The sequence below is a fragment of the Oncorhynchus mykiss genome, chromosome 23 (assembly GCF_057628025.1).
Source record: "Oncorhynchus mykiss isolate SJ-2025 chromosome 23, ASM5762802v1, whole genome shotgun sequence".
In the NCBI taxonomy this organism is placed as follows: domain Eukaryota; kingdom Metazoa; phylum Chordata; class Actinopteri; order Salmoniformes; family Salmonidae; genus Oncorhynchus; species Oncorhynchus mykiss.
The window spans coordinates 27,319,960-27,392,048 of NC_143044.1; the positions used below are offsets into that span (position 1 = coordinate 27,319,960).

The 72,089-nt window shown below is 42.9% G+C and overlaps 3 protein-coding genes across 4 annotated transcripts in view; 1 reads left to right on the plus strand and 2 right to left on the minus strand.

Moving 5' to 3' along the window:
* The first annotated feature begins 10,018 nt into the window (after positions 1-10,018).
* LOC110502670 (mitoferrin-2) lies at positions 10,019-29,431 on the plus strand. 2 transcript variants are annotated; one of them, XM_021580895.3, is made up of 4 exons: positions 10,019-11,970; positions 20,395-20,623; positions 26,193-26,249; positions 27,139-29,431. In XM_021580895.3, exons 1-4 carry the CDS (start codon positions 11,620-11,622, stop codon positions 27,696-27,698), a joined length of 1,197 nt encoding a protein of 398 aa, XP_021436570.3. In that variant the 5' UTR covers positions 10,019-11,619; the 3' UTR covers positions 27,699-29,431. The 2 variants fall into 2 exon arrangements, with proteins under 2 accessions (XP_021436570.3, XP_090073338.1); XM_090217212.1 differs by having other exon boundaries at positions 27,279-29,431.
* Positions 29,432-61,019: 31,588 nt separating this feature from the next.
* Positions 61,020-62,950, minus strand: LOC110502671 (uncharacterized). The gene is made up of 2 exons (XM_021580896.3): positions 62,342-62,950; positions 61,020-61,875 (listed from the first exon to the last, which is right to left on the minus strand). The coding sequence occupies exons 1-2, from the start codon at positions 62,688-62,690 to the stop codon at positions 61,361-61,363; spliced, it is 864 nt and encodes a 287-aa protein (XP_021436571.3). The 5' UTR covers positions 62,691-62,950; the 3' UTR covers positions 61,020-61,360.
* An 8,934-nt stretch (positions 62,951-71,884) lies between these two features.
* The window catches only part of LOC110502672 (homeobox protein Nkx-2.5-like), a 4,554-nt gene continuing 4,349 nt past the window's right edge, over positions 71,885-72,089 (minus strand). Inside the window, exon 2 of the mRNA XM_021580897.3 lies at positions 71,885-72,089. This exon is cut by the window's right edge and continues 1,035 nt beyond it. The gene's annotated coding sequence lies outside the window, so the exon portion shown is untranslated.

Here is a 72,089-nt window from a genome sequence, read left to right on the forward strand (position 1 = left end):
CAGTGTCTCCCGACCCCTCCATTCTCAGTCGCCAGTATTTATGCTGCAATAGTTTGAGTCGGGAGGCTGGGGTCAGTCTGTTATATCTGGAGTATTTATATTGACTTATCCAGTGTCCTGTTTGAATTTAAGTATGCTCTCTCTAATTCTCTCTCTCTCTCTTTCTTTCCCTCTCTCGGAGGACTTGAGCCCTAGGACCATGCCTCAGGACTACCTGGCCCGATGACTCCTTGCTGTCCCCAGTCCACCTGGTCGTGCTGCTGCTCCAGTTTCAACTGTTCTGCCTGCGGCTATGGAACCCTGACCCATTCACCGGACATGCTACCAGACCTGTTGTTTAAAACTCTAGAGACAGCAGGAGCGGTAGAGATACTCTGAATGATCGGCTATGAAAAGCCAACTGACATTTACTCCTGAGATGCTGACCTGTTGCACCCTCTACAACCAATGTGATTATTATTATTTGACCCTGCTGGTCAACCATGATCATTTGAAAATCTTGGCCATCTTCTGTTATAATCTCTTCCTTGCACAGCCAGAAGAGGACTGGCCACCCTTCATAGCCTGGCTCCTCTCTAGGTTTCTTCCTAGCTTCTGGCCTTTCTAGGGAGTTTTTCCTAGCCACCGTGCTTCTACACCTGCATTGCTTGCTGTTTGGGGTTTTAGGCTGGGTTTCTGTACAGCACTTTGTGACATCAGCTGATGTAAGAAGGGCTTCATAAATACATTTGATTGATTAAATGAACTCATCAACATGTGTTGATCACATCTTTACTAATGCTGCAGAAAACCTGGGCCTAATATAGTGTTTAAGAAGTCATAAAATACTTTTTTTGGTGATTCCTATGTTGATGATGTAAATAATATTTTATGGTATGTGGTGTGTAATGAGGAGGACTCAGGGCACACACTTAATGTGTTGTGAAATCTGTTGTGAATGTTTTGTAATGTTTTAATGTTGTACAACTGCCTTTATTTTGCTGGACCCCAGGAAGAGTAGCTGCTACCATGGCAGAATCTAATGGGTATCCATAATAAATACAAATAGGGAAGGACCTTCAACAAGCATGGCACTTACACAAATGACTGATGATTGGCTGAAAGTGTTTGTTGGAGCTGTTTTGTTAGACTTCAGTGTGGCTTTTGACATTATCGATCATAGTCTACTGCTGGAAAAAGGTATGTGTAATTGCTTTACACCCCCTGCTATATTGTGGATAAAGAGTTACCTGTCTAACAGAACACAGACAGTGTTCTTTACTGGAAGCCTCTCAAACATAATCCAGGTAGAATCATGAATTCACCCGGGCAGCTGTCTAGGCCCCTTACTTGTTTCAATCTTTGTTAATGACACACCACTGGCTATGTACTGTATGCGGATGACTCAACACTATACATGTCAGCTACTACAGAGAGTGAAATCACTGCAACACTTAAACAAAGAGCTGCAGTTAGTTTCAGAATGGGTGGCAAGGAATAAATTAGCCCTAAATATTTCAAACACTAAAATAATTGTATTTGATACAAATCATTCACTAAACCCTAAACCTCAACTAAATATTGTATTGAATAATGTGTAAATTGAGCAAGTTGAGGTGACTAAACTGCTTGGAGTAACCCTGGATTGTAAATTGTCACGGTCAAAACGTGTTGATACAACAGTAGCTAAGATGGGGGAGAAGTCTGTCCATAATAAAGCGCTGCTCTTCCTTCTTAACAGTACTATCAACAAAGCAGGCCCTAGTTTTCTCACGCCTGGACTACTGTTCAGTCATGTGGTCAGGTGCCACAAAGAGGGACTTAGGAAAATTACAATTGTTTCAGAACAGGGCAGCACGGCTGGCCCTTAAATGTACACAGAGAGCTAACATGAATAATATGCATGTCAATCTCTCATGCCTCAAGGTGGAGAAGAGATTGACTTCCTCACTACTTGTTTTTGTAAGAAGTGTTGACATGCTGAATGCACAGAGCTATGCGTTTAAACTGCGATCGCACGGCTCGGACACCCATGCATAACCCACAAGAAATACAAACAGAGGTCTCTTCACAATCCCCAAGTCCAGAACAGACTATGGGAGGCACATAATACTAAGTAGAGCCCTGACTACATGGAACTCTATTCCACATCAGGTAACTGATGCAAGCAGTAGAATCAGATTTTAAAAAAATAGATAAAAATCACCTTATGAAACAGCGGAGACTGTGAAGAGACACACGCATAGGTACAGACAGGCATACGCACACATGCTAGCACACGCACTCTACACACACATGCTGTACATTGTACTATTGTTGTATGGTGGTATTATACATTTTATATTGTAGATATTTAGCGGTGTAATAATGTTATATGATGTACTGTTTTATCTTTTGTTTTATGTGTGATGTAAGTGCATTAATGTGTTTGGACCCCAGGAAGAGTATCTGCTGCTTTGTCAGCAGCCAATGGGAATCCTCAATAAATACAAATATAAAATCCTCATTGCATTCTGTGATATTTACGGTCAATTTGAGCTGCGGACCAATACTGGTGCGTTGCCAGCCACAAAAAAAAGGTAAGACAAGGTTGTAATTTGAATTGAAATGTAGAAATCTCTGGCCTCATTCCCAATACGAGATATGAAGGAATCTGAGGAGTGGGGTATCGAAAGTGATTTCTACATTTCAATTCACATTTCATCTTTGCCTTACCTTTCGTTGTGCCTGGTAACGCAACATTCTTACTCCGCAGCTCAAACTGACCATAAATATTACAATAGCCACTAGCCAATAAGCACAAACTATTCAACAATGAAACGTTTCTTCTAAAACATATTACACTATTAAATAATGCCACCAAACCATATTACTCTTGAATAATGCAACAATGCAGAAGCATGTAGAGTGCCTTGAGAAAGTATTCACACCCCTTGACTTTTTCCACATTTTGTTGTTTGTCACTGGCCTATAATGTCAAAGTGGAAGGATGTTTTCAGAATTGTTTAAAAATCAGATGAAAATGTAAATCTGAAATGTCTTGAGTCAAGTATTCAACCCCTTTGTTATGGCAAGCCTAAATAAGTTAAGGAGTAAACATTTGCTTAGCAAGTCAGAGATGACTACCTCATCTCTGTACCTCACACATACAATTATCTGTAAGGTCCCTCGGTTGAGCGGTGAATTTAAAATGCAGATTCAATTACAAAGACCAGGGGGGTTTTCCAATTGCCTTGCAAAGAAGGGCACCTATTGGTAAATGGAAAAAACAGACATTGAATATCCCTTTGAGCATGGTGAACTTATTAATTACACTTTGGATGGTGTATCAATACACCCAGTCACTACAAAGATAGAGGCATCTATTATGAAGTCTAGTTGATAGGTAATCGACTAGCTGGGCTGTTCCCCGGACCCCGTATGTAGGGACTTGCTTGAACATAGCTATTGAACTTGACATTTGTGTCTGTCAACATCCAGTCAACATCCTCTCTTCTCAAGCTCTACATGTGCACGCCTGTGACTGATGCAGTGCACTGTACCAAATTACCTGCAAATCGTAGAGCATGTCCAGCATGGACCCCTGTCCAAAGAACAACTACTCAGCAGATATGACAATGTATTCAACGGGTCTGTTGAATCAGTACCTGGGGAGGTACACTTTGAATTGGATGAGAGCGTCGCTGCAGTCCAGTGTGCTCCTCGCACTGTGCCCATTGCAATGAAGGCCCAGCTATGAAGGCCCAGCGGGACAAGTATGAGGCTGATGGACACATGACATCTGTGACTGGACTGAACTGACTTACTGGATCAGAAATATGGTCATAGTGAAAAAGCCAGAGAAGATGAGGGTCTGCATCGACCCAAAGCATCTGAACCAAGCACTGAAATACTCCCACAACATCATACCAACACTGGAGGATGTCCTCTACAATCTTCCCAAGGCCAGGATTTTCACATTGATGGACACCCGAGATGCATTCCTGCAATGCAAGCTGGACGAAGAAAGCAGCTTCATGACTACCTTCTCTCAGCCAAAGGCCTGAAGCTGGACCCAGATCAGAGCGATCCTCGACATGCCAAATCCGTCTGATGCAAAAGGAGTGCAGTGTCTCATCGGCTTTGCAAACTATCTTTCAAAGTTCATGCCACACCTATCAGCAGTCTATGAGCCTCTGCGCTGGCTGCTGGACAAAAACATACCATGGCACTGGCTACCCAAACACGAAGCAGCGATGCAGGAGATGAAATCTCTAGCTTCATCCATGCCAGTGTTGCACTACTACAACATTATGAATCCTGTCATAATCCAGAGCGACTCCAGCCAAAGTGGACTTGGATGCTGCCTTATGCAGGAAGGCCAGCCCGTTGCATTTGCCTCGAGAGCACTCACTCCTACCAGCACTTCCATCACTATGTAGATGGTCGAGAGCTGGTCACCACTGAAACTGACCACAAACCACTCATTGCCATATTCAGTAAACCTCTCCTCAACGTGCCCAATAGGCTTCAAAGCATGCTCCTGACTCTACAAAACTACAGCCTGAAGGTCGTCTACAAGCGAGGACCAGAGATGTACATCAGCAACACACTAAGCAGGGCAACAGAACAATGTACAGGCAGAAGCACTGCCTATCAGCGGCATGCCATCTGTTCTCTACGGCAGGAAACACAAGATGTTCAACAGATCAGTCAGGTGGACTACTTAAAAGTCACAGATCACCGCCTAGCTTAGATCAGGCAACACACTGACAAGGACGAAAACCTACAGTCACTGAAGTCCATGGTTCTCACAGGTTGGCCTTACCTGAAAGAGGAGACACCTTTCACATTGAGAGAATACTGAACCTTTCAAGATGAGATCAGTGAACAAAATGGCATCTTGTTCAGAGGTCAGAAGGTCATGATCCCCAAATCACTACATACAGAGATGCTTACTCGCATACACTGCAGTCACGTTGGATGTGACACATGCCACTGCCAGGCACACAAAACATTATACTGACCAAACATGCAAGCAGAAATTAAAGACTTTGTCAGCAGCTGTACCACATGCAATGAGTACGCTCATGATCAGCAAAAGGAAACCATGATGTCGCACAAATTTCCCACAAGGGCCTGGCAAATCGTCAGCATGGATTGATGCAGCCACAAACAAAAGGACCAACTTCTCATCGTTGAACACTACTCTGAGTTTTGGGAAATTGAACTGCTCCCTGACTTGTCTGCAGAGATGGTCATAAAGCGCTGACAAGGTCATCACGGACAATGGCCCACAATTCACTGCACAGTTCAAGTGTTTTGCCTCAGAATGGGAGTTTGACCACATGACCTCCTCTTCAAGGCACCCAAAGGCAAAAGGCAAGGCAGAGTCAGTTATCAAGATTGCAAAAAAACTGTTACGCAAGGCTTTGCGTAACAGCAACAACCCCTGGAAAGCCATCTTACAGAGGAGGAACACACCCACCGAAAACAGCAGCCCAGCGCAACGCCTTCTGGCCAGACGTCTGAAGACCACCATCCCTGTAGCTAACAAGCTACTTGAGCCCTGCGAACATGGTTGGCGTCAAAGAAAAATATTGTAGGTGTACATAGCTCTTAGAGACTTACCCAGAAAGGCTCACAACTGATTGATAAACAAAAGGTAATAAGTATTTTATAGCTCCAGCTTTTATAGCTGGAGCCTTCATTTAACAAACTAACCTGGGGAGTGTTCAGAGCTTATCCAGATCAGTGACTTTAGAAGTACCCTGTTAAGCCTAGAAAGGACATTGTTCCCTAGGCCAGCTCCCCATGAAAAGAGCATCATGCATTTTCTATTATACAGTTAACAAAATATCTGCAACACGCAGCTTGTTTTTAACCGCCTGAAGAATCTGCTGATGTTGCTGGTGCGATGAACCTGATAACATAGACGCACAACCTTCTCTAGGGGGTATCCATGATATACTTAAAGAGCCAAGGGCCAAAGTAGGCCTATTGTCTCCCTGATGGAAGATCAGTTGCTCATGGTCATGGCCTGAGACTGGAAGACTGGCAAATATTGTTTGGTTAATTTAGTGGAGTAAAGGAATGTTGTCCACGCAATGTGGGTGTCACGACTTCCGCCGGAGTCGGTCCCTCTCGTTTTTCAAGCGGCGTTCGGCGGTCGACGTCATCGGCCTTCTAGCCATCGCCGATCCCCTTTTAATTTTCCCTTTGTTTTGTCTTTGTTTTTTACACACCTGGTTTCAATTCCCCCATTACATGTTCATTATTTAACCCTCTGTTTTCCCCCATGTTTGTGTGCGTGTTTGTTTTATTGTTCTGGCTGTTACTGACGGCTGGTATTTTGTTGCTGGGTTTTGTTATTACGCCCGTTTATTTCGTGGTACCGGTATTTTTCCCGCACCATAGTATTGTGTTTGTACTGGTGTTATCTTGTATTAAATACCTTGTCCAAATATCTCAGCTCTCCTGCGCCTGACTCCTTTCACCAGTTACCCACAGCCTTGACAGTTGGGTACTTTGGACTAGAGGAAATCTAAATGTATTAGACCCTATTCCCACTATGAAAGATGGAGAGTGTGATGCTGCCACTACCATGCTTCACCGTAGGGATATTGGCCAGGTGATGAGTGGTGCCTGGTTTCCTCTAGATGTGACACCTGGCATTCAGAACAGAGAGTTCAATCTTGGTGTCATCAGAGAATCTTGTTTCTCATGGTCTGACAGTCCTTTAGGCGCCTTTTGGCAAACTCTGTCGTGTGGCTTTTACTGAGGAGTGGCTTCTGTCTGGCCACTCTACCATAAAGGCCTGATTGGTGCAGTGCTGCAGAGATGGTTGTCCTTCTGGAAGGTTCTCCTGTCTCCACAGAGAAACTCTGGAGCGCTGTCAGAGTGACCATCGGGTTCTTGGTTACCTCACTGACCAAGACCCTTTTCCCCCTTTTGCTCAGATTGGCCAGGTGGCCAGCTCTAGGAATAGTCTTGGTGGTTCCAGACTTCTTCTGTTTAAGAATGATGGAGGCCACTGTTCTTCGGGACCTTCAATGCTGCAGAAATCTTTTGGTACCCTTCCACAGATCTGTGCCTCAACTCAATCCTGTCTCGAAGTTCTACAGACAATTCCTTCATCCTCATGGCTTGGTTTTTGCTCTGACATGCACTGTCAACTGTGGGATCTTATATGGACAGGTGTGTGCTTTCCAAATCATGTCCAATCAATTGAATTTACCACAGGTGGACTCCAATGAAGTTGTGGAAACATTTTTATTTATGTTTATTTAACGTTTATTTAACTCAAGGATGATCAATGGAAACAGGATGCACCTGAGCTCAATTTCGAGTCTTATAGCAAAGGGTCTGAATACTTGTGTAAGTAAGGTATTTCTGCCAGATAAATTTGCCCACCAAAACATTTAAACCTGTTTTGCTTTGTCATTATGGGGTAATCGTGTGCATATTGATGAGAAAAAAAATATTTAATCACTTTTAGAATAAGGCTCTAACATAACAAAATGTGGAAAGAGTGAAGGGGTCTGAATGGTCTCTGAATGCACTGTACAGTGCCTTGCGAAAGTATTCCGCCCCCTTGAACTTTGCGACCTTTTGGCACATTTCAGGCTTCAAACATAAAGATATAAAACTGTATTTTTTTGTGAAGAATCAACAACAAGTGGGACACAATCATGAAGTGGAACGACATTTACTGGATATTTCAAACTTTTTTAACAAATCCAAAACTTAAAAATTGGGCGTGCAAAATTATTCAGCCCCTTTACTTTCAGTGCAGCAAACTCTCTCCAGAAGTTCAGTGAGGATCTCTGAATGATCCAATGTTGACCTAAATGACTAATGATGATAAATACAATCCACCTATGTGTAATCAAGTCTCCGTATAAATACACCTGCACTGTGATAGTCTCAGAGGTCCGTTAAAAGCGCAGAGAGCATCATGAAGAACAAGGAACACACCAGGCAGGTCCGAGATACTGTTGTGAAGAAGTTTAAAGCCGGATTTGGATACAAAAAGATTTCCCAAGCTTTAAACATCCCAAGGAGCACTGTGCAAGCGATAATATTGAAATGGAAGGAGTATCAGACCACTGCAAATCTACCAAGACCTGGCCGTCCCTCTAAACTTTCAGCTCATACAAGGAGAAGACTGATCAGAGATGCAGCCAAGAGGCCCATGATCACTCTGGATGAACTGCAGAGATCTACAGCTGAGGTGGGAGACTCTGTCCATAGGACAACAATCAGTCGTATATTGCACAAATCTGGCCTTTATGGAAGAGTGGCAAGAAGAAAGACATTTCTTAAAGATATCCATAAAAAGTGTCGGTTAAAGTATGCCACAAGCCACCTGGGAGACACACCAAACGTGGAAGAAGGTGCTCTGGTCAGATGAAACCAAAATTGAACTTTTTGGCAACAATGCAAAACGTTATGTTTGGCGTAAAAGCAACACACCATCCCCACTGTCAAACATGGTGGTGGCAGCATCATGGTTTGGGCCTGCTTTTCTTCAGCAGGGACAGGGAAGATGGTTAAAATTGATGGGAAGATGAATGGAGCCAAATACAGGACCATTCTGGAAGAAAACCTGATGGAGTCTGCAAAAGACCTGAGACTGGGACGGAGATTTGTCTTCCAACAAGACAATGATCCAAAACATAAAGCAAAATCTACAATGGAATGGTTCAAAAATAAACATATCCAGGTGTTAGAATGGCCAAGTCAAAGTCCAGACCTGAATCCAATCGAGAATCTGTGGAAAGAACTGAAAACTGCTGTTCACAAATGCTCTCCATCCAACCTCACTGAGCTCAAGCTGTTTTGCAAGGAGGAATGGGAAAAAAAATTCAGTCTCTCGATGTGCAAAACTGATAGAGACATACCCCAAGCGACTTACAGCTGTAATCGCAGCAAAAGGTGGCGCTACAAAGTATTAACTTAAGGGGGCTGAATAATTTTGCACGCCCAATTTTTCAGTTTTTGATTTGTTAAAAAAGTTTGAAATATCCAATAAATGTCGTTCCACTTCATGATTGTGTCCCACTTGTTGTTGATTCTTCACAAAAAAATACAGTTTTATATCTTTATGTTTGAAGCCTGAAATGTGGCAAAAGGTCGCAACGTTCAAGGGGGCCGAATACTTTCGCAAGGCACTGTATATGTGCTGTACGCAATAGCCTGGGGACAAGGTTACCCAAACATAGACGTTAATGATTTGTCAATCTGAACCAATCATAGACGTCTATGTTTAACAAGTTTGGACAGCACAGTACATTACAGTACAGTACATTGCAGTACAGAAAAGTAGAGTGTAGTTCAGTACAGTATAGTAAAGAAAATAATATAATAGTTCAGTACAATCCTGTACAGTAGAGTAGAATATAGTAGAGTTACAGTGGGGCGAAAAAGTATTTGGTCAGCCACCAATTGTGCAAGTTCTCCCACTTAAAAAGATGAGAGAGGCCTGTATAATTTTCATCATAGGTACACTTCAACTATGACAGACAAAATACTTATTTTCCACCATAATTTGCAAATAAATTCATTAAAAATCCTAAAATGTGATTTTCTGGATTTTTTTTCTCATTTTGTCAGTCATAGTTGAAGTGTACATATGATGAAAATTACAGGCCTCTCATATTTTTAAGTGGGAGAACTTGCACAATTGGTGGCTGACTAAATACTTTTTTGCCCCCACTGTATGTACAGTACACAATAGAGCACATTAGAAATGAGTACACTACAATGTAGTGTACCTATTTAGGATACATCACCGTGAAGAGAATGAAATTCATATCATGAATGATGCATTTCTGTGTAGTATAGATCAGGGATCCATGATGGTATTCCATTACGGCAATTCTGTTAACCGGGTGTAAATACACTTCACATATTGTAGTTCAATACCCAAAATAAATTTGGTAATGTCATAGCTGACAACCCATTATTTTTGCAAACATCCGTCAATCTTAATTCGGAGCAGATATTTAATTACTGTGGAATTTCCCTCATGTGAAATGTGCTAGTAAGCCTTGGTTGGTATTTAGGGATCAAGCTATAATGAAAAATGTGTATGTTTGTATAATGAACAAAAATATAACCGCAACATGTAAAGTGTTGGTCCCATGTTTCTTGAGCTGAAATAAAAGATCCCCGCATTTTTCCATATGCACAAAATGCGTATTTCTGACAAATTATGAATACAAATTTGTTTACATCCCTGTTAGTGAACATTTCTCCATTGCCAAGATAATACATCCACCTGACAGGTGTGGCATATCAAGAAGCTGATTAAATAGCATTTTCATTACACAGGTGCACCTTTGTGCTGGAGACAATAAAAGGCCACTCTAAAATGTGCAGTTTTGTCACACAACACAATGCCTCAGATGTCTCAAGTTTTGAGGGTGTGTGAAATTGGCATGCTAACTGCAGGAATGTCCACCAGAGCTGTTGCCAGATAATTTCATGTTAATTTCTCTACCATAAGCCGCCTTCAACTTCATTTTAGAGAATTTGGCAGTACGTCCAATCGGTCTCAAACCGCAGACGACGTGCCAACATCTGACTTCTTCACCTGCGGGATCATCTGAGACCAGCTACCCAGACAGCTGATGAAATTGAGTAGCATTTCTATATGTAATAAAGCCCTTTGGTGAGGTAAAACTCATTCTGATTGGCTGGGTCTGGCTCCCTCCCAGGCCCACCCATGGCTATGCCCCTGCCCAGTCATGTGAAATCCATAGATTAGGGTCTAATGAATTCATTTCTATGAACTGATTTCTTATTATGAACTGTAACTAGGTAAAATCGTTGAAATTGTTGCGTTTATATAACAGTATATAAATAAACTAAACTACATCCTTGAAAAGAAAGGTAAGTGGAAATACATACAATTACGCTAGCACTATTGAATGAATAATAAGAAACTTTGCCATCTGTTGCATCTCAATAAACCCAAGACATAGCCTTATATCACAACAAAGGAGACATGGGAAAATAATAGAGTAAATAAGGTTGCCTTTGGTTAAGGTTGCCTTTGGTTGAGTTGACTACCGGTATTATACATTCCATCTGGCCGTATTTGTTTTTGAGCAGAAGTTGCGACCTAGTCATGACCTATTGTCCTTGACAAGCTTTTCCAGCCTAATACCAAGGGTAGGCTACTACGCCTCAGAGGGGAGAAAAAAACAACGGCGTCAACCGAGTTATCCAATCATAACATCGTTTTTTTATTCTGTTCCCGCCTTCTTCAGATGTTGTTATCCAAGAACACAACTTTTGAAACCTGTCAACTTGTAATATACATTGATTAACAAAATAGCATGTATTAGGAACATATTTGTTATGAGCCATATCAAATCACACACACATCATTTATATTTGAGAAAAATCTATAATACATCAGAAGGTCTAAATTCTGCCAATGGGCGGTTCCCATTTCCTCCAGCGTCAAACGGTCAGAGTGTGTCCCAAACACTGCGTGGTGTTGTCCGCCCTGGGGACTGAGGCCAGGAGTGGAAACTGTACGACCGGTAAACATCTGGGACGGGAATGTAAAAAAACGAACTACAAACGGGAACACGAAATAGCTTTAAACGGAGTGCCATTTGGGCATAAAGACTGTACATCAGGTTTCCAATGGAAGCGGATGGTTTCTTGAGAAGACGTCGGATGACAGCAGAGAGAGCAGGCGGGGACGCCGGGGTTGCTGGAGCCTCAGCCGGCGCAGAGGTCCGATGGCTCGGGGGAAGGATCTGGGGAGTGTCGGAGAGCCTCGTTGGGAGTTTGTCTCCCAGGATCGGAGGCGAGACCGAGATTAAGACTGTAATTCAGTTCAGTGGCGGGGCCCCTGAAGTAACGTTAGCAGATACTTCGGAACCCGACTATGAAGGTTTGCCGCAGGGCGCTTCGACCAGCACCCACATGGTTGCAGGAGCAGTGGCTGGGATCATGGAGCATTGCCTGATGTTCCCCATCGACTGTGTCAAGGTAACGTGGTAGGCTATGCTGGGCTAACGTTTAAACGCAAACTAGTTGGAACTGACTGATATTGGAAACTGGGCACATGAGGGTTGGACATTCCTTTGGCTCGTCATGACATGTGGCTTCAACTTGTCAATAAGTTTGGCAGGTCACAACACGGACGAGGCAAGGTCGATCCGGACAGGCTTGCATTTCAGCTAGGAAACTAATTTAACATGCTAATAAACTCTCATCCACTGCGAATTATTTAGTCGGCATCATTTCTGTAGTAGGTTAATAACTTTGGCGTACAGGATTTAATTGGAGTTGATATGAAAACTTTTATTGAACAGTGTGTGTTGCAGTTGTTAGCATCATCTGCTTAGTTAAAAAGCCATATCAGCTAACGTTAGCTAACTAACTTACCAACAAGCTCGGCCTGTGCATCAGCTCGAGCCTGGGGGTCAATGTTGATTAGCTAGTAGGAAGCGAGCTAGCGCCTGCTAGAAAATAGGTTAGGCTTATCAGTTTGGCAATGAATGTTAGCTAACTACTTTATTCCGTATTTTCATGAGCAGATTTTGGAAGCTATTTCGATACTTCTAAAATGAAACGAGAAGTTGTGTTATTTCCTTTGGGGAAGGAGACAGAGTTAGCACGAAGCAGCACGTGTTCCCCTCCTGTACATACAAGTCAAGGCATACCAATGCACAGCGCATTGATAGCCGGGATAGCGCTATTTACATACTAGTACATAGTACATAGTACATTAACTACTTCCCTGTATTTCCCGAACGTTCACCCTATTCAAGAAGAGAACCCATTGGTGGGAGAAACCACCTTCTGTCAAAATAGTCTACACTTTGCAGCACCAAAAACATAGCCTAGCTACAAGTAGCTTTTAACTAGGCAGAGAATGCATTAACGCTGGTGTGGTCTTCTAAGGCAATGTTATCTGCTGCCTGGCTAGCAGGATTTAGGTGGGGTGGAACTGTTTATTGTTTACGGAAAATACAGGGCTAGATGTTCTGGGATTAAGAGTACAATGCTACTATTTTGTGCTAATTCTGGCTGACAAGTTGGCTCTACCACTGCACACATTTAAGAAACGTTATGTTATCATAAGACTATAAATTAGTTTTGGATTATGTACTTAGCTGGGATGACTATAGTGTTATGTAAACAAGAGATGATAAATTACATTGGCCTGTGCAGTTGTGACAGGCCCACTCAATGATTAAGATCTACTCTGGCATGGCTCATGTGCTTACAGCCCTTTACAATGTCTGATTTCTTCCCATCTTGTGGTCCCTGTAGAGCAGGGGTCTCCAATCATGTTCCTGAAGAGCTACCCTCGTGTATTGTTTCGCTCCAACCCCAGTTGTAACTAACCTGTTTCGCCTTATCAACCAGCTAATTATTAGAATCGGGTGTGCTAGATTAGGGTTGGAGTGAATTTACAGGACGGTAGTTCTCCAGGACCAGGGTTGGAGAGCCCTGCTGTAGATAGAGTCATGAGTTGGTCCTTGATTTAAATGATTGTTTACTGCTATGCAGAGACAGATCAACAGCGTGAGAGTGGTATGGTAGGTGGGGAGAGGAGTCAACTGTTTGTGTCAGGTGGGAGAGCAGGGCTCTCAGAACAAAGCAGAGATTCATCTTCTTTCCCAGCTGTAGTTCTCACCTCTGCTCCAGGTGCTGCTCAAACAACTTGGGCTGTGTCTCAATAGTCAGAAGTGGCTTCCTCTCCCTGTCTCATCTTTTTCCAATGACAAGAAAGGACAGTTGAAACAAAGCATGTTCCCAGTGTGCATCCAGCCACCATGTTGCTTTCACATATACTGTGTTTTCAGATCCGGACAGACTGAGAGGAGGCGTCGATGTATCTTTAGAGTTTTGAGGTGCAGCCCAGACAGTGAAATTGTCTGCCTGCTGAGGAAGGGCAGCCTGAGCTAGATGCTACACAGACTCACTGATCTATAAATCATGTCACCTGTCAAACATGGCATTAACTGGCCCTACTTTTAAACACATTAACAGATCTGTACAGATGGAGGAGACCTAGCTCAAGCTGACATCTGACCCCAGTGGACTAGCACGGACACAAACACAGTTAAAAATCTTTGTAAAATACCTTGCAGGGGTTGTGACAGATTGCACAGTAGAGATAATGTCGTAACTTGTTGTTTACACTCAATCCGAAGGTTGAGATTAGACATGCTCTTTCCAGGCAAGCTCCCTGCAATACAAAACCATACCATTGGCTACATTTTTATTTATTTAACCGTTATATAACTAGGCAAGTCAGTTAAGAATAAATTATTATTTACAATGACAGCCTACCAAAAGGCCTCCTGCTGGGATTAAAAATATAGGACAAAATGCACATCACGACAATAGAGACTCTACACAAAGAGAGACCTAAGACAACATAGCATGGCAGCAACACATGACAACATAGCATGGTAGCAACACAACATGGCAGCAGCACAACATTGTAGCAGACAACAGCACAAAGGGCAAGAAGGTAGAGACAACAATATATCACGCGAAGCAGCCACAACTGTCAGTAAGAGTGTCCATATACAGTACCAGTCAAAAGTTTGGACACTCATTCAAGGGTTTTTCTTTATATTTACTATTTTCTACATTGTAGAATAATAGTGAAGACAACACTATGAAATAACATATGGAATCATGCAGTAACCAAAAAGGTGTTAAACAAGTCAAATATCTTTGAGATTCTTCAAAGTATCCACACTTTGCCTTGATGACAGCTTAAAATCAAATGTTATTGGTCACATACACATGGTTAGCAAATGTTATTGTGAGTAGCAAAATGCTTGTGCTTCTAGTTCCAACAGTGCGGCAATATCTAACGAGTAATCTAACAATTCCACAGGTACCTTAATACACACAAATCTAAGTAAAGGGATGGATTAAGAATATGTACGTATAAATATATGGATGAGCAATGACCGACCGGCATAGGCAAAATACAATAGATGGTATAAAATACAGTATATACATGAGATGAGTAATGCAAGATATGTAAACATTATTATTAAAGTTTAAAAAGTGACAAGTGATCCATTTGTTAGTAGCCAATGATTTCAAGTCTGTAGTAGGCAGCAGCCTCTCTGTGTTAGTGATGGCTGTTAATCAATCAAATGCATTTATGAAGCCCTTCTTACATCCGCTGATGTCACAAAGTGCTGTACTGAAACCCAGCCTAAAACCCCAAACAGCAAGCAATACAGGTGTAGAAGCACGGTGGCTAGGAAAAACTCCCTAGAAAGGCCAGAACCTAGGAAGAAACCTAGAGAGGAACCAGGCTATGAGTGGTTGCCAGTCCTCTTCCGGTTGTGCCGATCATTCAGAGTATCTCTACTGCTCCTGCTGTCTCTAGAGTTTTAAACAGAAGTTCTGGTAGCATGTCCGGTGAACGGGTCAGGGTTCCATAGCCGCAGGCAGAACAGTTGAAACTGGAGCAGCAGCACGACCAGGTGGACTGGGGACAGCAAGGAGTTATCAGGCCAGGTAGTCCTGAGGCATGGTCCTAGGGAAAGAAAGTCCTCCGAGAGAGGGAAAGAAAGAGGGAGAATTAGAGAGAGCATACTTAAATTCAAACAGGACACTGGATAAGGCAAGGTAAATACTCCAGATATAACAGACTGACCCCAGCCCCCCGACACATAAACTATTGCAGCATAAACACTGGCGGCTGAGAACGGAGGGGTCGGGAGACACTGGCCCCGTCCGACGATACCCCGGACGGGGCCAAACAGGCAGGATATAACCCCACCCACTTTTCCAAAGCACAGCCCCCACACCACGAGAGGGATATCTCCAACCACCAACTTACCATCCTGAGACAAGGCAGGGTATAGCCCACGAAGATCTCCCCCACGGCACAAACCCAAGGGGGGGCGGCAGTGACAGGAAGATCACGTCAGTGACTCAACCCACTCAAGTGACGCACCCCTCCTAGGGACAGCATGGAAAAGCACCAGTAAGCCAGTGACTCAGCCCCTGTAATAGGGTTAGAGGCAGAGAATCCCAGTGGAGAGATGGGAAATGGCCAGGCAGAGACAGCAAGGGTGGTTCGTTGCTCCAGAGCCTTTCCGTTCACCTTCACACTCCTGGGCCAGACTACACACAATCATAGGACCAACTGAAAAGATGAGTCTTCAATGAAGACTTAAAGCTTGAGACCGAGTCTGCGTCTCTCACATGGATAGGCAGACCATTCCATAAAAATTTAGCTCTATAGGAGAAAGCCATGCCTCCAGCTGTTTGCTTAGAAGTTCTAGGGACAGTAAGGAGGCATGCGTCTTGTGACCGCAGCGTACGTGTATGTATGCTGGCTTACAGGCTGGCTAACAGCCTGCTGGCTAACTGGCTGGCTGACAGCCTGCTGGCTAACTGGCTGGCTGACAGCCTGCTGGCTAACTGGCTGGCTGACAGGGTGCAGGCCAGGCAGCAGGCTATCTCATTGTGGAGCTAGAGGAGTTAGAGCCCTGTCTATGTTCGTAGATAAGATGAGCACCCCTCCAGCTAGGATGTAGTCTGTCACTCCTCAGCAGGCCAGGTGTGGTCCTGTTTGTGGGTGAGTCCCAGAAAGACAGCCAATTATCTACTAATTCTATCTTTTGGGAGGGACAGAAAACCATTTTCAACAAGCGATTGAGTTGTGAGACTCTGCTGTAGAGCTCATCACTCCCCCTAACTGGGTGGGGGCCAGAGACAATTACTTGATGCCCACACATCTTTCTAGCTAATTTCCACGCTGAAGCTATTTTGTGCTGATGGCCTTGAGATAGAAGTTATTTTTCAGTCTCTCAGTCCAGCTTTGATGCACCTGTATTGACATCGCCTTTGGATGGTAGCAGGGTGAACAGGCAGTCGCTCGGTTGGTTGTTGTCCTTGATGATCTTTTTAGCCTTCCTGTGACATCGGGTGCTATAGGTGTCCTAGATGGCAGGTAGTTTGCCCCCGGTGATGAGTTTTGCACACTTGGCATTCTCTCAACCAGCTTCATGAGGTAGTCACCTGGAATACATTTCAATTAACAGGTGTGCCTTGTTAAAAGTGAATTTGTGTAATTTCTTTCCTTAATGCATTTGAGACAATCAGTTGTGTTGTGACAAGGTAGGGGTGGTATACAGAAGATAGCCCTATTTGGTAAAAGACCAAGTCCATATTATGGCAAGAACAGTTCAAATAAGCAAAGAGAAACAACACTCCATCATTACTTTAAGACACGAAGGTCAGTCAATCTGGAAAATTTCAAGAACGTTCTTCAAGTGCAGTCCCAAAAACCATCAAGCGCTATGATGAAACTGGCTCTCATGAGGACCGCCACAGGAAAGGAAGACCCAGAGTTACCTCTGCTGCAGAGAATACATTCATTAGAGTTTCCAGCCTCAGAAATTGCAGCCCAAATAAATTCAGCAAAACAATAAATGTCCTCTCATTGTCAACTGCGTTTATTTTCAGCAAACATAACATGTGTAAATATTTGTATGGACATAACACCATTCAACAACTGAGACATAAACTATACAAGTTCCATAGACGTGACTAACAAAAATTGAATAATGTGTCCCTGAACGAAGGGGGGGGGGTCAAAATCAAAAGTAACAGTCAGTATCTTGTGTGGGCACGAGCTGCATTATGTACTGCAGTGCATCTCCTCCTCATGGACTGCACCAGATATGCCAGTTCTTCCTGTGAGATGTTACCCCACTCTTCCACCAAGGCACCTGCAAGTTCCCGGACATTTCTGGGGGGAATGGCCCGAGCCCTCACCGTCCGATCCAACAGGTCCCAGACGTGCTCAGTGAGATTGAGATCCGGGCTCTTCGCTGGCCATGGGAGAACACTGACATTCCTGTCTTGCGGGAAATCACACACAGAATGAGCTGTATGACTGGTGGCATTGTCATGCTGGAGGGTGATGTCAGAATGAGCCTGCAGGAAGGGTACCACATGAGGGAGGAGGATGTCTTCCCTGTAACTCACAGCGTTGAGATTGCCTGCAATGACAACATGCTCAGCCCAGACCATGATGGACCCTCCACCTCCAAATCGATTCCGCTCCAGAGTACAGGCCTCGGTGTAACGCTCATTCCTTTGACGATAAATGAAAATCCGACCATCACCCCCAGTGAGACCCAACAGCGACTCGTCAGTGAAGAGCACTTTGTGCCAGTCCTGTCTGGTCCAGCGACGGTGGTGTTTGTGCCCATAGGCGACGTTGTTGCCGGTGATGTCTGGTGAGGACCTGCCTTACAACAGGCCTACAAGCTCTCAGTCCAGTTTCTCTCGGCCTATTGCGGACAGTCTGACCACTGATGGAGGGATTGTGTGTTCCTGATGTAACTCAGGCAGTTGTTGTTGCCATCCTGTACCTGTCCCGCAGGTGTGATGTTTGGATGTACCGATCCTGTGCAGGTGTTGTTACACGTGGTCTGCCACTGCAAGGACGATCAGCTGTCTGTCCTGTCTCCCTGTAGCGCTGTCTAAGGTGTCTCACAGTACGGACAATACAATTTATTGCCCTGGCCACAACGTTCACATAGATGAGCAGTGACCCTGGGCGTCTTTCTTTTGGTGTTTTTCAGAGTCGGTAGAAAGGCCTCTTTAGTGTCCTATGTTTTCATAACTGTGACCTTAATTGCCTACCGTCTCTAAGCTGCTAGTGTCTTAGCGACCGTTCAACCGGTGCATGTTCATTAATCGTTTATGGTTCATTGAACAAGCATGGGAAACAGTGTTTAAACCCTTTACAATGAAGATCTGCAAAGTTAATTTGTAAAAATCAAATTGTCTTTGAAGGACAGGGTCCTGAAAAATAAACATTTCTTTTTTTTGCTGAGTTTAAATGCATCACAGAGTTCACGTAACAGACACATCTCAACACCAACTGTTCAGAGGAGACTGTGTGAATCAGGCCTTCATGGTCGAATTGCTGCTAAGAAACCACTACTAAAGGACACCAATAAGAAAATACTTGCTTTGCCCAAGAAACACGAGCAATGGACATTAGACTGGTGGAAATCTGTCCTTTGGTCTGATGAGTCCAAATTTGAGATTTTTGGTTCCAACCGCAGTGTCTTTGTGAGACGCAGAGTAGGGGAATGGATGAGTCCGCATGTGTAGTTCCCACCATGAAGCATGGTGGAGGTGCTTTGCTGGTGACACTGTCAGTGATTTATTTAGAATTCAAGGCACTCTGCAGCGATACACCATCCCATCTGGTTTGCACTTAGTCACACTATCATTTGTTTTTCAACAAGACAATGACCCAACACATCTTTAGGCTGTGTAAGTGCTATTTAACCAAGATGGAGTGCCGCGTCAGATGACCTGGCCTCCACATTCACCCGACCTCAACCCAATTGAGATGGTTTGGGATGAGTTGGACCGCGGAGTGAAGGAAAAGTAGCCAACAAGTGCTCAGCATATGTGGGTACTACTTCAGTACTGTTGGGAAAGCATTCCAGGTGAAGCTGGTTGAGTGAATGCCAAGAGTGTGCAAAGCTCTCAAGGCAAAGTGTGGCTGCTTTGAAGAATCTAAACTGTAAAATGATTTGTTTAACACTTGTTTGTTGTTGTCAGGGCTGTGTTATTGCATAGTGTTGATGTCTTCACTGCTATTCTACAATGTAGAAAACAGTAAAAAATAATGAAAAACCCTTGAATGAGTAAGTGTGTCCAAACTTTTGACTGGTACTGTATATACCTGTGTCAGGGCCAAGGGAACGGTTTTCATTTAATTGAACTTTTATTCACAGACTAGTCACATTGTGACATTGACATCAAATATATCGCAGGAAAGACCTTTTCAAGATGGCAGCAATCTGCGAAGATGCATGTAAATCTCTTACAGGGCTAGAATTCCACACAGCCTGTAACGGTGGCCCGAGGCCCTGTTTACATTTCCTGGAAAGCGTGCACACACCAGTGCAGAAAACAATCCACATGTGGGAGCCCAGGGCCTCATTTGCTTGTGGTGATGTGGTCATTTTTAGAAGACCCTCTGCCTCTCACAGCACTAGACTTACTGTGATGGGATGAATCCTGACACTGGCCCAACGATAAGGATTGTGTTTGTGTGTGGAGTCAGGTTGTTTGAGTGTTGCTGGTGGGACAGATGCTTACCCTGGGTGTCGTTATTCAACACTTCCTTCTATTCAACTGGGCGTGGGCATGACTACTCAACATTTTCAAAATATTTAGCGGGTGGAAGGCAAAAGCACCGACTATTACTTACCCGTATTCATCCCACCTCTGCTCAGATTTCATTGGTTGTTAACATGGTAGTTCTCAAATTTCAAGTAAAATGTTATAGTTGCAGTCAGGTTAGGTATGGCAGGAAGTTTATGGTTAGGTTATGAATAGGGTAACCAGTAGGCGTGTGACCTCTAACCTCTCTTCCCTGTGTAGACGCGTATGCAGAGCCTACAGCCTGAGCCTGCTGCCCGTTACCGGAATGTGATGGATGCTCTTCGGCGAATCATAACCACCGAGGGTGTCTGGCGACCAATGAGAGGGCTGAATGCCACAGCCGTGGGGGCGGGTCCGGCGCACGCCCTCTACTTCGCCTGCTACGAGAAACTGAAGAAGAGTCTGGGTGACATCATCCACCCCGGGGCTAACAGCCATCTGGCCAACGGTATACCAGAAAGATATACACACACACACACACACACACACACACACACACACTCAAAACACACACTAGCACATGCACACACCAATCCTGTGCTTCTCTGCAACCACTCTTTGGATTACTTGTTGACTTCCTGGAAATATAACTATATGACATTGTTTTTTCTAGTAAATGCTAGCAGTTCATTTGGTTTTTCCAATATTCTATTTTTAGCCACTTCAATTAAACTATTTTGCTGTATTTTTACAGCTATGTTGCTGTAGTCCTGTAGAGATAATCTCTGTTACACACTACAGAGAGAGAGGGCAAGAAGACCCCCTTCTCCTCTGGACACTAAGTGGATGCTGCTCGGACTAACCTAGATGAACCTTGGTCTCAGACACTGAGTTATGTGTGCGGGTGAGTCAGCCTGCCAGTTCTAACAGCTGGAGCAGAGTGGTGGTGCCACACCCTTAATACCCCCATCCCCTGGACAGTAGAGGGGACAAATGCCTGCGCTATACTTCAGGCTCTCTCATACCCAGTGCAGTAAGCAGGCCCTAAGAACCTGGTTTCTCTCTAGGTTTCTTCCTAGGCTCCTGCCCTCTAGGGAGTTTTTCCTAGCCACTGTGCTTCTCCATTGCTTACTCTTTGGGGTTTTAGGCCGGGTTTCTGTATAGCACTTTGTGACAACTACTGATGTAAAAAGGGATTTATAAATACATTTGATTTGACTGAATCTAACTTGTTGGGCCACCTGCCAGTGAAATAAACATCACCAGCCACTCAGGTGGTGGATCAGCTGTTGGCCGGGGCTAATTCCGTCCCAGCAGGGTAGCAGGAGGGATATCTTTCTGGCCATGGAGCTGATCTGACATTGTCTGTATGCTCTCTGAGGTCAGAGTTCTGCAGAGTCAGCCAGGTCCACAAATAGACCAGGGCCTTTGACTGACTACATGCCATGCTACGGTGTCCAGGTCCATGCTACGGTGTCCAGGTCCATGCTACGGTGTCCAGGTCCATGCTACGGTGTCCAGGTCCATGCTACGGTGTCCAGGTCCATGCTACGGTGTCCAGGTCCATGCTACAGACATGCGTCAGAGAAAAGTTGTACCTGAGCACTGCTGCGTGAGGAGAGAGGCTGGCACTATTGCTGCAGCCATAATCTGCTGGCGATGTATGAACCGTCTATATCCGTGTTGCATCCTGTTTACATGGCCCAACTTGCGCACTAGCACTCGGCCCACATGCGCACTAGCACTCGGCCCACATGCGCACTAGCACTCGGCCCACATGCGCACTAGCACTCGGCCCACATGCGCACCTCCTCTCGGCCCACATGCGCACTAGCACTCGGCCCACATGCGCACTAGCACTCGGCCCACATGCGCACCAGCACTCGGCCCACATGCGCACTAGCACTCGGCTCACATGCGCACTAGCACTCGGCCCACATGCGCACTAGCACTCGGCCCACATGCGCACTAGCACTCGGCCCACATGCGCACTAGCACTCGGCCCACATGCGCACCAGCACTCGGCCCACATGCGCACCAGCACTCGGCCCACATGCGCACTAGCACTCGGCCCACTCGGCCCAGATACATGTCAGACATTGGATGACGATAAAATGTTAATCTTCGGCAATTATTTGTCTTGACTACAGCTGGCTAGGCTAATTGAGGCCACATGCTGCACTTTCTCCCCAACCCCATTCAGATAAAACAACCTGCTTGTTGGTTGCTTGTTGTAGTCTACTCAGTCTCACTTTTAATTCCGTATTTTTTTCCCAACTTGCATTGCATTAGTGTACTCATTGCATTGCATAAACTTTGATTGGCCAACATAAACAAGCCACACACGTGAAGGGTGCATGTCAATAAAACATTGAAAAGTTTATTTTATTATATTGAACAAAAATATAAACGCTTGTTGATGAATAGATACATGAGAAACGAGACCAAGTTGAGACTCTGGACAAGGCGGATAAGGTATAGTAAAGGTCGTTTATTCAAGAGTAATGATATCTGGCAAAGCGTGCTGCACGGCCCCGTTCGTCTAGCTCTTAGGGAACTATCGGAAGAAGAGACCTGAAACATGATGTGCAGTTCATTTTGTACATTGAAATGACGTAGGTAGATTCTGGTAGTCCTGGCTTCTGGTAGGTTGCTTGTAGGTGATAGACAGTCCCCTCCAGCCTGGTGTCAGTATCCCATTGGTTCTCGACAGAGTTCTTTATCTTTGGAGCCCATCCCGAAGGGGGTTTGAGTGTGTGCGTGTGTTTATGAGTTTCAGTGTGTATGTTATCTTAGTCAGCCACCTGTGCGGGGGGTTTCCAGTGCTGTTAGTATCTACTGGAAAACAGGGAGAGGGGGCTATAATTGCATGGTTAGGCCACAGGCAGACAACAGTCAGTGAATGCGTTATTACATGTGTTAATATGTTATTACACGCAACATGCAACAATTCTAAGTTCATATAAGGAAATTGGCCAATTGAAATAAATTAGGCCCTAATCTATGGATATCACATGACTGGGAATAAAGATATGCGTCTGTTGGTCACAGATGTCTTTCAAAAAAGAGGGGGGTGTGAATCAGAACCTGTCAGCATCTGGTGTGACCACCATTTTGCCTCATGCAGCTCAACACATCTCTTTCACACAGAGTTTCAGGCTGTTGATTGTGGCCTGTGGAATGTTGTCCCACTCTTCAATGGCTGTGCGAAGTTCCTAGGTACTGGCGGCTACTGGAACATGCTGTTGTACGCGTCGTTCTAGAGCATCCCAAGCATGCTCAATGGGTAACATGTCTAGTGAGTATGCAAGCCATGGAAGAACTGGGGCATTTTCAGCTTCCAGGAATTGTGTACAGATCCTTGTGTCATTATCATGCTAAAACATGAGGTGATGGCGGAGGGTGATTGGTATGACAATGAGCCTCTGGATCTCATCACAGTATTCAAATTACCATCGATAAAATGCAAGTCGGAAGTTTACATACACTTAGGTTGGAGTCATTAAAACTTGTTTTTCAACCACTCCACAAATGTCTTATTAACAAACTATAGTTTGGGCAAGTCGGTTAGGACATCTACTTTGTGCATGACACAATTTTTCCAACAATTGTTTAGACTAATTATTTCACTTTTAACTCACTGTATCACAATTCCAGTGGTCCAGAAGTTTACATGCACTAAGTTGACTGTGCCTTTTTAAACAGCTTGGAAAATTCCAGAAAATGATGTCATGACTTTAGAAGCTTCTGACAGTCTGGTTCATCCTTGGGAGCAATTTCCAAATGGCTAAAAGTACCACGTTGATCTGTAAAAACTATGGTACGCAAGTATTAACACCATGGGACCACGCAGCCGTCATACCGCTCAGGAAGGAGACGCGTTCTGTCTCCTAGAGATTAACATCTATTGGTGTGAAAAGTGCTAATCAATCCCAGAACAACAGCAAAGGACCTTGTGAAGATGCTGGAGTAAACAGGTACAAAAGTATCTATATCCACAGAAAACGAGTCCTATATCGACATAACCTGAAAGGCCGCTCAGCAAGGAAGAAGCCGCTGCTCCAAAACCGCCATAAAAAAGCCAGACTACGGTTTGCAACTGCACATAAGGACAAAGATCGTACTTTTTAGATAAATGTCCTCTGGTCTGATGAAACAAAAATAGAACTGTTTGCCATAATGACCATTGTTATGTTTGGAGGACAAAGGAGGGAGGCTTGCAAGCCCGAAGAACACTATCAAAACCATGAGGCACGGGGGTGGCAGCTTCATGTTGTGGGGATGCTTTGCTGCAGGAGGGTCTGGTGCACTTCACAAAATTGATGGCATCATGGGGATTGAAAATGATGTGCATATGTTGAAGCAACATCTCAAGACATCAGTCAGGAAGTTAAAGCTTGGTCGCAAATGGGTCTTCCAAATGGACAATGACCCCAAGCATACTTCCAAAGTTGTGGCAAAATGGCTTAAGGACAACAAAGTCAAGGTATTGGAGTGGCCATCACAAAGCCCTGACCTCAATCGTATAGAAAATGTGTGGGCAGAACTGAAAAGGCGTGTGTGAGCAAGGAGGCCTTACAAACTTGACTCGGTTACACCAGTTCTTACAGGAGGAATGGGCCAAAATTCACCCAACTTATTGTGGGAAGCTTGTGGAAGGCTACCTAAAACGTTTGACCCAAGTTAAACAATTTAAAGGCAATGCTAACAAATACTAATTGAGTGTATGTAAACTTCTGACCCTCTGGGAATCTGATGAAAGAAATAAAAGCTGAAATAAATCATTCTCTCTACTATTATTCAGGCATTTCATTCTTAAAATAAAGTGGTGATCCTAACTGACCTAAGACAGGGAATATTTACTCAGAGTAAATGTCAGGAATTGTGAAACTGAGTTTGAATGTATTTGGCTAAGGTGTATGTAAACCTCCGACTTCAACTGTACCTTCTCATCGCCCAGAAGACTGCCGCTTACTGGATGTTTTTTTTTATTCACCATTCTTGGTAAACCTTAGACACTACCGTGCGTGAAATGCCCAGGTGGGAGTCTTTTCTGAGATACTAGATCCAGCGTGCCTGGCACCGACGATCATTCCACCAAAACTCAAAGTCGCTTCGGTCACTCGTTTTGCCTATGCTAAAGTTCAATCGATCAGTGACTGAATGCCTCTGCCTGTCTGCCTGCTTTATAAAACAAGCCATGGCCATGTGACTCAGTCTGTAGGAGCGACCCATTTTCTTGAAAGTGGTGGTGTACCTAAAACTGTCCGGTGAGTGTTGGCTATTTTAATTTAAATGAGAAAATACTAACGTCCGTTCCGACATTTGAATATTCAAATAACCTTGCACATCCCTAATTTGCATGACAATAACATATTTAATTTTGCTCAGACGAAGCTAGTACTAGAGATACTTGCTCTTTTTATCCCTGTATCTGTTCTCTGCTCTTTCTTTCTCTTCCCTTCTTCCCAGGTCAGCTGACTGTCTCTTCTCTTCCCTCCTCCCTGGTTTCCAGGTCGGGGGAGAGGCAGGGTAAGACCTGCCCAGTAGAGGAAGGGATGTTTGACTCTGGTCCAGCAGGAGTAGTGATGGCCTGTTTTACCGCTAGGGAGAGCTAGAGCATTTTCTGTCATCTGGCCTCTCCTCACCCCTATCTCCTCGTCTTTCCTTCTCTCCCTCTCCTCTACTCTTCTCTGCAATCTTTCTCCTTTTATATCTCTGGTCTTCTCTGTCTCTCTCTCTCTGTCTCTCTCTCTGTGTCTCTCTCTCCCCCTCTGTGTCTCTCTCTCCCCCTCTGTGTCTCTCTCTCCCCCTCTGTGTCTCTCTCTCCCCCTCTGTGTCTCTCTCTCCCCCTCTGTGTCTCTCTCTCCCCCTCTGTGTCTCTCTCTCCCCCTCTGTGTCTCTCTCTCCCCCTCTGTGTCTCTCCCTCTGTGTGTCTCTCTCTCTTTCTCTCTCTGTGTCTCTCGCTCTGTGTCTCTCTCTCTCCCTCTGTGTGTCTTTCTCTCTCTGTGTCTCTGTCTCTCTCTGTCTCTGTCTCTCTCTGTGTGTTTTAACCATTGAGTGTGTATGTGTTACAGGTGTGGCGGGGTGTGTGTCCACATTGCTTCACGACGCAGCCATGAACCCATCTGAAGGTAAATATATCCATCTATAAGTATCTTTCCCTCTCTTAAACCTGCTTTCTTGATCTCACACATGGCATGTATTAAGGTGACATATGTTCTTTGCTGTAGATACATGGCTATAGCAGAGCTCCCTCTGCAGCTGTAGCTCCTATGGCCTCCTCAAAGGCCTAGCCTGTTTACTCTGCACTGCTCGCTAGGGAGGGGAGGGCAAGGTGGAGGGGGAGACAGAGAAAGAAGGTAGGGTGGTGGGGAGGAGCAAGGCCCAGAATGAAATCAGATTAGAGACTGGGATAGAGATTGAGGGAGCGAGCAGGGTTGAGAGGGAGGGGGGAGACGTGGAGAAAGATGCTCCCTTGGGTCCTGTCGCCTTTGTATTGAACTTAACCACCGTCTGTAGACTACAGCAGACTTTGATGGGTATCCTTCCACTGAAATGCCTGGACAGGTGATCCTCAGGCAGCTGTGTAGGGTGGAGGCGAGGGACATAGGTGCTAGTCTCAGATTCCAAGGTAACGCCTGGGTCACTGCTTTGAACTTTAGCAGTCTAAATAAAAATCTATGTTAATGTCTTAATTGATCTGAACATCCTAATGCCCTCCTCAGCCTTGGAGGATGTTATGACTGCATTTTCAAAAAAAATCGTATCTGGTCAATAATTTGTCTTTCTTTTTTATCCTCCGGGCTATGTTCCTGGTCCCTAATGATGGAAACACACCTGGCATCCCTCCAATCCTCCCCTCTACTCACCTATCCATCCCTTCCTTCCTCTCTGCCTCACTATCCCTTATTTGTTCCTTTATACTGCTCTCGTCGCTCGCTTTCCTCCATTCCTCTACTGCCTGCATTCTCTTTCTTATGCTCTATTCTGGATATTCTGTTTTTCTCCCTCCCTGTCCAGTGGTGAAGCAGCGTTTGCAGATGTATAACTCTCCGTACCGCGGCGTGATGGACTGTGTGCGTGCCGTGTGGCAGAGAGAGGGCCCTGGGGCCTTTTACCGCTCCTACACCACTCAGCTCACCATGAACGTGCCTTTCCAGGTGCTCCACTTCATGACCTACGAGTCCCTCCAGGAGCTCCTCAACCCCCACAGACAGTACAACCCCTCCTCACACATGGTGTCTGGAGCCCTGGCCGGGGCCATCGCTGCTGCAGCCACCACCCCTCTGGATGTCTGCAAGACTCTGCTCAACACCCAGGAGTCCCTGGTGGGGCTCCCCGCTGCAGGCCAGGGTGGAGGTCAGGGGACACACAGACACATCACAGGCCTGGCCCATGCCTTCCGGACAGTGTACAGGCTGGGTGGCCTGCCTGGGTTCTTTAAAGGAGTCCAGGCCAGGGTGGTCTATCAGATGCCCTCCACAGCCATCAGCTGGTCTGTCTATGAGTTCTTCAAGTACGGAATCACCAGGCACCAGCATGAGAAGAGGATAGCGCAGCGGAGGGAGGGAGAGAAGTAGGAGAAGAAAAAATAAAGAAAATCCTCTTCATTCAGCCATCTCTCTTTGCCATCTCTTCCGTTTTCTCTCTATCAACCCCCTTCCTTTGCCCTTCGGAGCAAGCAGGTGTTCAGAGCAAGGAAGAATTGAGAGGAACAGTGGAGAGGAAGAATCGATACGCACATAAACCAACCAATACCCTCTTTACGCCGTTCAGACAGCCAATAAGAAAGTCTTCCAGATGTGGTTCAACTAATAACATCCCTGCTAAACTGTTTGCAAATTAAAATTTACAATTTCCTATGAAAGTGAATGTCATATATTGACACTACTTTATCAACGCACATAAATGCTAACCAGAATCATTGTTGATTCTGTTTTGCTAGTCTCCAGTGAGTTTTGTTAAATATTTTGCTAATGAGTTTCCAATCCCTTTCATACGTATTGTTGTGATGAATTTGACAACCGCTGTCCTAACTGTCCGTGTTAAAGGTAGACTCAGCAATATAACTTCATTCTACACACCTGGGCCAATTCCTGCTGATAGAAATGAACAAAATTCCCTTATTGAGGTGCAGATTAAAAGAGCCATTAGATTTTGATTCGGTTTTTGTTGATGTGTGTAAGCAGGAAGTGTCCCAGCTTTGTATGATGTTATATTGCAGAGTACCTGTAAAGTTAATTATTGCGTTTAACTGTATGTGGATGAGAATGTTGTTCACTGTAAACCCCACCAGGGGCCACTGTGTTCCTCTCAATAGAGCTGTAGTAATAGAGTGAGTGACAGTTTGCCTTAAGGGGGCGTGTTAGTGTTGCTTTGTAAACCCAGGCAATAGTTAAAAGGCTTCAGGTACAAGTTGGCCTTAACCCCAGATCAAGAATCAGTTTGTCATTTCTCAATTCTTATCTTAACTGTTGAGGGTATAAAATAATATATAATCCTAGACCAATGGTTAGGAGCAACTTCTACCTTTTCGCAGAACTGGTAGAGACACAAAGGGAGTCCTCTCAAGGTTTGAAATCAGGAATTGCTCTCAAAATGGTTGCATACTATATATGTGAATTTAAATGTCACTTTTTTTAATCGGATCAGATTTGATGTAAAATGCTGAAATAGACTTAATTTATTTCTGCCAGTATTTTGTTAAGTATGTTAGCTCTATTCTGAGGAACTATTGAGAGTTATTTTTGTATTGATTCTGGAACACAAAGAACTAACCTTTAGTTGGCTGACACCACTGTTCTAGATCCAAAGCGACATGATTGACTTCTAGAAATAATTGCCATTTCATTGGCCAATAAACTCCATCCTGTCTTCTGATTGGTACTGATGTAAGGAAATGTTGTTTTCCCAGATCGCACATATTTTTGTTTTGAGTAGATCAAATTCTTGGATGGGATAACCTACCCACACACACTTACATTTTCTGTCGGTTTGGAGTCGTGCTGAGGAGCATTTCTGTCTGTAATAAAGCCCTTTTATGGGGAAAACTAATCTGTTTGGCTGGGCCTGGCTCCGGAATGGGTGGGCCTATGCCCTACAAGGCCCACTCATGTCTGCACCCCTGCCCAGTTGTGAAATCCATAGAAAAGGGCCTAATTTATTTATTTCAATTGCCTGATTTTCTGATATGATTTTCTGATATGAACTGTAACTCAGTGAAATATTTGAAATTGTACTGTACATACTGTATATCTACTTGAATATAAAGTTGAATCCTCCCTTCTCCTAAAATAAATGTATTAGGACAATACTTTATTTTAGTTCATGGTTACTGTCCATAATTGTCAGTTACATGATTATACAATAATTGTGCCAGCCCTACTCATGTTAGGGTTTGGCCCTGACTAACTAAAGGGTCAAGAAGGAAAGAGCTCATGATGCAAAACTTCCAATTGTCCATTTAAAGGTTTCTGAACATGCCATGTTTGTTTAATAAGCTGTTCTAAAGACAACAGGTAGAAGTTACCCTTAGACACATACACTACATGACTAAAAGTATGTGGACACCTGCTCGTCGAACATATCATTCCAAAACTGTGGCCATTAATATGGAGTTGGTCCCCCCTTTGCTGCTATAACAGCCTCCACTCTTCTGGAAAGGTTTTCCACTAGATGTTAGAACATTGCTAATGGGACTTGCTTCCATTCAGCCACAAGAGCATTGGTGAGGTCAGGCACTGATGTTGGGTTTTTAGCCCTGGCTCGCTGTCGGAGTTCCAATTCATCCCAAAGGCATTAGATTGGGTTGAGGTCAGGGCTCTGTGCAGGCCAGTCAAGTTCTTCCACACCAATCTCAAAAAAAAAATCTGTATGGACCTTGCTTTGTGCATGGGGGCATTGTCATGCTGAAACAGGAAAGGGCCTTCCCCAAACTGTTGCCACAAAGTTGGAAGCACAGAGTCATTTAGAATGTCGTTGTATGCTGTAGCATAAAGATTTCCCTTCACTGGAACTAAGGGACCTAGCTCGAACCATGAAAAACAGCCCCAGACCAATATTCTTCCTCCACCAACCTTTACAGTTGGCACTATGCATTTGGGCAGGTAGCGTTCTGGCATCCGCCAAACCCAGATTTGTCCGTCAGACTTCCAGATGATAAAGCGTGAATAATCACTCCAGAGGACGTGTTTCCACTGCTCCAGAGCCCATTGGTAGAGAACTTTACACCATTTAAGCTGACGGTTGGCATTGCACATGGTGATCTTACACTTGTGTGCGACTGCTCGGCCATGGAAACCCATTTCATGAAGCTCCCGACTAACAGTTATAGTGCTGGCATTGCTTCCAGAGGCAGTTTGGAACTCAGTAAGTGAGTGTTGTAACCGAGGACAGAAGATTTTTACACACTTCAGCACACGGTGGTCTCGTTCTGTGAGCTTGTGTGGCCTACCAATTCGCAGATGAGCCGTTGTTGCTCCTAGACATTACCGCTTCACAATAACTGCACTTACAGTTAACTGGGGCAGCTCTATCAGGGCAAAAAGTTGACGAACTGACTTGTTGGAAAGGTGACATCCTATGATGGTGCCACGTTGAAAGTCACTGAGCTCTTCAGTACAGGCCATTCTACTGTCAATGTTTGTCTATGGAGATCGCATGGCTGTATGCTCAATTATATACACCTGTCAGCAATGGGTGTGGCTGAAATAGCCAAATCCATTCATTTGAAGGGGTGTCCACATACCTCTGTATATATATAGTGTAGCTCTATGATTAGCTTCCATAATGACCATCGTTATGTTTGGAGGACAAAGGGTGGAGGCTTGCAAGCTGAAGAACTGCTGCAGAAGGGCCTGGTGAACTCCCCAAAATAGGTGGCATCAAGAGGATGGAAAATTATCTGGATATATTGAAGCAACATCTCAAGACATCAGACAGGAAGTTAAAGCTTAAAGCTTGGTCGCAAATGGGTCTTCCAAATGGACAATGACCCCAAGCATACTACCAAAGTTGTGGCAAAATGGCTTAAGGACAACAAAGTCAAGGTATTGGAGTGACCATCACAAATCTCTGACCTCAATCCTATAGAAGATTTGTGGGCAGAACTGAAAAAGCGTGCGTGAGCAAGGAGGCCTACAAACCTGACTCAGTTACACCAGTTCTGTCAGGAGGAATGGGCCAAAATTCACCCAACTTATTGTGGGAAGCTTGTGGAAGGCTACCAAAAACGTTTGACCCAAGATAAACAATTTAAAGACAACGCTACCAAATACTAATTGAGTGTATGTAAAATTCTGACCCACTGGGAATGTGATGAAAGAAATAAAAGCTGAAATAAATCATTCTCTCAACTATTATGCTGACATTTCACATTCTTAAAATAAAGTGGTTATCCTAACTGACCTCAAACAGGACATTTTTACTAGGATTAAATGTCAGGATTTGTGAACAGCTGAGTTTAAATGTATTTGGCAAAGGTGTATGTGAACTTCAACTGTGTCTCCGTTGTCTTTGTAAAGCACATGGCAGGGGAATGTACTTCCTGGATGCTGATAATAAAATAAAGCCATTAGCATTTAAATGTTAGAAAGTGATCTCTCCCAGTATTTCCCCTTGTTAGGTCCTTTAGTGCGTGTGTTGTCTTAGTCATTTGAACAGAGCGAGGAGAAGTAGCCTAAAGCATGGTGTCCTCCGGTTAGCTAAGACAGTGATGTTTTGGACAAGCAGCTTTAGAAAGAATCGGCTTTCACAGGTTCAGGTGGAGAGTGATGTCTCACTGACTCATCTCACTCACACACACACAACACTGTCTCTTGTCAGACACCTGTTCAAACAGCAAGTTATAATGAACCGTCTGTGTGTGTGTGTCTATCTGTTTCTCACTGTGTGTGTTTGGCCCTGCATATATCTTCCTGTCTGTGGTGTAGATGGCTCACCCGTGCCTCTGGTGATGCTCCTCATGAGAGCCTGACTGGGTGTGTGTGGGGGGATACAGTCTCTCTGACACCATTTCCCAGCCTATCCTAATATAAACTATTTAGTCTGGAGCTAAGCCATGTTGGTCTGTGGGTGTGCGTGTCTTTGTAACTAGTTTGAAATCAAATTAACGTTTTGCCTCTCATCTGACATGAGTGTATTTGGTATGTAAACTATGAAAACAAAGACTACTGGACAGCAATAGTAATGATGAACACAAAGACTACTGGACAGCAGTGGTAATGATGAACACAAAGACTACTGGACAATAGTAATGATGAACACAAAGACTACTGGACAGCAGTGGTAATGATGAACACAAAGACTACTGGACAATAGTAATGATGAACACAAAGACTACTGGACAGCAGTGGTAATGATGAACACAAAGACTACTGGACAATAGTAACGATGAACACAAAGACTACTGGACAATAGTAATGATGAACACAAAGACTACTGGACAGCAGTGGTAATGATGAACACAAAGACTACTGGACAATAGTAATGATGAACACAAAGACTACTGGACAATAGTAATGATGAACACAAAGAATACTGGACAGCAGTGGTAATGATGAACACAAAGACTACTGGACAATAGTAATGATGAACACAAAGACTACTGGACAGCAGTAGTAATGATGAACAAAGAGACTACTGGACAGCAGTGGTAATGATGAACACAAAGACTACTGGACAACAGTAATGATGAACACAAAGATTACTGGACAATAGTAATGATGAACACAAAGACTACTAGACAGCAGTAGTAATGATGAACACAAAGCCTACTGGACAGTAGTGGTAATGATGAACACAAAGACTACTGGACAATAGTAATGATGAACACAAAGACTACTGGACAATAGTAATGATGAACACAAAGACTACTGGACAGTAGTGGTAATGATGAACACAAAGATTACTGGACAATAGTAATGATGAACACAAAGACTACTGGACAGTAGTGGTAATGATGAACACAAAGACTACTGGACAGCAGTGGTAATGATGAACACAAATACTACTGGAGAGCAGTAATAATGATGAACACAAAGACTACTGGACAATAGTAATGATGAACACAAAGACTACTGGACAATAGTAATGATGAACACAAAGACTACTGGACAGCAGTGGTAATGATGAACACAAAGACTACTGGACAATAGTAATGATGAACACAAAGACTACTGGACAATAGTAATGATGAACACAAAGACTACTGGACAATAGTAATGATGAACACAAAGAATACTGGAAAGCAGTGGTAATGATGAACACAAAGACTACTGGACAGCAGTGGTAATGATGAACACAAATACTACTGGACAGCAGTAGTAATGATGAACACAGAGACTACTGGACAGCAGTGGTAATGATGAACACAAAGACTACTGGACAACAGTAATGATGAACACAAAGATTACTGGACAATAGTAATGATGAACACAAAGACTACTAGACAGCAGTAGTAATGATGAACACAAAGACTACTGGACAGTAGTGGTAATGATGAACACAAAGACTACTGGACAGCAGTGGTAATGATGAACACAAATACTACTGGAGAGCAGTAATAATGATGAACACAAAGACTACTGGACAGCAGTAGTAATGATGAACACAAAGACTACTGGACAGCAGTGGTAATGATGAACACAAAGACTACTGGACAGCAGTAGTAATGATGAACACAAAGACTACTGGACAGAAGTAGTAATGATGAACACAAAGACTACTGGACAGCAGTGGTAATGATGAACACAAATACTACTGGACAGCAGTAGTAATGATGAACACAAAGACTACTGGACAGCAGTGGTAATGATGAACACAAAGACTACTGGACAGCAGTGGTAATGATGAACACAACGACTACTAGACAATAGTAATGATGAACACAAAGACTACTGGACAGCAGTGGTAATGATGAACCCAAAGACTACTGGACAATAGTAATGATGAACACAAAGACTACTGGACAGCAGTGGTAATGATGAACCCAAAGACTACTGGACAATAGTATTGATGAACACAAAGACTACTGGACAGCAGTGGTAATGATGAACACAAAGACTACTGGACAGCAGTGGTAATGATGAACACAAATACTACTGGACAATAGTAATGATGAACACAAAGACTACTGGACAGCAGTGGTAATGATGAACACAAAGACTACTGGACAATAGTAACGATGAACACAAAGACTACTGGACAATAGTAATGATGAACACAAAGACTACTGGACAGCAGTGGTAATGATGAACACAAAGACTACTGGACAATAGTAATGATGAACACAAAGACTACTGGACAATAGTAATGATGAACACAAAGAATACTGGACAGCAGTGGTAATGATGAACACAAAGACTACTGGACAATAGTAATGATGAACACAAAGACTACTGGACAGCAGTAGTAATGATGAACAAAGAGACTACTGGACAGCAGTGGTAATGATGAACACAAAGACTACTGGACAACAGTAATGATGAACACAAAGATTACTGGACAATAGTAATGATGAACACAAAGACTACTAGACAGCAGTAGTAATGATGAACACAAAGCCTACTGGACAGTAGTGGTAATGATGAACACAAAGACTACTGGACAATAGTAATGATGAACACAAAGACTACTGGACAATAGTAATGATGAACACAAAGACTACTGGACAGTAGTGGTAATGATGAACACAAAGATTACTGGACAATAGTAATGATGAACACAAAGACTACTGGACAGTAGTGGTAATGATGAACACAAAGACTACTGGACAGCAGTGGTAATGATGAACACAAATACTACTGGAGAGCAGTAATAATGATGAACACAAAGACTACTGGACAATAGTAATGATGAACACAAAGACTACTGGACAATAGTAATGATGAACACAAAGACTACTGGACAGCAGTGGTAATGATGAACACAAAGACTACTGGACAATAGTAATGATGAACACAAAGACTACTGGACAATAGTAATGATGAACACAAAGACTACTGGACAATAGTAATGATGAACACAAAGAATACTGGAAAGCAGTGGTAATGATGAACACAAAGACTACTGGACAGCAGTGGTAATGATGAACACAAATACTACTGGACAGCAGTAGTAATGATGAACACAGAGACTACTGGACAGCAGTGGTAATGATGAACACAAAGACTACTGGACAACAGTAATGATGAACACAAAGATTACTGGACAATAGTAATGATGAACACAAAGACTACTAGACAGCAGTAGTAATGATGAACACAAAGACTACTGGACAGTAGTGGTAATGATGAACACAAAGACTACTGGACAGCAGTGGTAATGATGAACACAAATACTACTGGAGAGCAGTAATAATGATGAACACAAAGACTACTGGACAGCAGTAGTAATGATGAACACAAAGACTACTGGACAGCAGTGGTAATGATGAACACAAAGACTACTGGACAGCAGTAGTAATGATGAACACAAAGACTACTGGACAGAAGTAGTAATGATGAACACAAAGACTACTGGACAGCAGTGGTAATGATGAACACAAATACTACTGGACAGCAGTAGTAATGATGAACACAAAGACTACTGGACAGCAGTGGTAATGATGAACACAAAGACTACTGGACAGCAGTGGTAATGATGAACACAACGACTACTAGACAATAGTAATGATGAACACAAAGACTACTGGACAGCAGTGGTAATGATGAACCCAAAGACTACTGGACAATAGTAATGATGAACACAAAGACTACTGGACAGCAGTGGTAATGATGAACCCAAAGACTACTGGACAATAGTATTGATGAACACAAAGACTACTGGACAGCAGTGGTAATGATGAACACAAAGACTACTGGACAGCAGTGGTAATGATGAACACAAATACTACTGGACAGCAGTGGTAATGATGAACACAAAGACTACTGGACAGCAGTGGTAATGATGAACACAAAGACTACTGGACAGCAGTAGTAATGATAAACAAAGACTACTGGACAATAGTAATGATGAACACAAAGACTACTGGACAGCAGTAGTAATGATGAACACAAAGACTACTGGACAGCAGTGGTAATGATGAACACAAATACTACTGGACAGCAGTGGTAATGATGAACACAAATACTACTGGACAGCAGTGGTAATGATGAACACAAAGACTACTGTGCAGCAGTAGTAATGATAAACACAAAGACTACTGGACAATAGTAATGATGAACACAAAGACTACTGGACAGCAGTAGTAATGATGAACACAAAGACTACTGGACAGCAGTGGTAATGATGAACACAAAGACTACTGGACAATAGTAATGATGAACACAAAGACTACTGGACAATAGTAATGATGAACACAAAGACTACTGGACAGCAGTAATAATGATGAACACAAAGACTACTGGACAATAGTAATGATAAACACAAAGACTACTGGACAGCAGTGGTAATGATGAACACAAAGACTACTGGACAGCAGTGGTAATGATGAACACAAAGACTACTGGACAGCAATAGTAATGATGAACACAAAGACTACTGGACAGCAGTGGTAATGATGAACACAACTACTACTGGACAGCAGTGGTAATGATGAACACAAAGACTACTGGACAGCAGTGGTAATGATCAACACAAAGACTACTGGACAGCAGTGGTAATGATGAACACAAAGACTACTGGACAGCAGTAGTAATGATGAACACAAAGACTACTGGACAGCAGTACTAATGATGAACACAAAGACTAATAGACAGCACTGGTAATGGTAGCTGACAGTGTGCCTGATGTATGGTGTTTCGTCTACAGAAGCTGTTCCTCTCTCTAGCACACCTGGCTGAACAACGTCATTTAACTGTGAGATCAATGAATTTGTAAAGTCTTCAGACCACTTCCTTTATCTACATTTTGTTACGTTACAGCCTTATTCTAAAATTGATCAAATTGTGTTTTCCCCTCACCAATCTACACACAATACCCCACAATGACAAAGTGAAAACAGGTTTTTAGACATTTTTGCAAATTTATAAAAAAACATAAATACCATATTTACATAACTATTCAGACCCTTTGCTATGAGACTCAAAATTGAGTTCAGGTGCATCCTGTTTCCATTGATCATCCTTGAGATGTTTCTACAACTTGATTGGAGTCCACCTGTGGTAAATTCAATTGGTTTGGTTGGACATGATTTAGAAAGGCACACACATGTCTTTATAAGGTCCCACAGTTAACAGCAAAAACCAAGCCATGAGGTCGAAGGAATTGTCCGTAGAGCGCCGAGACAGGATTGTGTCAAAGCACAGATCTGTGGAAGGGTACCAAAACATTTCTGCAGCATTGAAGGTCCCCAAGAAGAAAGTGGCCTCCATCATTCTTAAATGTAAAAAGTTTGGAACTACCAAGACTCTTCCTAGAGCTGGCTGCCCGGCCAACCTGAGCAATCGGGAAAGAAGGGTCTTGGTCAGAAAGGGAACCAAGAACCCGATGTTCACTCTGACAGCGCTCCAGAGTTCCTCTGTGGAGATGGGAGAACCTTCCAGAAGGACAACCATCTCTGCAGCACTCCACCAATCAGGCCTTTATGGTAGAGTGACAAGACGGAAGCCACTCCTCAGTAAATGGTGCATGATAGCCTGCTTGGAATTTGCCGGAATTTACTCAAACCATGAAAAAAAAAGATTCTCTAGTCTGATGAAACCAAGATTGAACTCCTTGGCCTGTCATGTCTGGAGGAAACATGGCACCATCCCTACAGTGAAGCATGGTGGATGTTTTTCAGCAGCAGGGACTGGGAGCCTAGTCAGGATCGAGGGAAAGATGAAGGGAGCAAAGTACAGAGAGATCCTTGATGAAAACCTGCTCCAGAGCACTCAGGACCTCAGACGAGGGCGAAGGTTCACCTTCCAACAGGACAATGACCCTAAGCACACAGCCAAGACAGGGCAGGAGTATATATTTATATATATAATATATTTATATATTATTTGCAAATAAGTTTGTAATGTAAGAAAAAGTGAAGGGGTCTAAATCGTTTCCAAATGCCTCTTGTGTCTTACTACTTAATACAGTGGGAAAGTGACCGCCTTTTCTGCCTTACTTCTGTATCCAGTCCCATCCTGTTTCGAATGGGCTTCAAGATTATATCATCAAATGCATAAAAACACGGTCACTTCAGATAGATACAGTTGAAGTCGGAGGTTTACATACACCTTAGCCAAATACATTTAAACTCAGTTTTTCACAATTCCTGACATTCAATCCCAGTAAAAATTCCCTGTCTTGGGTCAGTTAGGATCACCACTTTATTTTAAGAATGTGAAATGTCCGAATAATAGTAGAGAAAATTATTTATTTTGGCTTTTATTTCTTTCATCGCATTCCCAGTGGGTCAGAAGTTTACATACACTCAATTAGTATTTGGTAGCATTGCCTTTAAATTGCTTAACTTGGGTCAAACGTTTCGGGTAGCCTTCCACAAGCTTCCCAAAATAAGTTGGGTGAATTTTGGCCCATTCCTCCTGACAAAGCTGGTGTAACTGAGTCAGGTTTGTAGGATCCTTGCTCACCCACGCTTTCTCAGTTCTGCCCACACATTTTCTATAGGATTGAGATCAGAGCTTTGTGATGGCCACTCTAATACCTTGACTTTGTTGTCCTTAAGCCATTGTGCCACAACTTTGGAAGTATTCTTGGGGTCATTGTCCATTTGGAAGACCCATTTGCGACCAAGCTTTAACTTCCTGACTGATGTCTTGAGATGTTACTTCAATATATCCACATCATTTTCAATCCTCATGATGTCATTAGTCCCTCCTGCAGCAAAGCACCCCCACAACATGATGCTGCCACCCCGTGCTTCACGGTTGGGATGGTGTTCTTCGGCTTGCAAGCCTCCCCCTTTTTCCTCCAAAAATAACGATGGTCATTATGGCCAAACAGTTCTATTTTTGTTTCCTCAGACCAGAGGACATTTCTTCAAAAAGTACGATCTTTGTCCCCATGTGCAGTTGCAAACCGTAGTCTGGCTTTTTTTTGGCGGTTTTGGAGCAGTGGCTTCTTCCTTGCTGAGCGGCCTTTCAGGTTATGTCGATATAGGACTCGTTTTACTGTGGACATAGATATTTGTGTACCTGTTTCCTCCAGCATCTTCACACGGTCCCTTGCTGTTGTTCTGGGATTGATTTGCACTTTTTGCACCAAAGTACGTTCATCTCTAGGAGACAGAACACGTCTCTTTCCTGAGCGGTAAGACAGCTGCGTGATCCCATGGTGTTTCTACTTGTGTACTATTGTTTGTACAGATGGACGTGGTGCCTTCAGGCATTTGGAAATTGCTCCCAAGGATTAACCACTTGTGGAGGTCTACGATTTTTTTCTGAGGTCTTGGTTGATTCCTTGTGATTTTCCCATGATGTCAAGCAAAGAGGCACTGAGTTTGAAGGTAGGCCTTGAAATACATCCACAGGTGCACCTCCAATTGACTCAAATTATGTCAATTAGCCTATCAGAAGCCTCTAAAGCCATGACATCATTTTTTGGAATTTTCCAAACTGTTTAAAAAGGCACAGTCAACTTAGTGTGTGTAAACTTCTGACCCACTGGAATTGTGATATAGTGAATTATAAGTGAAATAATCTGTCTGTAAACAATTGTTGGAAAAAGTACTTGTGTCAAGCACAAAGTAGATGTCCTAACTGATTTGCCAAAACTATAATTTGTTAACAAGACATGTTTGGAGTGGTTGAAAAACTGGTTTAAATGACTCCAACCTAAGTGTATGTAAATTTCCGACTTCAACTGTACGTTAAACTGCGTATTTCCAGATCCTTGATATGCTTTGGTTTGCACTTATGGAGGAATGGTCTTATTTTTGCTCATCTTTAATCAAGGGTGCTACTGCCATCATTTCATTTGTGGCTGTATCTTTCACATCCGCATTTTGATGCATGATCATCTTAAAGCCCACTCAAATCAGTATGGCACTGGACTCTGAAGTAAAGCGGAAAAGGTAGTCACTTTCTCACCGTACTATACAACTTCCCTTTCTCTATCTCTGTCACTCTCCCTCTTTCCCTCTCTCTCTATCTATCTCTCACTCTCGCCCTCTTTCACTCTCTCTCGCTATCTGTTACTCTCTCTTTCCCTCTCTCTCGCTATTTGTCACTCTCTCTTTCCCTCCCTCTCTATCTCTGTCACTCTCTCCCTCTGTCCCTCTCTCTCGCTATCTGTCACCATCTCTTTCCCTCCCTCTATCTCTGTCACTCTCACTCTCCCTCTATCTCTCTCTCTCTCTCTCTCTCTCTCTCTCTCTCTCTCTGTCACTCTCTCCCTCTCTCTCACTATCTCTGTCACTCACTCTCTCCATCTTTCTCTCTCTCTCTATATATAAGCTCTGGTGCTAATGTGCTGACGTCTGGCTCAGGAAGAAATGGATGAGGTGTGAGACACACACACACCGGTTGTGGTCCCATGCTCTCTTAGGGGTGATGCTGGATGGAGGAGCTGTTGATGATAATCCACCTGCCTGTTTCTCACACTCCCACTTCAGGAGAGAGAGGGGAGGGGGGGGGGGGCATGAAGGGGATAGTGATGGGAGAGTGATGCTCTTACTTGCTCTCTGTGCACGTGTGTGCATGTGTGTATGTGTGTGTGTGTAACAGTTGGGTTGTTCCACGAAATGAGTGCCTTTTGCGTCCCTTTGATATTTTAAGTCAAAATTGTTCATGTGGAGTTTTGCAAGTCTGTTATATTAAATTAGGTGTCCTTTAATATAGACCACATGGAAAATTCTATAAATGTCACGGCCGTCCTCCTCTTCATCTGAAGAGGAGAGGCGAAAAGGATCAGAGGACCAATATGCGGTGTGGTAAGTGTCCATGGTAAATCTTTAATAAAGAAAGACTGAACACTAAACAAAAGAATAACAAAAACAATAAACCAAATTCGACCGTGAAGCTACAAAATGAGACCTGTGCTGACACAAGCCACTAACATAGACAATCACCCACAAACAAACAGTGCAACCCAGGCTACCTAAGTATGATTCTCAATCAGAGACAACTAATGACACCTGCCTCTGATTGAGAACCATACTAGGCCGAAACATAGAAATGCCCCAAAACATAGAAAAACAAACATAGACTGCCCACCCAACTCACGTCCTGACCATACTAAATAAATACAAAACAAAGGAAATAAAGTATAACAAGGTGCCTGCCGGGTCTCTCCAGCCCCCCGGTAAGCACAGGAAGTTGGCGCAGGTCTCCTACCTGGCTTCGCCACACCTCCTGTGTGCCCCCCCCCCAAGACATTTTTGGGGCTGCCTCTCGGGCTTCCTTGCCAGCCGTGTTCCCTCATATCGCCGGCTCCTCTCTCCGACTGCCTCTGCTCTTCTAGCTGCCTCCACCTGTTCCCATGGAAGGCGATCCTTTCCCGCCAGGATCTCCTCCCAGGTGTAGCAACCCTTGCCGTCCAATACATCGTCCCATGTCCATTCCTCTTTGCGCCGCTGTTGCTGTTGCCCGGTACCACGCCGCTTGGTCCTGTTGTGGTGGGTGATTCTGTCACGGCCGCGGACAGACGCCCACCCAGACCCTCCCCTATAGGTCAAGGTTTTGCGGCCGGGGTCCGCACCTTTGGGGGGGGGGGGGGGGGGGGGGGGGTACTGTCACGTTCTGACCTTTATTTCCTTTGTTTTGTATTTATTTAGTATTTGGCCATTTTCTGGTGTTTTGTGGTGGAAAACTGTTACCCATAGATAGACAGGACAGAAATGTTTTACGAATTGCATTTGGTTTGTGAAGCTAGCATTCAATTGCCCCTCTCACAAGGGGATTTATGGCTGATTTAAGATTAAATGATCAACTCTGTTACGGTTACCTTAATAATAGGCGCTTAGTATAGTCTTTTTTTTTTTATTCAACCTCTTGAAATGGGAAAACATTTTTAATTAAGTTGAACATGTGATCTTCATGACAGAATGTTAAAATTAGAAGCATTTGTTTTAATCCTACAAGTTACACTACTCAAAAGGCAACCAATTGCTGGAACGGCCAGTTATAGTTGTAGCTGGTGCTTTAAGGTCTGTGTTTTGTCCAAAGAGGAGTGTTTCAGGAGAGTAGAAGACAAGAGCATTGGGAGGTTTGGACTCTAATGCAGTTCCCTATTAGTCTTCTCCCTGTAGTAAACCAACTAACCCAGCTTTCAGCTTATCTTTATTCAAAAACCCTAGCAGATTTTAACTGCAAATGAGTGATCCATTCCTTACTGGCAGCAAGTCAAATATTACACAGGCACACACTGACCATATCTGACGATTGAGACAATCTGTGAGTGAATTAGAGATGTGAGTAAAGATGCTATCTGTTGTCGTGATCAGGTTTAATCCCCATTATTGACCACAGGAGCAGGCTGGACAACACAACCTGTAACGATACCATCAGACACACAGATAAAGTCACAGATAGAGTTACTCTGGACAGAGAGACCGCCTTCCCTGCACATAGCAAAGGAGAGAGAAAGAGAGGAAGTCATGAGTTACTGTGGATAGAAATCTGATAACTTCAATTTCAGCAGAGATATTCTCCCATTGGCATTCATCTATGGATGTGTGTCAGAGAATTCAGATGTGGAGGAGAAAGTGCACCTGCACTAAAGATAATGAGCACAGAGACATATTCTTCCCACCACCAAGTACACAAGCTGAAAATGATTAGCACACACAACACACTTACACACACACCCTATGGGATAGAGCTGTCGAGGCATGGAGCACAGCTGGCTTAACTGTTTGTCTATGCTGTGGAAGATATCATGAGATTATGGGAGAAAATGTGTGTGTGTGTACGTGTGCGTATTTGTGTGTTTGCATGTGTGTGTGTGTATTTGCGTGCGTGCATACACATTTGTGTGTCTGTGAAACGGGATACCTCACACTTATCGTCCAATAAAAGACATCATGCTAGACTTGCAGTGAGTAGACGGCTTCCCCAATAAATCTAAAACATCTAAATGTTTAGAGAGACACGCCATATCTAATGGGCTACAACTGGGAGGGTACAGTCAAGGGTGTGTGTGTGTGTGTGTGTGTGTGTGTGTGTGTGTGTGTGTGTGTGTGTGTGTGTGTGTGTGTGTGTGTGTGTGTGTGTGTGTGTGTGTGTGTGTGTGTGTGTGTGTGTGTGTGTGTGTGGTACAGTGGGGGGGGGATGTACGTGGTACTGTGAATGGTCCTGCATTGGCTAAGATGATTTATTGCCACCCCACAGCAAGCTGGCATCAGCGTGCAAAGACTAATGGTAATACTGAAAGAGGAAAGATGGAGCGAGGGACGGAAGGACAGGAGGGTTTCTGTTTACTTCTTCAAATACAGGATCAGAGAGGAAGACAAATATGGACAAAGAAATGGTGGGTGTGTCTTAATGTGTAGATCGGTGTACATAGAGTACCAATCAACAGTTTGGACACACCTGCTCATTCCAGGGTTTGTCTATATTTTAATGTTTTCTACATTGTGGAATAATAGTGAAGACATCAAAATTATAAAATAACATATATCCAATCCTGTAGTAACCAAAAAATATATATTTTATATTTGAGATTCTTCAAAGCCACCCTTTGCCTTGATGACAGCTTTGCACACTCTTGACATTATCTCAACCAGGTTCATGAGGATGCATTTCAATTATCAGGTGTGCCTTGTTAAAAGTTAATTTGTGGAATTTCTTTCCTTCTTAATGCGTTTGAGCCAATCAGTTGTGTTGTGACAAGGTAGGGATGGTATACAGAAGATAGCCCTATTTGGTAAAAGATAAGTCCAAATTATGGCAAGAACAGCTCAACTACACAAAGAGAAATCACAGTCCATCATTACTTTAAGACATGAAGGTCAGTCAATATGAAACATTTCAAGAACTTTTGAAGTTTCTTCAAGTGCAGTCCCATCAAGCGCTATGATGAAACTGGCTCTCATGAGGACCGCCACAGGAAAGGAAGACCCAGAGTTACCTCTGCTGCAGGGGATACGTTCATTAGAGTTACTAGCCTCAGAAATTGCAGCCCATATAAATGCTTCACAGAGTTCAAGTAATACATCTCAACAGCAACTGTTCTAAGGAGACTGCATGAATCAGGCCTTCATGGTCGAATTGCTGCAAAGAAACCACTACTAAAGGACATCAATAAGAAGAAGGACTGGGGTCAAGAAACACAAGCAATGGACATTAGACCGGTGGACATCTGTCCTTTGGTCTGACGAGTCCAAATTTGAGATGTTTTATTCCAACCACCGTGTCTTTGTGAGACGCAGAGTAGGTAATCAGATGATTTCTGCATGTGTGGTTCCCACCGTGAAGCATGGAGGAGGAGGTGTGATGGTGTAGGGGTGCTTTGCTGGTGATGCTGTCAGTGATTTATTTTTAATTCAAGGCACACTTAACCAGCATGTTTACCACAGCATTCTGCAGCAATACGCCATCCCATCTGGTTTGCACTTAATGGGACTATAATTTGTTTTTCAACAGGACAATGACCCAACACACCTCCAGGCTGTGTAAGGGATATTTGACCAAGAAGGAGAGTAATGGAGTGCTGCATCAGATGACCTGGCCTCCACAATCACCTGACCTCAACCCAACTGAGATGGTTTGGGATGAGTTGGACTGCAGAGTGAAGGAAAAGCAGCCAACAAGTGCTCAGCATATATGGGAACTCCTTCAAGACTGTTGGAAAAGCATTCCAGGTGAAGCTGTTTGAGAGAATGCCAAGTGTGTGCAAAGCTGTCATCAAGGCAAAGGTTGGCTACTTTGAAGAATCTTAAATGTAAAATATGTTTTGATTTGTTTAACATTTGTTTTGGTTACTACAGGATTTCATGTGTTATTTCATAGTTTTGATGCCTTCACTATTATTCTATTATGTAGAAAATAGTACAAATAAAGAAAAACCCTTGAATGAGTAAGTGTGTCCAAACTTTTGACTGGTACTCTATATCTGTATGTCACAAAGGCATCTGTTGCTTCGGGACGTGTGTGTGTGTGTGTGTGTGTGTGTGTATTGGGTAGGTTGTATTGCAGTGCCTTTGATGATGAAAGTACTGTGTGAGAGTCAGCTAAGTGTTCCTCCTTCTATACGTCCCCAGGCAATACATGTCTTCTCTTTCTTTCTCTCTCTCTCTCTCTCTCTTTCTCTCTCTCTCTCTCTCTCTCTCTCGCGCTCTCTCGCTCTCTCTCACACACATACCTCCCCTCGGCATTAAGGGTTAAGCCTGTAGAGGGTCTGGTGAAAACTAGCATTCTTGCAGATGAGTGCAGGTGTCCACCACTCTCTCTTTCTACCCTTTCATACACCCCTCCCTCCCTGTCTGCCCCTCCAACCCATTCTTCCATCTCAGGTGTTGTGACAAAATTCCTTCAAAAGGTAAACAAGGTCGTAAAATCTTCCGACAAGCTCTTTAGTGAGCAACACATGCACACACAGGCATGAACACACATGCACACACCCTGCCACAGGCTTAAAACAAGGTCACTGATCTGTCAGAGGTGTGGACAAGACGGAACGGTGTGTGTCTGGCTTTAACAGCGCAGGTGCAGTCAGGGACACAGAGAGAGGCCGTCTGTACTTTCAACTATAAAAGAAATGCTGTCTTCCTCTCCTGTCAAACAATCTGCCTGCAGCACTAGTCAACTAGTCAACACAGCAAGGCCAGGACCAAAGTATGTATAATGACTAGGTTTTAGACTTTATCTACAGAACTTGAACTTCACCTAAAAATAGTTTGGAATACTTACCCATCACATGCAACACATTTTTGCATTGGTTACTCCAACTGCATAAATAATCTCTGTGTTCTCATGAGCATTGTTAAAACATAAGTTTGGGGCCTCCCGTGTGGTGCAGGTGTCTAAGGTACTGCAATCGCAGTGTTGAGGCGTCACTACAGCCTGGGGTTTGATCCCATGCTGTGTCACGACCGGGAGTCCGATAGGGCGGTGCATAATTGGCCCAGCGTCGTCCGGGTTAGGGGAGGGTTTGGCCGGGGGGCTTTACTTGGCTCATCGCGCTCTAGCGATTCCTTGTAGCGGGTCGGGCGCCTGCAGACTCATTTCAGTTGTCAGTTTGCTCCGAGACATTGGTGCAGCTGGCTTCCAGGTTAAGCAAGCAGGTGTTAAGAATCACAGCGTGGCAGGTCATGTTCTGGAGGACGCATGACTTGACCTTCTCCTCTCCCGAGCACATTGGGGAGTTGCAACCTGCACAAAGACGTACACATAATACACATTTAGCCAGCTGTTGTTGAAATGTAAATTAAATACATAGTTTTTTCATGGAAACAGGGACTTGACCGTGCCTCTGCCAATGATAAGCTATGTCTTGGCCAGCACATGGTCTCCTGTTGGCGTATGAAGATTGTTCAGACCTCTGATAAGTCTGTACGTCTCCAATGTTTTGTCTCTTTATCCTCCCCCTTTATTGCCTGTTTAGAATTTGATTTGATTTGATTTGATTTGATTTGATTTGATTTGATTTGATTTAGAAACGTCTCTCAACACCACCAGAGTTGCAGCGATGAGACAAGTTTACAATGGGATATCACGTAATTGGGGAGAAAAGGGGGTATAAAATAAATAAATCCCACAGTAACTTTGGTGAACACACATTGACACAATGAGTGTGTCTGTGAGCACGCTATGAGGTTTTTGGAGCGTGTTTTTACTCCTCTTCACTAAAGTCCCTGTCACATATGCAGTGGGGCAAAAAAGTATTTAGTCAGCCACCAATTGTGCAAGTTCTCCCACTTAAAAAGATGAGAGAGACATGTCATTTTCATCATAGGTACACTTCAACTATGACAGACAAAATCCGAAATAACATCCAGAAAATCACATTGTAGGATTTTTAATGAATTTCTTTGCAAATTATGGTGATTTTTTTTTCTCATTTTGTCTGTCATAGTTGAAGTGTACCTATGATGACAATTACAGGCCTCTCTCATCTTTTTAAGTGGGAGAACTTGCACAATTGGTGGCTGACTAAATACTTTTTTGCCCCACTGTAGCTACTTTGGAGCAGTGAGGAGTTGTTGGTGGCGTACAGTAGTTGATGCTCTCACACGTAGAATACCTTGGACAGTCTTTAGCACTAAACAAACTATCACAGTCTCATGTCAGAACGGTGACCTGGCTGTTATCACTCCATGTCCTAAAATGAACAATAGCAGCTTCATCCGCTAAACTCCTCTCCTGCAGAAAGTCTTACAGAGGAACACTTAGTAACCTCCCGTCTCGCTCTGCAGCCCACTATGTGACTAGTGTGTGTGTGTTGTGTGCATGCCTGTGTGCATATGTGTGTGTGGGCACGCACGTGTGAGTACCTTCTACGTGACTAGACCTCCTTAGAGAGACAATTTCAGTTCAAGGTCGGACAAAGTCTCAGGCGGTTCCCCCCCCGTGAGCTCTCTCAAACGCACACACACTTGCCCAGACCTTGACCTGTCGGACACTGTGTACTGTATATGTGTAACCTGACCACTGTCACTCGGTGGAGGAGTAGAAGGAGGGAGGGAGTGGAGAAGGCTGTGAGAACAGAAGAAGAGAGTGGTTTGGAGTCTGACCTGTTAACCAGAGGCTCGTGAGAGGCAGTAAGTACCCAGCAAACATGTCCACATTGGCATAATGTGGGCACATTGCGAGCTAAAATATTGGTCCCATGTCGGCTGCCCACATTGGGCCGATACGCCTTTGCTATTTAATAGGAATGTATTGATTTATAATTTATTTAATTCAATGCAATGAATTCCATAATTTTCAAGCCTTAAAGGTATTTAGGGAAAGAGATACAGTGTATCAGAAATACAACCAACAAGTTGTTACTATCATACATGTAATTTTTACAAGAGAAACTGTGTGGGCTACCCTGTATTGGGTTTGGTGTGGGCTAGCCCGTGTCGGGCTGGTGTGGGCTTGATGTGGGCTAGCCCATGCCAACCTTGCCCACCAAATACCCACATTGGGCCAATGGGGTCAAGTTTGCTGGGTAAAGCCTGAGTTGGGAGGACTAGGCAGACAGGGTGAGTAGAGGAAGAGAGGTGGTAAGTAGTTTCTGAGTGAGTGTGGTTGTTATCGGTTTGTGATAGTGGATGTTGCTCTGTGTCAAAGCTTCTCAATGCTCTACTTGTCTCTGCTTATCACCACTAATTAAAACATCTAAATTCCTCTGGTCAAAGCTCTGGGCTGAGGGAGTGTGTGTTAGAGAGAGAGAGAGTGTGTGGGAGCGGTCTGAGGCGATGTAGCAGGTTGGAGGATATCATCCACTTAGCTGGCCTTCTATGGACAGGAGGCTTCACAAATATTCACCCTGGCCTGGCTTGGCCTGGCCTGCCCTGCCAAAAGGCAGCTGGCTAAATATCCGAATCCACTCATTTGAAGGTGTGTCCACATACTTTTGTATATATAGTATACGAAAGAACACACACACTCCCCTGAGTCGTAGTGTGAGCCTCTATTTTGGGAACCCAAGTTTCGGGTCAGTGTCATTCACAGCTCACACCTGTGGAGGGGGCCGGTGACACACACACACACACACACACAAACACACACACACACACAAACACACACCGCCCCCCGGACACACGTTCCTTGAAAAGCTACTCCTGATCCTGAACCCCCCCCCACACACACACACACATAGCATGTCCAAGACAAGGGAACATACTGTAGATGTTTCTGTGAGAGTATCTCTCCTGAAGGACATGGAAGTGTAGCCATGAGTTTATTTTTAAGTTGAGTTGAGAAATATTTACTTCTATGTCCAAGCAAAGTGCCATATTTACGCATGTTGCCCCTGTTTTTACAATAAATAAACAACACATAGTGTAAGTAAACAAATAAGTAGATAATATTAGAAATATTAGATAACATAGATGTGAGGGTGGGAGGAAGGTCCAGGTTGAAGCTTGGTTTTAGAGGTTTCTACTTTGATAAAATACCACTGGGTTTTGAACCAAGATCAACTGCACAACTCGGGCTCTTTTAGATCTGCGACAAGGGGTTGTTGTTAGCGTTGTTATCAGACTCGGGAAAGTTTGTCTGTCCAGTCTAGTGCATCTTGTCTAGTGTCTATCTATCTGAAGAAACTTACTTCCTCATAATCTAATGGACTCCACTCAAACACTATAGTCCTTCTAGTGATCATAAATAACCCTGATTTCTCCTTCCCCTGGGTGGTCTCATCTATCAGACTGCCTTTACTAATCCTCACTATGACCCCTCCCAATGCTTTAGAACACACACACACAGAGAGAGAGAGAGAGAGAGAGAGAGAGAGAGAGAGAGAGAGAGAGAGAGGGAAAGAGAGAGCGAGGGAAAGAGGGAGAGAGAGGGAAAGAGGGAGAGAGAGGGAAAGAGAGAGAGAGAGAGAGAGAGAGAGAGAGAGAGAGAGAGAGAGAGAGAGAGCGAGAGAGAGGAAAAAAAATTCATTTTCGAACTTCAGAATGACATGAAATCAAAACAAGTTAATTTAAGAGAGACTGCAAACATTTCAGAAAGGTCAAGGGAGAATTCAATCAAAGCCGCATTTAGGGAAATGTTCCTGGGTCAAAAAGTTATTTCTGTATGAAGTACAGTCAATTGTCCTAGGTAAGATCTAAAAGATTATTATTGTTACCTAACAGCATATAATAAAATCCCACAGCCGACACCAATGTAATATAAGAGGAAATCATGTAACATGAGTAATCATTCAATGAACCATCCATTTTTATGTGAAATATGAGAGAAAACCCTCGTCTTTGGGGGAAAATGTGGTTGTCTGTGATGGATACAACACACCCAGAGGGGAGGAGATCTCTTATGGTTTTACTGTAAATGTTTACATTCCTACATGCTGCGATGCTATCAGCTAATAGTTTCTGGAACACAGCAGAGCAGTCCTCTGAGTGGGAATATTGGCTGTGTGTGTGTGTGTCTGTGTGTGCGTGTGTGTGTCTATGTGTGCATGTGTGTGTGAAGCACTAATGCGGCTGGGGAGACAGGGTCCGGGGAAGCAGCTCTGTCTTTTAAACAGAGGTATTAACCATGACCCATCTACTTCCTGAGTCCTGACCCAAGTCTGCCCTGGGACAACACATTAACGCCTGCACACACACTTACACACACTCCCCCCACCCCACCCTTTTCACCTTTAAACACACAAACACATTCCCCCCACCACCCTTTTCACCTTTAAACACACACACCCCCCCCACCCCACCCTTTCACCTTTAAACCCCCCCCCCACCCTTTTCACCTTTAAACACACACACTTCCCTCCCCACCCATTTCACCTTTAAACACACACACTTCCCCCCACCCATTTCACTTTTAAACACACAAACACATTCCCCCCTTCACCCTTTTCACTTTTAAACACACACACTCCCCCCACCCCACCCTTTCACCTTTAAACACACACACTCCCCCCACCCCAACCTTTCACCTTTAAACACACACTCCCCCCACACCACCCTTTCACATTTAAACACACACACTTCCCCCCCACCCATTTCACTTTTAAACACACAAACACATTCCCCCCTTCACCCTTTTCACCTTTAAACACACACACTTCCCCCACCCCACCCTTTCACCTTTAAACACACACTCCCCCCACACCACCCTTTCACCTTTAAACACACACACTCCCCCCACCCCACTCTTTCACCACACACTCCCCCCACCCCACCCTTTCACCTTTAAACACACACTCCCCCCACACCACCCTTTTCACCTTTAAACACACACACTCCACCTTCAGTAGGCCTAGTTAAATCTCTTTGGATAGATTGATGTTGTTCCATCCTCACCCAGCATCTGTGGGAGGTTTGTAATGGAAATATCCTTTGACAGTCAGTGCTTACAGTTGTTGTATAGTTGTTTTTTTATTTCACCTTTATTTAACCAGGTAGACCAGTTGAAAACAAGTTCTCATTTACAACTGCGACCTGGCCAAGATAAAGCAAAGCAGTGTAACACAAACAACACAGAGTTGCACATGGGAAAAACAAACGTACAATCAATAACACAATAGAAAAATCAATGTACAGTGTGTGCAAATGTAGTAAGATTAGGGCAGTAAGGCAATAAATTGGCCATAGTGGCGAAATAATGACAATTTAGCAATTGAACACTGGAGTGATAGATGTGCAGATGATGAATGTGCAAGTAGAGATACCAGGGTGCAAAGGAGCAAAAAATAAAAATAAAAAAAATATGGGGATGAGGTAGTTGGGTGGGCTATTTTCAGATGGGTTGTGTACAGGTGCAATGATTGTTAAGCTACTCAGACAGCTGATGCTTAAAGTTAGTGAGGGAGATATAAAACAGATTGTGAACAGTGTGAGATCTCTGAGCCTAGCTCTTACAAAGCGTTGTAGTGTAGCAGAGACTGCAGACGGTGTGTGTGTCTGTGTGTTTGTGTCTGCACACATGTCCATACATGTGTGTTTGTGTATGTGCAGTGGCATCATACACTCCAAAAACCTAAGGGAGCACAAAGTACGTGAGGATGGCTGGGAGGTTGTAAATTGAAAAAAAAAAGTCATTTTTCAAACATCTGAAACAGATTTTTCCTGCCATCTAGAGCCATAATCATTATTCTTAATTCTATATAAAAACATGTCTATTTTTCTGCATATCTAAGCATACCTCTTGAGCTGTCTGTATCCTGGTGGTTCTTTTTTTTAAGAAACTAAATATGCTTCTCTGCATCTATGCTAAAATCTGGGTAAAAGATTGAAAGGACTTTTATTCAGTATATTTAGTGATTGCTTGCGTTTCTAATGTCTACCAACCTTGCCAGCAGGCTTGTCAGCTAAGATATACTAAACAAAAATATAAATGCAACATGCAACAATTTCAAAGATTTTACTGAGTTACAGTTCATATAAGGAAATCAGTCAATTAAAATACATTAATTAGGCCCTATTCTATGATTTCACATGACTGGGTAGGGGTGCAGCCATGGGTGGGCCTGGGAAGGCATAGCCAGGCCCAACCAATCAGAATTAGTTTTTATCCACAAAAGGGTTTTATTACAGACAGAAATCCTCCTCAGCACCCCCCCAACCCCCTCAGACGATCCTACAGTTGAAGAAGACAGATGTGGATGTCCTGGGCTGGCGTGGTTAAACGTGGTCTGAGGTTGTGAGGCCGGTTGGATGTATTGCCAAATTTTCTAAAATTATGTTGGAGGCAGCTTATGGTAGACAAATTAACATTAAAATGAACATTAAAGTATCATGCAACAGCTCTTGTGGGCATTCCTGCAGTCAGCATGCTAAAACGGCACATTTTAAAATGGCCTTTTATTATCCCCCGCACAAGGTGCACCTGTGTAATAATCATGCTGTTAAATCAGCTTCTTGATATGCCAACATTTCTGTGATTTTTTTTATTTCAGCTCATGAAATATGGGACCAACACTTTACATGTTGTGTTTCTATTCTTGTTCAGTGTAGTTAGACAAGCTTGCTAACTTGATTGAGAGTAGGGATGTCACAAATTGAAAAAAAATCTTACTGTTTAAACAGCCATTTCCATAGTGAGCTAGCAAGGGATGGAGAGAGAGGGGAGGGGCACAGTATAGGCAGGTCGGATGCCACGCAGACCGTCAGAACTGTGCACTAGGCCTATCTATTGGCAATCAAAAGCTGTATCTCGCAATTTCTTGGCTGGCAATGTCTCACAATTTTGGTAAAGCAGGGCCTATCATCAATCAATAGGCTAGGATAATCTACACACAACAGACCGAAGACTGAACACATACTCTCATCATTAATGAAGAGAAAGAGTAGGCAAGCCAGCACGAGAGAGATCGAGGAGGGTGCAGGCAGATTGAAACATACCCCTATGTCTTAATAATCTGTATCTAGCAATTTCTTATCTTGCATGCCTTGCCAATTTTCCAAAATAGCCTAAAATGTGTCTTCCTCTCTGGTTGAGACTGGGAAACTATCCAGGCTAGCTGAAGCCAATCTTCCTAAAATTGCTAGGTGGCCAGTAGTATTACAGAGAGACAACAACAACAACCACAAAAAATGTAATATATTTCCTATGTGCATGACACCTCTGTGTGTGTGTGCGTACGTGTATGCATGTGTGTGTGCTGTCTGGGTGAGTGTTTCATTGAGTGTTTCATTATCTATGTCTCACCCTCAGTACATTCCACCCTGCTGAGAGCTGAGCTACTGTAGCAAACTTCTAAGACAACAAAGGATTAGTGTTTCCAATACAGATGAGAAATCTAGCAATTAATTAATTAATTGTGTTAAGTACAGGTACATTGCCTGTCCCGACGTGGTGTTAAAACAGGTAGAAATGTCTCCCCAACATTGACTTTGTTTTTAGTCCCATTTTCTTCACACTAAAAAAAATCCAGTCTATTCTCCAAACACGCTTTCTTCTCACTGAGTTTTTCCCCCCTCTGTCAGTCTGTCTCTGCCCTCCCTCTCGCTACACCCCCCATCCTCTCTATTTCTCTACTCACCTTTCTCCCACTCATCTCTATCACTCCACTGGGCACAGACATCACAAATCAACGTCTATTCCACGTTGGTTCAACTTAATTGAAATGAAGTGGAAACTAAGTTGATTCAACCACTGTGTGCCTAGTGGGTCCTCTCTTTCTCTCTCTCACTCACTCTCTATCTGTTTTACGAGCCTCTTCACGTCAAACAGCAGAGAAGCGTGAAGGCGATACTTGGCTCTCGCTCTCAGACTGAATGTTTACATACTTGTGCATTATATATGTATAGATAAACACAGACGTTAGATTGCTGACCCAGGCCGTCTCTCACCTAACCACTACCAAAGAGGCTGAAGGGTCTAGATATGCAGGCTTTTGATCCAATGTCCAACCAGCACTAACACACCTGTTTCAGTAATAAACTAATCATGGTCTTCAGTTGGGATTTGGGACCATGACCATGCTGTCAATTATGTAATGATGTAATGATAACTCTAATCACCCAAGTGTTCTGTTGTCACATGAATGTAACCACCCTGTAAATGTCAATAGATGTCACTTGATTATGGTCCATTAATTACAAGGTGTTGTCTCTCCTCCCCAGAACCATGTATGTGCAATACCAGCTACATGTGATAGCTTAGAGTGGTAAATCTGATCTGAAAGAGATGAATAAGGCTTGGGTTGCTGCCAGTGTCGTGCCCAAGGTGAGAGTAAATCTGTCTTACAAACAGGTTGGAGGCCTAGTGGGTGTGTCGCATGTAGGTAGGCAGACAGGGTGATGGAGATACATTCACTACAGCTGCAATACAACTACTACCGATAAAGCATTGGAATACTTCAAGTAATGATGAATACTTGATTTATGTTGTTAGGGAGAAGAACTCACCTTATCCAACAGTACTGAGGTTTCACCTACCTAAGGGATGCCACGGCAGCCATTTTCTGCCCAAACTCTCCCCACGCATCAGTTAAGAGAGAAGTGAATCATTTTTCATGTCAATTAGCAGACATAGCATGAGGCGTGAGAAGCACTCTACAACCTGACTTACCTGGGTAACTGCCAACTCAGGAAATCACATCTGTGCTTTTTTTAAAAAGCAGACCTCTAGATGTGCATTGAAACCACAATAATTTAGCCTACAGAGAATGCACTCATTATTCTTTGACTATGTAGAATGCACACAACATTACGAAGTCCCCATCTTAAAGTAGGCCTAATGTCGCTTTGAGCATTCCTCATTCCATGTTCTATATCCCATTTGCCACTTAACTCCATCCAACATACATATTTATATTTAGTTAAACTGCAGTAGCTAACCCCTCGACACAGCCTGGTCTCATAGACTAGACATAGCATAGTAAATGTAAATCCGGGACACTCAAATTAGTGATGTGTTGCGTTTAGTATGGTTGCGTAAGACCAGGAACAGAAACGGAACTTGGAAAGAAAGTGATCCATACTGTACTAAATCTTTGCCTGTGTGTGCCACCTGCCCCTCCCCATCCGAAGCATAGGCTACTGTATTAACGTTACAAGCTTGATTCAGAAGAAAGGGAGAAAGATGTTAAATTAGCTAGAGAATGGATGAATGTGTTCAATGCTAGTTAAGGATACTATAGGCCTAGTTGTCACGTTATCACGTTCCATGTAAGACGTGTGTAAAGTTCTGGTGCCGCTCTGCACACACAAGCTTGTTAGCTAGCTAGCTCAAAGGACATTCAAAGTTCCTCCATAGAAGCCACTCCTCCCTAGTATAATTCTGTGGACCTAATTCATATAATGCATGTCATAACAAGATGCCCAGCTCTTCAAGCCTCCTTCTCAACTTCCCCCCACCCGCACAATTTCAGTTGCATCTTGCACCATAGTCTACACTTGTCTTTCCACCACACGTGTAAACAACTAGCTTGCCTGCTCTATCTGCACTGATTGGTGAAGTCATTTAATGAGCTAAATGAAATGTAAAAAACTGTTGATTTCACAGGTTGAAAAATGAACAGAAAGGAACAATATAAACTAGTACTTTTGGGGGTATGAACGAACTGGTTCAGAACTTTACTTAGCTATTCGGAACAGTGGAACAAAATGCAAAATAACACAGAAGATTACTTAAGGCAAAAACGAGAGTAGGGTGGTTGGTTGGTTGGTTGGGTATCTTTGAATCTCACCATGGACAACCTTTGCATTTTAGCTAATTAGCAATTTTGAAACTATTTACTACTTTTTTGCTACTTTCAACTACTTAAGATGTTAGCTAACCCTTCCCCTAACCCTAACCTTAACCCTTTAACCTAACTCCTAATCCCAACCTTAACCCAAAGCTTAACCCCTAACTCTAACCTCTAGCCTATCTAACGTTAGCCACCTAGCTAACTTTAGTCACAACAATTTGGAATTCATAGCATATGTTTTGCAAATTTGTAACATATTGTATGAATTGCAATTTGTAATGTATCATATTAATTGTAATTTGTAACATATTATATGAAATGGATGATGGACATCCACAAACGAATACATACCATACGAAATGTAACATATCCTACTAATTGCAGCGTCCTGGATCGACCTTTACTATGTTACGTTTACCACTGAGTCCAGGTTGCTCAGCAGGGCCTATTACAGTGAGATGAGGGTTTAGTTTGTACAGTCTTTTCAGCATAGCATGATTAATGTGGATCTGTCCTGAGCAGCAGGGCTGTGTGGTGCAACACCGACACGCTCTATTGAAGCTATCTGACTCATGCAGTTGGGCCTAGAGCAGGGCATTTACAACAGCAGTAAACACACATTCATACCTGTAATACACTGAGTGTACAAAACATTAAGGACTCCTGCTCTTTCCATGACATAGAGTGACCAGGTGAATTCAGGTGAAAGCTATGAATCTATTATTGAAGTCACTTGTTAAATCCACTTCAATCAGTGTAGATGAAGGGGAGGAGACAGGTTGAAGAAAGATTTTCAAGTCTTGAGACAATTGAGACAATGTGTGTTTATGTGTGCCATTCAGAGGGTGAATGGGAAAGACAAAATATTTAAGTGCCTTTGAACGAGCGGTATGGTAGTAGGTGCCAAGCACACCGGTTTGTGTCAAGGTGTTCTTAATGTTTTGTATGCTCAGTGTATGTAAGAGTATATGGTATGGGGTGCCATTTGTAAAATTTAACAGCACCCCATAATATAGCCCCAACACCCAAAATGATCAAGTATTAACACAAGTCAGTGAAGTCTACACTTTCGGATCATTTTTTGTTATTCTTTTTGACCTCAACTCATACATCTGAAGAGACAGCGGATTCAGAACAAGAGTTAACAAGCTAGGCTACAAACACAGCAGACAAAACTCCACAGAGTAAGACATACATTTTATGATAATTTAGTGCCACCAGAAAGTATTTACACCCCTAGACTTTCACTGACTTTTACTACATTTTGTTGTGTTTTAGCCTGAATTTAAAATGGATGAAATTGAGATGTTGTGTCAATAGCCTACACACAATACTCAGTAACGTATATGCGGAATTATGCTTTTAGACATTTTGAATTAAAACATTTATAAAAAAATGTCCATCTGAAATGTTAGCAAGTCACATAATAAATTGCATGGACTCACTCTGTCTGCAATAACAGTGTTTAACATTTTTTTTTATAACTACTTCATCTCTGTACAATTATCAGTCTAGCAGTGAACTTCAAACACAGATTCAACCACACAGAGCAGGGAGGTTTTCCAATACCTTGCAAGAAGGGCACCTATTGGTAGATGGGTAAAAAAAAAAGCAGACATTGAATATCCCTTTGAGCATGGTGAAGTTATTCATTGCACTGTGGATGGTGTATCAATACACCCAGTCACTACAAATATACAGGCGTCCTTCCAAACTCAGTTGCCGGAGAGGAAGGACAACGCTCATGGATTTCCCCATGAGGCCAATGGTAAATTTAAAACAGTTACAGAGTTGAATCGCTGTGATAGGAGAGAACTGAGGATTGCTCAATAACATTGTAGTTACATTAGTTACACAATACTAACCTAAATGACAGAGTGAAAATAAGAAGCCTGTACAGAATACAAATATTCCAGAACATGCATCCTGTTTGCAAGAAGGCACTAAAGTAAAACTGAAAAAGATGTGGCAAAGAAATTAACTTTATGTCCTGAAAACAAAGCGTTAATTTTGGAGCAAATCCACACAACACATCACTGAATATCACTCTTCATTTTTTTCAAGCATGGTGGTGGCTGCATCATGTTATGGATCTGCTTGTCATCGGCAAGGACTTTTTCAGGATAAATAGAAACGGAATAGAGCTAAGCACAGGCAAAATCCTATAGGAAAACCTGATTCAGTCTGATTTCTAACAAGACACTGGGAGACAAATTGACCTTTCAGCAGGACAATAACCTAGTTACAGTTTTGAGCAGTTTTGAGCTTTTCAGCTTGAAAATCTATGGCATGACTTGAAAATGGACGTCTAGCAATGATCAACAAACAACTTGACAGAGCTTGAAGAATTGTAATAATAATGTGCAAACATTGTACAATCCAGGTGTGGAAAGCTCCGAGACACCCAGAAAGACGCTAAGGTGTAATCTCTGCCAAAGGTGATTCTAAAGTGTTGACTCAGGGGGTTGAATACTTCCATAATTAAGTTATGTTAGTGTTTTATTTTAAAAAATTTTTTTTTTTACAAATGTTAGAATTTTTCTTCCACTTTGACATTACAGAATATTTTGTGTAGAAAAATGTTTTGTCTTGAAAAAAAAAAGACAAATCCATTTAAATTCCACCTACAAAATGAGAAAAAAGTCAAGGGTTGTGAATACTTTCTGAAAGCACTGTACACGTTTTAGGTATACGTTTATGTAGTGCACTTTTTAATTCGTGTGGAACACACTTTTTTTTATTTTGTGTACATCACGTGTTTTTATTATGTGTGTAGGCAGCCCTACACTACACATTTGCAAGTCGTGTACACATGTTTGTATTTTGTGAACATTACACGTTTTTGATTATACACTTTCATCCAGGTTTATTAGGTCAGGATTCAAGTTTAAATGAGTAACTTAAATTATACTTTTTAATATGTATTTTAATGAAAATTATTATGATTGTATTACGATTGGTTTGTTATACCTGTATTATCAATAGGGAAATGTATGATTAGCCTATATGAATTACAGGTATACTATTAATATGATATTGATTTAGGCCTATCATTCAACCACGGTCACTATTTATGGTCCTTAATGACAATACTATCCGAGATATGTTTGGAAAATCACTTACAACCCTGTGGAGAAGGTAGGGGACATTTGCACACTTTAACCACAAAACAAATCAGGGCCGTGTCAGCAGCACGTATTTAGTTAGATTCATTGTGATTTTTGGCTCAACATTTTGAAAGCGTGAAAGTGTCTAAAATGAAAATGTAATAAATATAAACTAGCCAAACTAGCCTATCCTCCTCTATGATAACACACTACAGACGCCGAAACACACATAACATGCACACACATGCATACTGACGCCACACACACACACACACACACACACACACACACACACACACACACACACACACACACACACACACACACACAGCTAAGGGACATCCTGTTGTATTAAATATATTTAATATATATTAATATATATTTTATTTTTATTTTTTTATTTCCACACTCACCACATGAGTTGCTGCTACTGTATATTATCTATCATGTTGCCTCGTCACTTTACCCCTACCTATATGTACAGTACATAGCTGCCTCAATTACATTGCACCCTGCACATTGACTTCGTATTGGTACTCCCTGTATATATGTTATTTTCTACTCCCTATATAAAGGCTAGTCATGTTATTTTGACTCGTTATTTTTATTCGTTATTCACTGTGTATTTATTCCTCGTGTCACTATTTCAATTTTGTATTTTTTTTTATATTGTTTTTTAAATATTTTTATATTTTTATATTACCGAAAGGTTGCAAGTTCAAACCCCCGAGCTGACAAGGTACAAATCTGTCGTTCTGCCCCTGAACAGGCCGTCATTGAAAATAAGAATTTGTTCTTAACTGACTTGCCTAGTTAAATAAAGGTAAAATGTATTGTTGTCTGTGCCCAATAATGTTAGATAACCATGTTTTGTGCTGCTGTCATGTTGTGTTGTTACCATGCTGTTGTCATGTGTTGCTGCCTTGCTATGTTAGGTCTCTCTCTCTTTATGGTGTGTTGTCTCTCTTGTAGTGAGTGATGTGTGTTTTGTCCGATATATATTTTTTGATCCCAGCCCTCAGCCCCGCAGGAGGCCTTTTGCCTTTTGGTAGGCCGTCATTGAAAATAAGAATTTGTTCTTAACTGACTTGCCTAGTTAAATAAAGGTTAAATAAAAATATAGTCTATACCTGTTGTCTACGAAGCATGTGACAAATAACATGTGATTTGATACCTTTACATTCTAAGCCTCATATTCAATTTTAAAATTGGGTTGTTTTTAAACCTAGAATGTTTAGATTTTAGAATGTCGGTGATTCAATTTAGTTACTTGTAGTCTTCAAGAGCTCGACCATGGGCTAATAATAACCATGTTCAAACGCATTACGTCCTCATTAGTGCAACGTCTTTTGCATCGTCATGTTGTGTAAGTTTTCTGTTCACATATTGTGGGTTCAACTTCTAACAGGCAGCTAAATGCAGAAACAATGCAGATATTATTGGTACTTATATTGTGTCTGCCATGATGAAATTCGTTATCAATCCTTAAGAATGTTTGGAAAAAATCCCACAATATTTTGAAATCCATATATTTGTTTTTTCCTCTTACGAATTTAATAATTTCATGAAGATGGATGTTGGCTTAATTTGGAGAATAGCAATCCTTATTTTACCTAAGTATTTCAATTGCATTTGTGTTGTATCAATGTTTTAACGAATCTATTGCATATATGCGATCGACTAATGTGAAAAGTTATTAGACCTATTAAGTTCAAGGCTTAGATCGAGAAGGATATCAAAGGTGTATGAAAATGTTAGAAATGTAAATTGTGTTTATTTCGATTTAGCACTTGATATTAGCCTACATTGTTTCATAATCCTAAAGTAACCAATATTCCTCATGTAGCCTAGTGGTTATATCGTTGGGCCAGTAACGAAAGGTTGCTTGATCGAATCCCTGAGCTGACAAGGTAAAAATCTGTCCTTCTACCTCTGAGCAAGGCAGTACTGTTCCCCGGGCGTCGTAGATGTCGATTATGGAAGTCCTCGCACCTCTCTGATTTGGAGGGGTTAGGTTAAATGCGGAAGACACAGTTGAATGTACCCCTTTCCTCTTTTATAATGAGTTATCAACTTTGTGTGTGTGTTAACAATGTCATTAGGATAATGATGACTCCCAACTAGTTTTTAAGCTTTATTTAGTTATTAGTTGGCTATACAATTAAACTCGATGCACATTCCTGCGTAATAATTCCAATATTGTTATCTAGGCTACTACATCTTGCTGTATCCATCAATGTTGTCAGTGTAATGTCTATAGGCCCATTTGCCTTGCAGTATACAGTATCAAAAAGCTCCCTGTGCTTTGAAACGACCTCACTCTCCAATAGAGAATAAAGAAAGTATTTAGCTACACATAGACGCATGTAGAAATGTCGTCTGGTTATCCAGTGCCTTTTTCATATTTTAGTAAGTCCATAAAGTTAATGAATGCCATGAGGAATTGTAGCTACACCATTGTGTCAATGCATCCCCCCACAAAGCGCATTGCTAGAGATTCCTGTCTGGAAGCAGTACATGTAGGGGTTGTATCCATATTGGTAGGCCGTATATAGTGGCAGAGCAGGCGGACGATTCAGCTCGTCCCCTCGGTACTGTCTCTGATCGTCTCGAACCAGGATCTTCACGGCCACTTTCTTAGCCAGTGTGGCTGGTGTAGAGGAGCTACAAGCGGCAATTTCGGCCGCCATCTGCCGCCGTTTGGTCTTATATCTCCGGTTCTGGAACCAGATTTTCACCTGGGTTTCCGTGAGCTTCAGGGCGCCCGCCAAATTCGCCCGTTCGGGACCGGACAGGTAGCGCTGCAAGTTAAACCGACGCTCTAGCTCGTAGACCTGCGCGTGGGTGAAGGCCGCACGGGAGCGCTTCTTGTTACCAGATATGGATTGGCCCACGGTGCTGTGACTACTCTCCCTCTCATTCACCTCTTCCTTCCTCTGTTTGTCCTGATAGATACTGGGTTGTTTGTTGTTTATGTCTGTATTGGAAGAAAGAGAAAAGTAAAAGCTCTTGTGGTTATTTGGTAAACAGGCGACCTCTTTATTTTTCAAATAGCAACAACGTAGGCTAGCCAGTCTTTATCTCTCCAGGACACCGCGTGTTTCCACAAAATGTCCTTCAAGTGAAGATGACTGCAAGTACTTACATTTATGTTTATTACTCAATAAATTAGGCTACAAGTTCAAAGCCAGTAAGTAGGGTTATAATTGTACTCTTAGGCCTATATATATATTGGCCATATACCACAAACCCCCGAGGTGACTTATTGTTATTATAAACTGCTTACCAACACAATTGGAACAGTACAAAGTCATGTTTTGTCACACCCGTGGAATACGGCTTTTAGCCAATCCGCATTCAGGGCTCGAACCACCCAGTTTATAATTGCATTTAGATTCATGGTCGATATAAATAATATTATAAACAGTCAGAGGGCGAAGTACCTTTTTTGCATGCCATGTGTTCCGCCTCCTCCCCAGTGGACTCTTCACTACCGAACTCGAACGTAGGGTTCCTGATGTCTCCCAAACCAGGAGAGGAACTAATACTTCCTTGGCGGATGTGTTTCATCTCCATCTCATCCCCTTTGTGCTCGTCACTGCAATCCGAAGTGGATGATCCGGGGCCCCTCAAGCTCCCATCCCTGCTCTCGGTTTGCCGGTCCTGGTTGATGGAGGCCAGCTTTAACGTGCAGAGTTCTGTCAGATTCCGTGAAGTTGGAATGTTGTCTCGCGCGTCACGTCCGCGGGTGAGGATGTCCTTGATGGAGAAAGAGGAGCAGTCCAGCGCCATGATAACATTTACGCAAAACCAATTTTTTATCACAACCGAAGTTTTGTTAGGCTACTCTCTCAACCTGCTCTCTAAAGTCGTGCGACCCCCATCCAGAGACCCCTCAAAAGTCTCAAATCTACTGGTATTGATTGGGTTGTCAGTTGCTCTTCTCTCTCGATCTTCTCCGGAGATGATTTAATTGCGGTGAAACAGCCTCTGGTCTAATCAACAGCCGAGGTGTCATTGGATGTCATGTCTGCACTACAACTCTCAGTACTGCCATTGAAGCCTGCGCTGATTGGCTGTCTGGCCTAGTTATCCCCGCCCCAGACCGCCTTGCCCTGTACGTCTATCCCTCAAGCGCTTGACTTTATTTGAGGACGGAGAGATACATTTGATAAACTTGCGTCATTTGAAGACAAGGAGGAAAAGTCTGCAGTGATTGTATAAGTGTTATGGACTATGAGGGATGGAGGAAGCACAAATTCAGACCTTTAAAACGTATGTTTCAGTTTGACATCAGTTGTTATAGGAATGAGGAGAAAGTAGTGACCGTCAACAGTTATGGGAAAGGTCTGCAGTTGGGGTGATTTTGTTCGAGGTGCAATCTGTGATGGGCTATTGGCTCGCGGAGCTCTGCAAGATCTAAGAACATTGTACTTGTGAAGCCTACTCTTATCTGGTTTTAATGTGTTATGAAGAATCAATAACAATGGATTTGGAGACCGTCGTGCGCTATAGCCTCACCGCCTCAGGCCTAATAAGCTATCCACACTATAGGAATTGCATAGGCCTTTGCATTTCAATATTAGCCTACATTAAATTTAGTAAAGAGGGTGACATTAAAACAGGGAGCTGGCATATAGTATTTTGTTTATAATTTTGGTCCACAAATGTGTACTGCGCCCCTCTGTCCATTTGGTTGTAACTAGTATCAAATAGTTACTTTCATGTGTTTTTTATTTTTCTCATGATTACATTTTTTATAGTCCTAATCACCTTTCCTGTGCTTTTGCCTTGATAAGGATTTGAAGCTGAAATAATGCCTAAAATGGCCTAAACAGTAGGCTATGCATGTCCCATGGATCAAACGCTGCAAAACTTTCACCGAAATGACTTCAATCAAAGTACTATTTAAAGTTTACTTGTGTACATAACGGATCATATGTCAGGTAAATGTAGTTGACCTATATAATGTAGGTCAGTGTTTGTAAAGTGAGTGAAGCCTGATTACCCTCGTGATTTTCGCAGGTGTGGCATTTCCTGTATTTGTAGAAAGGATGGGCAGAACATTTAGGCCTTAGTAACTTTTGTTATCAGAGGATCTTGCAATATATAACTGTATTAAGAAGACTTTTGTCTGCAGATTGTTTACAGATAGAAGGCCTAACAACAACATAGCTTAGTTATGGTCAAGTGAAGAAAGGAATTGAGAAACCAATGAGCACCTCAATTAGCTTGCGATTTTAGAAAAATGTGAAGGTGAGTTGTAAAGTGACTGCCATTGATTTTGAACAGGGGTGTCAAACTCATTCCAAGAAGGGCCGGGTTTCAAATCAAATCAAATCAAAACACATTTTATTTATCACATGCGCAGAATACAACAGGTTCCGTGAAATGCTTACATACAAGCCCTTACTTAACCAACAATGCAGTTTTAAGAAAAATAATTGTTAAGAAAGTATTTACTAAAATAAACTGAAGTAAAAAAATATATAAAAATAACAAATACTTAACCCCTTCTACCCCCAAGCCATAAGACTCCTGAACAGCTAATCAAATGGCTACCCAGACTATTTAGATTGTCCCATTTTTACACTGCTACTACTCTCTGTTTATTATCTATGCATAGTCACTTTACCTCTACCTACATGTACATATTACTTGTGTCCTTGCACATTGACTCTGTATCGGTATCCCCTCGCTACTGTTATTTTATTGTTGCTCTTTAAGAAGCCTTTCGGACTTAAACTTGGCACTCCGGTACCACTTGCCGTGCGGAAGCAGAGAAAACAGTCTATGACTAGGGTGACTGGAGTCATTGGCAATTTTTAGGGTCTTCCTCTGACACTGCCTGGTATAGAGGTCCTGGATGCCAGTGATGTACTGGGCCGTACGCACTACCCTCTGTAGTACCTTACGGTTGGAGGCCAAGGAGTTTCCATACCAGGCGGTGATGCACCCATGCTCTCGATGGTGCAGCTGTAGAACCTTTTGAGGATCTGAGGACCCATGTCAAATCTTTTCAGTCTCCTGGGGGAGAATAGGTGTTGTCATGCCCTCTTCACAACTGTCTTGGTGTGTTTGGACCATGATAGTTCATTGGTGATGTGGACACCAAGGAACTTGAAGCTCTCAACCTGTTCCATTACAGCCCCTTCGATGAGAATGGGGGCATGCTCGGTGCTCCTTTTCCTGTAATCCACAATCATCTCCTTTGTCTTGATCACTTCGAGGGAGAGGTTGTTATTCTGGCACCACACTGCCAGGTCTCTGACCTCCTCCCTATTGGCTGTCTCATCGTTGTCGGTGATCAGGCCTACCACTGTTGTGTCATCTGCAAACTCAATGTTGGTGTTGGAGTTGTGCTTGGCCATATAGTCATGAGTGAACAGGGAGTACAGGAGGCGATTGAGCACGCACCCCAAGGGGCCCCTGTGTTGAGGATCAGTGTGGTAGATGTGTTGTTCCCTACCCTTATCGCCTGGGGGCAGCCCATCAGGAAGTCCAGGATCCAATTGCAGAGGGAGGTGTTTAGTACCAGGGTCCTTAGCTTAGTGATGAGCTTTGAGGGCACTATGGTGTTGAACGCTGAGCTGTAGTCAATGAAAAGCACACAGGTGTTCCTTTTGTCCAGGTGGGAAAGGGCAGTGTGGAGTGCAATAGAGATTGCATCATCTGTGGCTCTGTTGCGGCGGTATTATGCAAATTGGAGTTGGTCAAGGGTTTCTGGGATAATGGTGTTGATGTGAGCCATGACCACCCTTTCAAAGCACTTCATGGCTACAGACAGGTCTACAGGGCTACAGGTCTGTAGTCATTTAGACAGTTTACCTTGGTGTTCTTGGGCACAGGGACTATGTTGGTCTGCTTGAAACATGTTGGTATTACAGACTCAGACAGGGAGAGGTTGAAAATGTGAGTGAAGACACTTGCCAGTTGGTCAGCGCATGCTTTGAGTACACATCCTGGTAATCCATCTGGACCTGCGGCCTTGTGAATGTTGACCTGTCTAAAGCTCTTAGTCACATCGGCTACAGAGAGCGTGATCACACAGTCGTCCTGAACAGCTGATGATCTCATATATGCTTCAATATTGCTTGCCTCGAAGCGAGCAAGCAATATTGATACCAGCTAGTCTGGTAGGCTCGTCTGGTAGGCTCGTGTCACTGGGCAGCTCTCGGTTGTGTTTCCCTTTGTAGTCTGTAAGGGTTTGCAAGCCCTGCCACTTCCGACAAGTGTCGGAGCCAGTGTAGTACGGAGCCAGTGTAGTACGATTCAATCTTAGTCCTGTATTGACGCATTGCCTGTTTGATGGTTCGTCGGAGGGCATAGCGGGATTTCTTATAATCATATCAAATCAAATTTTATTAGTCACCTGTGCCAAATACAACAGTTTTAGACCTTACAGTGAAATGCTTACTTATGAGCCTCTAACCAACAGTGCAGTTAAAAAAAAATGGATAAGAATAAGAGATAAAAGTATCAAGTAATTAAAGAGCAGCAGTAAAAAATAACAATATATACAGAGGGGTGCCGGTACAGAGTCAATGTGCGGGGGCACCGGTTAGTTGAGGTAGTGTGTACATGTAGGCAGAGTTAACTAAAGTAACTATCTATAGAGGAAAACAGAGAGTGGCAGTGGTGTGGAGAGAGGGGGAGGTAATGCAAATAGTCTGGGTAGCCATATGACTAGATGTTCAGGAGTCTTATGGCTTGCGGGTAGAAGCTGTTTGCAATGTTGTAGCAGAGAGAACAGTCTATGACTAAGGTGGCTGGAGTCTTTAGGGCCTTCCTCTGACATCGCCTGGTGTAGAGATCCTGGATGGCAGGCAGCTTAGCCCCAGTGATGTACTAGGCTTTACGCACTACCCTCTGTAGTGCGTTGAGGTCGGAGGCTGAGCAATTGCCATACCAGGCAGTGATGCAATCAGCTCTCGATGGTGCAGCTGTAGAACCTTTTGAGGACCTGAGGACCCATGCCAAATCTTTTCAGTCTCCTGAGGGGGAATAAGTATTGTTGTGTCTGCTTCACAACATTCATGGTGTGCTTGAACCATGTCAGTTTGTTGGTGATGTGGACACCAAGGAACTCAAAGCTCTCAACCTGTAGTCCACAATCATCTCCTTTGTCTTGATCACATTGATGGAGATGTTGTTGTCCTGGCACCACACGGCCAGGTTTCTGACCTCCTCCCTATAAGCTTTCTCGTTGTTGTCGGTGATCAGGCCTACTGTTGTGTCATCTGCAAATTTAATGATGGTGTTGGAGTCGTGCCTGGCCGTGCAGTCATGAGTGAACAGGGAGTACAGTCGTCTGGGATTAGAGTCCCGCTCCTTGAAAGCGGTAGCTCTACCCTTTAGCTCAGTGCAAATGTTGCCTGTAATCCATGGTTTCTGGTTGGGGTATGTACGTACGATCACTGTGGGGATGACGTCATCGATGCACTTATTGATGAAGCCAGTGACTGATGTGGTGTACTCCTCAATGCCATCTGCAGGTTTTCGTTTTTTCCTTTCAATTAAGACCTAGACAATCAGGCAAGGGATGTTCTTTACTAATTGGTGACCTTAATTAATCGATCAAGTACAAGGGTGGAGTTAAAACCCGCAGACACTCGGCCCTCCTTGGAATGAGTTTGACAGGTGATTTAGAAGCTAGAACATTTCAGCAACAGAAAGAACATCATCATCCATCTTACAGCAGCTCTTCTGGCAACCATGGCAAACTGATTTGGAAAAGGGAAGACTCAGAGGATCTTTGCCCTGGAATATAATAGCCTACATTCTTGAAGTAATCCGCTCACCTTCATTTAACTTGCTGTCAATGTTAGTTAGTTAATGAGTAAGTAGCGCCGCCCTGTGGTAGTAATGATTACCACACTCAGTAAAATGGCTCAGTCATAACATGGGTTTGAGAGAGTATGGAAATACAGCCCTGCGCCTTGAGGAGTGGTTCCAACACAGAGCAATAGAACAATAGAACACCTTCACAATAGAACAATAATAATCTGAATAGACAACCCTGAAATCAGGATCTTAAATGAAATCAGGATCTTAAATGATCTTAAATGAAAATGTGTCCTGATGACATAATTAGGGTTTCCTATATATCCTATAAATACAATAATTGTTGGAAACTGTTTACATAAGACGTCACTACACATTATTTTAATAATGTTTCATGTTTGATAATGCGTTTATTGAGACATTCCATTGTTTTTACTTTCTTGGGATTTTTTTTGTCCTACATTTTCAGTTGTTTATATTTTTTTGTGATTGGATTTTTCTGTCATTAGCCTAGTCTTGAGTGCCCTTTTACGCAATAGAGCTTTTAAAAAAAGCTCAATAACCTAATTTAAAATAGTCTACCTAAATACACACATTACCTTTATCCGCAGCAACTCGCAGTCCCCCTCCGCACGCACACACACCTCCCTCTCTGTCTCTCTGTCCATATTGGGCAACTTTCGAGCCTACCTTTCATTTATGAGATGATGTGATGATGTGATGACAGGTGAGTGTTCTTGCTCCTTGGTTGTGTTTTGTTTTCGTCCCCTGACTAAACAGATAGGTCTCTCTTTCTCTCTGCTCTGACGAAAGAGAACACACAGCCCTAAGGTGTCAAAACATGCCTGGAGAAGAAGTCATGGAAATTCTGTTAAGCAAACCTACAGGTGTTCATGGTAGCCTATATTACAGGATCTTTGTAGGCTAGCTATTGTAGGCTTATATGCATAACGACGAATTACTTTTTTCAGCATCATCACAATCTCCTAAAATACTGTATGATTCACATTTACACAGAAGCATAGATATTGCAAACATATAGCCTACATAGGCCTATATAATGCCGTTAACAGCCTAGACATGTTTATATATGCCTCTCCTCTTTCCATCCGGGGATCCGGAGCACATCTCTGTCATTCCCCAACCCCGCTGACAGCTGCTGCTGCTCGGGTAGACCAGGATGAGAGAGTAATGTGGGCTATCAATATTTAAGTTCCTCCGCTAGGCCTATAGCTGTCTATAGGTCTACTCTATATTTGGCCTTTGTTCTCTGTAACACTGGGAGACTGTTATAAGAAACTCTGTTAACGCCGTGCGCCTTTTGGATGAGCAGTCTTTGACAGCAATAGATAGCAATCACGGCTGTGGCACTTACTCTCTCCACACACACACACGGGCACGCACACACGCTGTGACACACACACATACACACAGCGCGTCCTCAGGCATCGCCTTCCTGTCGCCATCTCTATTTACTTTTGCGTCTCTCTGCCACTTACCCTGACACAGGTATCCTCTACCGGCAGTGCACTAGCCAGGGGAAGCGGCCTATCACTGGAGACAAACACTGTTTACGTTTCTATTCATCTCCATTAATGGCGTCTTCGTATCGGATCAGTCCTGTGTAGGCCTATATAGAGAGGCAGGCCGTTTGTTTAAAACGGTTAGCTGTCTCTATAATGAGCTGCAGTGATATGGAGACCTAGAGATCAAAGTTATATGAATTCCTCCTTTGTAAACCCAAACTATGCCACTCTCTCGTCCAATTGAATATCATCCTTTATTTGGGGACTGTGAGGAAGTCCATCCCACTGGGCACAGACATCAATTCAATGTCTTATCCACATTGGTTCAACGTAATTTCGTTGAAATAACATTGATTCAACCAGTGTGTGCCCAGTTGGATGTTTCCCATGTTATAGGTGGGAAGTTGGATGGAAGTTACCATGAGAACACAGTGACATTTCCTCAAAGGCAAAAGTAGTGGAAAAACCCAACTATGCAATCAGTGTTTCTGATTGGTTTAGGCCTTCATCCAATGACAAATCGAATTATGGCAAATCAGTCTGATTTCAGTTTCAAAGGTTAAAGGCCTGGTGCAGTCATATATTTCCACACTATGAGGTTGGAATAATACTGTGAAATTGTGAAAATTATCATAATGCCCTTTTTAGTGTAAAAGCTGTTTGAAAAGACCGCCTGAAATGTCAGCTTGTTTTGGGTGGGAGGGAGTTTTGGCAGTGGTAAATTCATTAATAGACCAATAACAAAGAGAGTTCCAAACCTTTCTGCTAATAACAGGTAGCTTTCAGTTTTCCTCTCCCCACTCATACCATTCCTAGACCATCAAGATTGTTCAAGACTGACATCGAAATTCGACATCTATGATGTCCTGAGGGAAATGCCTTCAAAACCGGCCAATAGAGGAAACAGGGAGCACTATTACCCCATGAGTCATCCCATGTGTGGCCCCATGACTCTGGATCAGAATGTTGTGTGTTCGATCCCAGTCATGGACACTATTTTTTTAAATGTTGGTTTTAACCCTATCCCAAACCTTAACCCTTACCGTAACCATTTGCATTGAGTGAGTTCCTTAACTTAACCTTGGACTTCGAAATTTGACATTTGGAGAAATTGAATAATATTGAGCAGTAGGAAAAACAAAAGGACGTCGACATTTTACATTTGGAGAATGTGGATGAACGTCTTATTCTGCAGTGAAACTGTGAGAGCTTGTCTCCACATGGTTTAAATTATGAATTAGATTTCACCTCCTACCTATAAGCTACATTTAGACTGTTATACAAGAACACCCACCATATCAGACTTTGCATATTGTTTATTAGCTGGCCCCACAAATGTATGAATGACTGTGCTTGATGTCCTTTGTTGTGGGATATCTAATGAATTGATATAACGTATTCAGGTGAGCGGACACCTGGGATGGTTGATTCGTGAGTTGCCTTTGGTGCCCGCTCCCGCTCCCATACCATATAATTGTGTATTTCTTTGTGACTAATTTGTGTACAGGTAGACCAGAAAAGCCACATCCCTGATTTGCAGATGAGTGACAACCCTAATTAGAAGCTGAACTGTCTTGATCAAGTTTTAAATTGACACAATACCTGTTAGCAAAGATGTCCGCTAGAAATAATGTGCCGGAACCTTCAGGGATTTGTAGTCTTACATAGTTTCTAATTTAATACTAAGTACTATTTTCAAAAATCTGAGCGTAAATAGAACCGACTATGTTGATAAAAGTCACGAGAGAGATTTACATGGTTAACAAATCGTCATGACAGGGTAAGCCTACAAAAAACACTGCCCTTGTTAGAAGTGTTTCTAAAAAAAAAAAAGTTGGATAAACGACAGGAACCATTTCCCTGTTTGACCGCGAGGTTTTATGGGTATTAAGATACCTCCACTGTGGGGCTCTATACTAGGCCATTAATAAGAGATCAGTTCAGCATAGTATGCTAGCCTAGAGTGTCTTTGTGGGCCCTCCGTGGGTGCGCATTGTCTGGATAACGTCTCTAGCCTAAATTCTAAATTTTCCATTCTGTCTGAGTTCTGGCTCTTGTCTGTGTCTGTCTGTGTTCCTGTCCTACTCTGCTATATTTGCCTCTCTCTTCAGCTCTTCCAAAGCGACGGCTGGAAAACGGCCTTCCATGGCGAACAGTATGCTGGAACCATATCTCAAACATTTATTTTTGGAATAGCATAACATAGCATAACATGAAGACAATCAATTTGCTTTAATCGTTATGTATTTTTGGTGATATTTTCTTAAGTTTAGTTGTATCTTTAGATTACAAATAATCAGCATAAGCGTCGTTCTGGAAAAGTAATGTGAAACTGAATGCAAAACAGAGACCAAACGCCCTTGAAGTGCGGGGCGCTTCTGGAGAACGTGTACAAAACCAAACCATTGGCCAATAATGAGAACATATAGTATCAGAAAGTAGGCTAGGCCTACGGTTTCAACCACTGTCAATCAAAGCATTTTAAAAACGCCATGAATAAATCCGAAATTTGTGCGCACATATTTATGCGTTTATGTAGAAACACAACACACCTTTTCTAAATGGGCTTGAAGGAACTTGACCAGACACCTAAAGTTTCATAAAACTACGATGGAGAGTGCAAAAGATACCACAGTTGCATTTTCCCTCTGAATATATAATCAACATATGCCTTCATTTTGATACCAAAATGTTTCACTTTATTTCTCAATAAATGCTTATTTTCCTCAGCAACAAAACACAATCAGCAGGCATTGTTCAGATGCACAAGGATACATCTCAAATTAACAAAAAAAAAAAGTATACATTTGGGGATGTCCTGATATGATGTAGAATGTTTTCACTGGCAACGCCCCCTTTGCCATTTGTAGTAGGCTACATG

Coding starts and splice junctions, on each gene's coding strand:
- LOC110502670 (XM_021580895.3), top strand. CDS start 11,620: ATGGAAGCGGATGGTTTCTTGAGAAGACGTCGGATGACAGCAGAGAGA. Junction 20,624..26,192: donor TAACAGCCATCTGGCCAACG/GTATACCAGAAA, acceptor TATGTGTTACAG/GTGTGGCGGGGTGTGTGTCC. Junction 26,250..27,138: donor AGCCATGAACCCATCTGAAG/GTAAATATATCC, acceptor CTCCCTGTCCAG/TGGTGAAGCAGCGTTTGCAG.
- LOC110502671 (XM_021580896.3), bottom strand. CDS start 62,690: ATGGCGCTGGACTGCTCCTCTTTCTCCATCAAGGACATCCTCACCCGC. Junction 61,876..62,341: donor ACACATGGCATGCAAAAAAG/GTACTTCGCCCT, acceptor CTTCCAATACAG/ACATAAACAACAAACAACCC.